This window comes from Nicotiana attenuata, chromosome 5 (genome assembly GCF_001879085.1).
Source record: "Nicotiana attenuata strain UT chromosome 5, NIATTr2, whole genome shotgun sequence".
Taxonomy (NCBI): domain Eukaryota; kingdom Viridiplantae; phylum Streptophyta; class Magnoliopsida; order Solanales; family Solanaceae; genus Nicotiana; species Nicotiana attenuata.
The window spans coordinates 40916573-40988661 of record NC_031993.1 but is presented as its reverse complement, the minus strand read 5'-3'; the positions used below and the strand labels follow the sequence as shown (position 1 = coordinate 40988661).

At 38.9% G+C, this 72089-nt stretch overlaps 1 protein-coding gene across 1 annotated transcript; it reads left to right on the top strand.

The window, feature by feature from the left end:
* Positions 17147-42235, top strand: LOC109225698. Its single transcript, XM_019390454.1, has 23 exons — positions 17147-17255; positions 17377-17707; positions 18868-19011; positions 20264-20346; positions 20468-20582; positions 22257-22348; positions 23586-23640; positions 23733-23854; positions 23938-24051; positions 25081-25277; positions 25495-25625; positions 27023-27083; positions 27184-27254; positions 28571-28620; positions 28689-28854; positions 28998-29122; positions 29201-29545; positions 29624-29690; positions 31034-31672; positions 31777-32187; positions 32377-32428; positions 36679-36828; positions 41476-42235. The coding sequence occupies exons 1-23, from the start codon at positions 17211-17213 to the stop codon at positions 42041-42043; spliced, it is 4134 nt and encodes a 1377-aa protein (XP_019245999.1). The 5' UTR covers positions 17147-17210; the 3' UTR covers positions 42044-42235.

Below are 72089 nucleotides of genomic sequence, written 5' to 3'. Positions count from 1 at the left end.
ACTTTTAAATTTTGAAACAATAACTTATACAATTATATTTGTTAGTAAGCTAATTACTCTGCAAACAATTCCTATCACATAAGAACAACTGGGCTCCCTACTTTTCAATTTTATAGGAAAAATGACACAGTTACCCATAAAAATAAAACTATTTATCCTTGTCCGCCTATTTATTTTTCTACCCATCAAACTAATTACATTTCCTACCCATAGTAGTTTTTGTGGGGAATCTTTTATTTATTCTCTAATTCTTTTTTATTTCTATGCTTTTTTTCTTTCCTTTTTTCTTTTCTTCTTTTCTTTTTTCTCGTTTTCTTCTTATTTTTTTCTTTTCTAATTTCATTTAACTTCTTTTTTTTATATTCTTTTTCTCTTCATAATCTAATTTTATTTATTGTTTTCACTATTTTTTATTATTCTTTTTTTATACTATTACTAAAAAAAATCAAATTGTGTACCACTTAAATGTAGCTAATATAACCAAAAAATATTAACTAACATATGATACCAGTATAGTATATAGCTATACCAACAGGGTATACTATTATACGCAAAGAGTTAATTTTTTTTTCTTGTTTTGAGTTTCAAAATAACCACAAACTCAACAAACCCAATTTATGAGTTTCAAAGCTTCAAGGTCCTCAAATGGCAGACTAATATTTTGCATAAGTCAGAAGTCTTAGGATTCAAGTCATAGAATAAATCAAAACGAAAAAAAGATTTGCATTTTCAATTTGCCCCTCGCGCTGGGTAAAAGCTTAAAGCAAATTAAAAGTGAAAATGCAAGTGAATTTACGGGTAATAAGTATACTATTATGGTATATTGTATACTATTACATCATACTGTTACAGTATATTGCATATTATTACAATATACTATAACAATATATTGTATACTATAATGGTATACTGTTGTACTATAACCATATATTCATATAGTATATTGTATACTGTAGCGGTATATTGTTAGGTAATTGTGTTCTTCTTCGATTACTACAATATACCACTGCAATATATTGTAAACTATAATATTATACTGTTGCATTATAGCTGTATACTCCTACAGCATATTGTATATCGTAGCAGTATACTATTGGGTAGTTGTGTTCTTCTTCGATTTTCAGCTAAAATTTCGATCCCAATCACCTCAAATCAGCTCTAAATGCTATTAAATTTCAGTATGAACTTCCAGAAGGTACTATAAGCAAATATTTAATAACACCCACTTTGAATCAAACAAGAAATCTTCAAAATAAAAATTTTAAATTCAAGAGCTTCAAGCCCAACAATGGTGAATATTCAAATACACATAAAAATTCTAGGCTTGTGAACGAAAATGGTAACATAATTGTCCATCGAACGTTTGTATGATGTGTCTCCTAACACATACCCTATAAATGCAGTGTTCTAATAATATTATTGCGATCTAATATCTTTCTCACCAATGTTTACAACAAATTTCCTATCGCCCATAAAAGAAGGAACAAAAATTAGAGGTTCGAACTTCGATTGCTCTGCTCAGGTTATCTTCAATCAAAATCGGAGGCGTAACCTTATTCTCAATCGGTGTTGGCTATGGGATTTCTGAAATGAAAGAAATGGCTGGGTGAAATAGCGTTAATTGAGGCATTAAATGAGGGGAATAAGCCAATGCATAGCGGGGTAAATAGTTTGGGCAGCATGGGTAGGAGAAGTAAATAATTTGGGCCTGGGCATTAAAGGGTAAATAGTTTGAAATTAATGGGTATACAGTGAGATTTTTCCAATTTTATAGCCCATATTTCTATTTACAACCAACTAGCCCAAAAATAATAGGCTAAGATTCAACATCCATATCCAATATGTTCTCAAAATTACTATTTAATTTTTAAAAAAGATTCCTCAAGCTTTTAAGTTAATTTTCGAATCGTTAACTGTGACTCAAATATTAGTTCAACAAACCAAATCCATTTCAGTGGTGAAAATTAGATTTTTAACAAGCTTAAATATGTGGGTTTAAATTTTGAATTTGATTTTGTGAGAATTTGGAGTGGGTGTTATTTAGTGTCACGACCCGGATTTTCCACCCTCGGGAGTCGTGATGGCGCCTACTCATGAAAGCTAGGCAAGCCAACTATTACGGTTCTACACAATAACAATCAACTCAAATGATTATAAACATAAACTAAAGTAAAACATATGATAAATGCGGAAGAGTTAATTAAATCCAAATACTCCAATACATATCTACCCACGAATCTGGTGTCACAAATTCACGAACAACTAAGATTTTACTACAAATACAAGTCTAGAAAGAAAAGTACAACTGTTCTCGGAATGAAAAGAGACAGCAGAAAAGCTAAACAGATGAGGGGGACTTTAGGCTCTGCGGACGCCAGCAGATCTACCCGAGTCTCCCTGTACTGAAGACAGCTACCTCAGCTACTCATTGGGTCCGATACCGAAATCTGCACAAAAGAGTGCAGAGTGTAGTATCAGTACAACCGACCCCATATACTGAGTAAGTGTCAAGGCTAACCTCGGCGAAGTAGTGACGAGGCTAGGACACGACAATCACATATACCTGTGCAGATAAACCATATACAAGCAGAAACATAACAACATAAATCAACAGAATAAAGCGAGAAAGGGACATGCTGCGGGGAAATATCAGGTTCTAACAGTAAATCAATATGGAAGCATCATTAAGGAAACACAATGAACATCATATATAAAGCAACAAGAATAATGAAACGGTAACACATGCACGGCATCACCCTTCGTGCTTTTACTCTCGTCCTCACCATATGAATTAACAAAATTGGCACGGCATCACCCTTCGTGCATTACCTCACATAATCATGGTACGACATCACTAATGATAGGCAATAATTACGTATTTTAGTCGATTATTACGCTCTAATTTACTGCACTTTAGTTGAGTTTGCGCTTTAATCGCTAGTGTTTTGCACTAATCGTATGTTTTATGCCTTATAGGAGTGATTCCAAGCTATATAGATGTTACGGAATGAATTCAAGTGATTTGGAGCTTTGAAGTCTGAGTAAAAGCCCAAGGAATTAAGCCGGGATCGTATTCGGGGATCAACGGATGATAGATCAACAAAACGAAGAATCGAGTAGGCATATTGCGCATTGTCTAGTAAAATGCACATAACTTTCGCTCAGACCTCCATTTGGGCTCCATAATATATGGTTGGAAATCTAACTCAAAGGGATACAACTTTCATGTTTTACGTTTTTCTAAATTCCAAACGGAACAGGGTGAAAAATACGGTCGAAACTGCAGCCGCGGACCTGACGCGGACAGAGGTAGTACACTGGGAAAGTACCACGTTCGTACCGCGCCCGAACCGCGACTGCGGACGTCCAGGCCTGGAAACTTGTCCTTTTTCGTGTAGGAGAAGGTATAATTGTTTGGGCCCGACCCTACTTGGTATATAAACATGAAAAAATGGTATTTTGAGGGGAGGAGACCAATTTTTGACACAGATTCGACCTAAGGAGGCAGAGACACAATAGGAGCAAGGCGGGAAATTCTTCTACGAGTTTTTCCTTCCTCTTCCTATTTTTCATTGTTGGTTATGACTTTTAGTATTTTAGTTTTACATACTATTATGAATAGCTAATTTGTTATCTAGGGTTTTGATGGAAACTTTTGTAGGATAAATTCTTGTTATGTTTTTATATAATTGAGCCGTAGTATTTTCTCTATTTGTTCAACTATATTATTCTTGTGGTTGATTGAAGGGCCCTCAATTAGCTGTGCCTATTTAGTATGTATTACTCGGGAGAGAGTGCATATTTAGGTAGTTGTTGAACAACATAACTCCCAACGTATGTGAGGAATCAATAACCAAGGGTTTAAAGGTGGGATTAGGGATAACGAAACCTTGGGTGTGATCTAAGTGAGCTGTAATTAAATCCAGCTAGCGTAACTTGGGAGAGTATGTCTAGTAAATTGTCGTAATTACTTGGGAGAGAATTACAACACGCAGAGCGCTCATGATCGGTAGAGAATACTTAGGCGAAAATTATAGAAGACATAGCGGGAAGGATTCCGACAATTGGGGAAATCATAACTCTAGACCTCCTTAATCTTTTCTCCAACCTGTAGTATCTTTAGTGTTAATTTATTATTTTAATTTGTTAGTTAGTTAGTTAAACACAAGAATCTTAATATCTATAAGTTAGGAATTGTTCAAGCTTGTCTTCTTGGTGATATTGAACAGCTGTAGCTAAACCTTAGTTCTCTGTGGGATTCGACTCCAGACTTGTAAACCGGATTATATTTGCAATGACCGCTTTGTCATTTTTATAAGTCATAGTTGGGTGTGATCAAATTTTGGCGTCGTCGCCGGGGAACTAACGGTGTAGTTGTAGTTGTATATATTGCTAGGGTTCAAGTTAGAACTTTTATTTTATTTTGTTTTTTTTCTTGTATGTTTTTTTATAACTATTGATTTGAGAAACATGACATCTTGGAATTATGAGAATTTAGGTGTAGATAATTCTACTATTGATCTCCATACATATTGTGAAGGAAACCACCCGTGGCAAAATTTTCAAAATGTTCCTGAGAGCGAGTTATGTGCACTAACTCAATCTTATTTGTGGAATATGTGTGATGTGTGTGGTGGTAAAATTGGTCTCTTTTATGATTGTGCTTATATTTCTTATCTTCCCCCTACCCCTTACTATGATGGTTCTATCTTTTCTTGTGAAGTTAACAAGAACAAAGAACCTGGGGATGCAGACCTGAAGGAGATCAAGGATATGTTAAAGTGCCTTCTGAAACAAAATAATGAAAAACAATTGTAGATAGAAAGGCAAGAGGCAACTATTCGTAAGTTGGAGGCTCAATTGAGTCAAGTGGTTGGAGCTTTTAATGCTCAACAAGCCAATATTGAGGATAGTAGCCAAGAAGAGCATGAACTTGAGGTGTTAATTCAGGAGGTCAGAGTAGAACATCAACAACCTAGCCAACTACAATTTGAGGATGTCAATGTTGAAGAAGTGAGACTAGAGCCAGTCAAGGACTTTGAGGATATAAATTTTGTTGACTCTAGTATAATTGATGTTGAGGATGTTGAAAGTCCTGAAGTTCATGTGTTTGAGCGCATTGGTCCACACTCCAAGCATTTTTCCACATTATGTTTGGATGATGATATGGAAATAGAGTCATCCGAACCAATTGAAGAGTCAAGCAATGAGGAACACGGTGCATATATTTTGGAATTCTTCTTGCCAGAAAGTCAGGATTACATACCTCATACAAAGGCCAAGGAGTGCAGAATACTACATTGTTTCCTTGGGCCAGTTAGATTCTTTCCACCGCCCCATGACCATAATCATAAGCTTGAATCAAAACTTGGGGTTCAATTCATAAGCTCGAGGTGGAGGCAAAAAGTGATTCACGTCATGCCGCGACGTTAAATCAAGCGCTTGTTGGGAGGCAACCCAAATTTATTTATTTTTATTTTTAATTTAGTTTATTTTATTTATTTTTTATTTTTATTGTATTATTCTTGTAGTGTCGATTTGTGATTTCTAGGAACATGGAAAGCAAAGCTATTGGAAGGATGCAACAGCAAACCAAATGGTTGGAACTAAGTGTGAGGTACCCGCACGAAGGACCAAGCTTGGGAGAAGTCTGAGTACCCCATGAGTTGTTAGTGCTTCGGCCTTTGGCCTACCAGGGAGTTTCTTTACCCTCTTATTAGTATGGTGTGCATCGGGGACAATACACAATTTTAAGTGTGGGGTGAGGAGATTGCCTGGGTGACTTTCTATGCTATTTTAGTTGTGTTAGTTTAATTGGATATTTTTTTTAATTTTTTAGAAAAACGAAAAAAATAGATTGGACTTTTCCCGACGATGGATATCCTAGACAATTTTCTTGAGGGATTTAAGTCTAAAGAAAAAAAAAGATTTTCTTTGTAGGTAGTGTAATAATTCCCCCTTGGTTTTTCTTTGTGCCGTGGTTCTTTTCCAAGGGTTTATTTGAACCGGGTGTAGTTAGTTTTTTTGGGAGTATGAGCCATGGTTTTTGTTTTGAATTGAAGCAATATCTCTTGACTTGGTTATGCCTTGAGAATAGTGAGTACTTTGGCTGTGACGCTTAGGCTCAGCTTTTTGACTCTTGTAGAAGTACCTTAAATTGTATGATCTTAACTTTGCTTAACTGCTTTGACTAGAGTGTCTATGAATCCAATCCTGAGTGAGTTATGTGCCATGTGTGTGTAAGGTTTTGCATTATTCAATGCATTGCATTTGATGTCTAGAACTTGTCCCGTGTGTTTGCAAAGCGAAATAGTAGTTTTATTCAGTCTTGGAAGTGATATAGGCATTTCTTTGTTGAGCCAGATATGTATATTTTACCCGCCTAATTGTTATGTATTGTAGTTAACCCCTTTGGGCATGTAATCTTGTTTCTTTGGCAACCACATTACAAGTCTTACCCATTTGTTTGAATTAACTATCTAGTTGAACCATTGTAACCTCACATGAGCACTTGAATTGTTTATGGACTTTGTAAAAGTTAAAGTGTGGGGTGGTTGGTTTGGCTTTTGAGTGGAACTAATTAAATAAGGAGAAAGGTGCACTGTTTTGAAAAGTAAGAGCCACTTGAATTGAGAAAAAAGAAAAGAAAAAATACTTGGATTGTTGTGAAGAAAAAAATATTCCTTGATAAGTGGTGGCTTTTGATGTAAGTGTGCTTAAAGAAGAATGGGGTAATATACATTAATGTGAGGGTGGAGTTTTGGTTTAACATAAGTATGGGGTTTGAATGTTAAAGTATATGTATTAAAGTTCTTAGGGAGGTGTAGTCACTCTTATATCTAAATGTATCATACCCGTCCCGCAGCCTACATTACAACCAAATAAAGTCCTACTTGATCCTAGACTGAATAAGCTCGAGTAGTAGAGTAGTACACTACGGGCTAGCCTATGGTGCATCTTTTGCGGCATATGAATGGTATTTATGAGAGTGAGTGAATTCTTTCTATCTTGAGTTCCTAAGTGTTCTTAAATTTTATTGTGTGGAACTACTCTCTTTTTGTTGTGTAAGGGCACTTGATTCATGAAGGAAAGATAATGTCAGTGACCTCTATGTTAGAGTAAGTGGGTGAGTTGTGAATAATGCGTGGCACTTGTGAGTCAAATCTCGAGGTGAAGATGTTACGCTTTTGTGCTTAGTCTATTTTAAATACTCTTGGTGTGATGAGTTAGGAGAATTTTTTAAAAAGGTCGTGTCTATAAAAAAAAGTGTAGTTTGATTTCTAGAGGACGAGCAATGGTTTAAGTGTGGGGTGTTGATGATAGGCTATAATTACATATTTTAGTCGATTATTACACTCTAATTTACTGCACTTTAGTTGAGTTTGCGCTTTAATCGCTAGTGTTTTGCACTAATTGTGTGTTTTATGCCTTGTAGGAGTGATTCCGAGCTATATAGATGTTATGGAATGAATTCAAGTGATTTGGAGCTTTGAAGTCTGAGTAAAAGCCCAAGGAATTAAGCCGGGATCGTATTCGGGGATCAACGGATGATAGAGCAACAAAACGAAGAATCGAGTAGGCATATTGCGCACTGTCTAGTAAAATGCACATAACTTTTTGCTCAGAACTCCATTTGGGCTCCATAATATATGGTTGGAAATCTAACTAAAAGGGATACAACTTTAATGTTTTACGTTGTTCTAAATTCCAAATGGAACAGGGTGAAAAATGCAGTCGAAACCGCGACCGCGAACCTGACGCGGACTGAGGTAGTACACTGGGAAAGTACCACGTTCGTGCCGCGCCCGGACCGCGGACGTCCAGTCCTGAAAACTTGTCCTTTTCTTGCGTAGGAGAAGGTATAATTATTTGGGCCCGACCCTACTTGGTATATATACATGGAAAAACGGTATTTTGAGGGGAGGAGACCAATTTTTGACACTGATTCGACCTAAGGAGGCAGAGACACAATAGGAGCAAGGCGGGGAATTCTTCTACGAGTTTTTCCTTCCTCTTCCTATTTTTCATTGTTGGTTATGACTTTTAGTATTGTAGTTTTACATACTATTATGAATAGCTAATTTGTTATCTAGGGTCTTGATGGAAAATTTTGTAGGATAAATTCTTGTTATGTTTTTATATAATTGAGCCGTAGTATTTTCTCTATTTGTTCAACTATATTATTCTTGTGATTGATTGAAGGGCCCTCAATTAGCTGTGACTATTTAGTATGTATTACTCGGGAGAGAGTGCATATTTAGATAGTTGTTGAATAACATCACTCCCGACGTATGTGAGGAATCAATAACCAAGGGTTTAAAGGTGGGATTAGGGATAACGAAATCTTGGGTGCGATCTAAGTGAGCTGTAATTAAAGCCAGCTAGCGTAACTCGGGAGAGTATGTCTAGTAAATTGTCGTAATTACTCGAGAGAGAATTACAACACGCAGAGCGCTCATGAGCGGTAGAGAATACTTAGGCGAAATTATAGAAGACATGGCGGGAAGGATTCCGACAATTGGGGAAATCATAACTCTAGACCTCCTTAATATTTTCTCCAACATGTAGTATCTTTAGTGTTAATTTATTATTTTAATTTGTTAGTTAGTTAATAAACACAAGAATCTTAATATCTATAAGTTAGGAATTGTTCAAGCTTGTCTTCTTGGTGATATTGAACAGTTATAGCTAAACCTTAGTTCTCTGTGGGATTCGACTCCGGACTTGTAAACCGGATTATATTTGCAACGACCGCTTTGTCCTTTTTATAAGGCATAGTTGGGCGTGATCAATCAACCTTCGTGCATTATTCCTCACAATATAGGCACGGCATCACCCTTCGTGCATTAACTCTCAAATCATGGGACGGCATCACCCTTCGTGCATTAACACTCATAATATCGGCGCGGCATCACCCTTCGTGCTTTACACTCTCTCACAACAACATGCACGACATCACCCTTCGTGCTTTACACTCTTCCTCACCCAAACAACAGAAAATAATATGTCCCGGCAAGGGAATCAACAATATCAACAATTATATCCTGGCAAGGGAATCAACAATATCAACAATAATATCCCGGCAAAGGAATCAACAATATTAGCAAACGTCCCGGCAAGGGATTCAGCTATAACCAATCTCGTTTCAACAATCTCTTTACAAAATGAAACTTCAATTTGAGTCAATACTAAACAATAGTCAATAACCAAAAAACTTTCATCAGCTTTGTTCAACATTAATAATCCTCAATTTGAGCATGATCGATATATAATAGAGTCACAACAATAATGGTACAAGACTCACGGGCATGCTTGACACCAACGTATATGTACTCGTCACCACACCTATACATCGTACTCGATACAAACATCGTACTCGATACAAACACATAGCAAATAGACCACAACTCCTATTCCCTCAAGCTAAGGTTAAGCCAAACACTTACCTCAATTCCACGGACAAATTAAGCCTCTAATACCGCTTTACCTCTCGGTTCCACTTCCAATTCACTTGTATCTAGCCACAAATTACTTAATGATATCAATAAATGCTAAATAAATCAATTCTAATGCATGAAAATAGATTTCCCACTGTTTTCCCCAAAAAGTCAAAAATCGACCCCGGGCCCGCTTGGTCAAAACACGAAGTTCGAACCAAAACCCGATCACCCATTCACTCACGAACTCAAATATGTAATTAGTTTTGAAATAGGACCTCAAATCGAGGTCCAAATCCCCAAAATTTATATGTCGCATTTGCGACTCCTGCCTCCTTCTCATTTGCGACTGCTGGGAATATACTGAAGACTTTGCATTTGCGAAGTATATCTCGCATTTGCGAGAAATTGCTGGCCCTGGGTTCTTCGCATTTGCGACAAAAGCCTCGCATTTGCGACCCCTGCTTACATCATAATTGCGATGCCTGATCTCGCATTGCGAGATCAGACGCCTGCTACACATCTGCAACACACCAGCAATTCTCCTAAGTCCAATTTCACTTTGTGGCCTATCCAAAACTCATCCGAGCCCTCGGGGCTCCAAACCAAACATGCACGCAAGTCTAAATATCATACGGACTTGTTCGTGCGATCAAATCATCAAAATAACATCAACAACTACCAAATTAACCTCAAATTCATGAAATTCTCCAAGAACATTGAAATTTCCATTTTCTCAACTATAGGTCCGATTTATACCAAACCAATTCTGATTCTTACCAAATTTCACATATTCGACTTATTTATTATTTTAAACTTGTACCGGGCTCCGGAACCAAGATACGGTCTCGATACCACCAAGAACATGCATAATTTCATTTCAAAAAGCCTATATATTTTCCAGCAAACAATTTTTTTTTAAAATTCTTTTCTCGGGCTTGGGATCTCGGAATTCGATTTCGGGCATACGCCAAAGTCCCATATTTTACTATGGACCCTACGGGACTGTCGGATCACGGGTCCGGGTCCGTTTACTAAGAATGTTGACCAAAGTCAACTTTACTCAATTTTAAAGGCCAATTTCATTATTTTTTCTAATATTTCACATAAAAGCTTTCCGAAAACGCGCTCGGACTGCGCACGCAAATCGAGGTGAGGCAAAAGGAGGTTTTCGAGGCCTCGGAATACAGTTTTGACTTCTAAAACAAGAGATGACCTTTAGGGTCATCATATTTAGACTTGTTAGAAATAGTATAAGGATGTTGTATATAAAATTTGAAGTCGTTTGATGGAGATTTCGACTGGTTTTGAACAAGAATTGCAACTAAAAATCGTGAAAGAAGTTCGTGTGCAACCGCTTGTATAAATGTGTATAAAAGTGTATAATAATGTATAAGATGTGTTTATACACTCATATACACTATTATACAAGATTATACATAATTATACAAAAAACTGACTTCGTCTTCTTCCTTGCGTCTTTTCCGAAATTTAACTCAAATCTTGCTCAAATCTACTCCAAATCACTTCAAATTTAAATTTTGATCTCCTTTTGATATTTTCAATCAATTGAAACAATACCCAATCCAAACAACTAACAAACTCAAAAAACCCATATTCGAAAGCAAAGCTTTGAATGGTCTTCAATGGTGGACTTCTACTCTTCAATTTTCTTACATTGTAACCAGGTGACACAAGAGAAGAAGCGGATTTGGTTTGTTGAATCTTAGCCTATTATTTTCTCACAAATCAAATTCGGAATCTAAACCCACATATTTAAGCTTGTTAAAAATCTAATTTTCACCATTCAAATGGATTTGGTTTGTTGAACTAATATTCTGAGTTATAGTTGCTGATTCGAAAATTAACTTAAAAGCTTGAGCAATCTTTTTTAAAAATTAAATAGTAATTTCGAGAATTTAATGGAGTTGGATGTTGAATCTTACCCTGTTATTTTTGGGCTAGTTAGTTATAAATTAAAATATGGGCTATAAAATTAAAAAGTAGGGATCCCATTTATTCCTATGTGAAATTTTCCCTATTTATTACATAGCAATACATTTGTTACAGTTTTTCCAAAATAACACGTCAACCAAACTTATGAAGAAAAAACATGTGGATCAAACGATTCCGGAAAGAGTAGAAAAGGAGTATGACACTCCATGTTGTTATAAATATATATTATATTATGGATGTTCATTTAGTACTCCGTTGTAAATAAGTTTTCTGAAGAAGCTTATCCATATGGGACTCCGCCGTAAATATGTTTATCTATTTAGTACTCTATTGGAAATAAGCCTCCTGAAGAAGCTTATCACTTCGGTACTCGGTTATGGATAAACATTACCCACGGTAGAAGATTATCCATACCGGGTACAATAAGCTTATCCTTTTGATACTCCGTTATAGATAAACATTACCCCATGTAGAAGATTATCCATACCGGGTACAATAAGCTTATCATTTCGATACTCCGTTATGGATAAACATTACCCCCGGTAGGAGATTATCCATACCTGGTACAATAAGCTTATCCTTTCGGTACTCCGTTATGGATAAACATTACCCCCAGTTGAAGATTATCTATATATGGTACAGTAGCAGCTTACACAACAGCTTGTAGTAGCAGCCTACACAGCAGCTTGCTTTCTTCAATAAATAGAGGAGATTTCAGTTTATTATGTACATGAATTTGAAGTTGAATAATAAATCTCTCTCTCTCTCTCTCTCTCTCTCTCTCTCTACTTGTCTTCGATTTCTTTACTTTAAAGTCTTTATTTTATAACACGTTATCAGCACGAGACTGTGCCATTTTGAGCACTTACTTCGAATTTAATTTCTATTTCAGTGTTCATCTCCGATGTAAGGCGGCGCTCTTACATCCGTGGTTAGATCTTGTTCATTCCGAGCATCATAAGGCAGATTATACCCTTGAGGTGGTGAGCTTTTATTCTTGGCGGTAGAGATGTGGATATCACTTACGTCTGGAGTGGCCAAATTTGTGTAAAGTAACTTGAGTCTTTTGCTTATATTTGGTTTAATATCTTTATCATCGCTTGCTTGGTTATATGCTACGTATACAGTACCTATTTTGGTATTTATTTTCGTCATCCTAATTATCTTAATAAAGGATTATAAAGTGGGTAACATTATTAGATCCACTTAAACTCCAGCAGAGTTTGCAAGAAATATATAACCACCAGAAGTGGTTATATTTTGTATATCTCATTGTAACTAAATTTTGTTAACCACCGGAACTGGTATATGCCTATAACCACCAGAAGTGATAATTTAGGCTTTCTATGGTTACAACTGAAGATGAGTTAGAGAAAATTTCTCTATATTACTTGCATGCCTCGATTTTCTCCTAAAGTAGCAATATCTTAAAAGAGGTTCTAAGCCGTCACACAATTTGGTGTGATTAATGCACGTTCAAATAATTATGTTCTGTTCCCTGAAGGATGAGAACTTTTGATAAATACTAATCCATTCCTGAAGTGAATGTGACAATATTAATAAAGCTCGTAAATATGAACACGCTTTTGATGTGAATATATTACAATTCACCTCCAGAAGAGGTAATATGATTGAGGGAATATATACTCAATATTTCGTATTTTAAATTTGCTCTGAAGAAGTAACACAACTGAAATTTTCTCCTGAACCAGGAAAATATTATGAAATTGTGTCTTTCTGTGCTTAAACAAAATAATACGCTATTCAAAGTTATTTTTGAAGCACATTTTCATTCCCTGGAATGAATGAAGAAATACTACAACTCACCTCCTGAAGATGTAGAATAACAAAGGATATAAATCTTATTTTTGTGGCATAAAGATCATTGTCGCACGTACCTGTTGTACGTAAAATATCTTGGAAATTTTTATTAAATATCATTCCAAGGCAAAAGTATTCTTGTAGAATGCTTTCTACTACAACCACATTAATATGTTATGGTTAGTTATCGAGTTCCCCGAAATAACAACTCATGTATCTTTCCCTGAAGGATGTAATGACTATGTGGTTACCGCTTTGATGTAAAATATTCAGATGTTAATGGCGTTTCTCCCTGAAGGAGATATTTGTCACAAAGTTGGTGGTAAAAATACTGAAATTAATTTCTTACATTTATAAATTTAGAATTGTCTTTATATTGTCAATTTGATTATGATTTTCTCTCATGACACCAGAGGTGTCAGGGCACTATTTGGTAGTACAAAATTATCAAAAGCTCTAAGAGATAACTGTTTATCTAAAAGACACATGATACAAGTAGTGTCTGAATAATATTTGATTATGGAAAATAAATTGAAGGCTCCCGAAGAGCTTATATGCAAATTTGTCATTCGTATTATATGATTGTGGTCAAAACTTATGTTGTAGTAAACCCGAAGTTTACTAATACAACTGGCTATCATATTGAGACTACAAATGATTGGAAGATTGAAAATCTTCACGTTTCCACAATCATAGGGGGTAAAATAATATGTATATGAGAAGTTACCCGCCTTATATCTTCAATTTGTACTACATCATGTATCATAAGTTATACCGGCTAAGGTTGGGACTAAGACCCCTGAATTCTGGAATATATAAAAGGTGAATATGGGCCCATTCACCTATCATGTGAACCACTTATAGATGCATATGTAAGATGGTTACATGTGTGTTCATTGTGAACCTGCAGTTTGGCATTTGAAATTGCTTTTCTCAACTAAGAGCATAACTTTCAGATTATGAAATCAAGGCAGTTCATCTTGATAATGCTGGTTTAGCATTGAATACCTCCTATTAATGGCTAAATCATTGCTTATGAGAACAAAGCTTCATGTTAAATTGCATATAGCAGCACTTGTATACATCAGACCAACAATATATGATAAGTCCTCACCTCACAATAGGTTTGGGATCAGAAACCAAATATTTTTACTATCTTTTGATGTGTGGCATATGATTAATTTCTCCACCATAATGCACAAAGATATATTTTCCAAAGAAGATTGGGGATATATGTTAGTTTTTCTAACATTTGGGGGATTGAATAAACAACTGAAAAATATGCTATATGAATCGAATTATCATTAATATGATCCTCACTTAGAAGATAATTCAAGTAAAATGCCAGAAGCATTTACTAATCCGAAATTAAATATCATATTTCAGTTGCAAATGCTCCTATTAAAATTAAAGTCACTAAAGGATAGAGTTTACTGTACGCATGAAACGTGGTAGACCAATCGGTTCCAAAGGTAACAATCCTTGAAAACTGATAGGAGTTAATGATCAAAATAATCATAATGAGGAGGAAATGAGCTCTAGAAGAGCCCACAACATAACATTTCATTAAACTCCAGAAGAAGTTCAGGTACCTGAAAATAAAGAAAGTGATGAGTTCTCAACAAGTTATATCGCTTAGGAACCGATACAAAATGATCGTCGACGATATATTTGATACAATATAGTGCACAATATTGTAAAAGATTGTGAGGATCGGACCTGTAGTCCAGGCACCTGGAGATGCCATGCCATTTAAATGCAAGGTATAACCTATATGACGCATTTGATTAAGTCTATATGAAGATCCCTGAAGGATTTAAAATGCTTGAAGCATATAATTCAAAGTCTCATAAAATATACTCGATTAGATTATAAAGATCTTTGTACGGTTTAAAGCAATCTGGGCATATGTGGTATTATCGCCTCAGTGAATATTTGCTAAAAGAAAGTTACATATATGTGTCCACATATTCAGAGTTTGATATACTTGTTGTTATGTTGATGACATAAATCTTGTGGGAACTCCAGAAGAGCTCCAAAAGACAATTGAATATCTTAAGAAAGAATTTGAGGTGAAAGATCTTGAAAAGACAAAACTTTATCTTGGTCTGCAAATTGAACATTTAGCGGACATGGTCTTTATCCATCAATCTGCCTATACAGAAAGGATCTTAAAACACTTTTACATGGACAAAGCGCACCCATTGAGTACACCAATGGTTGTTCGATCACTTAAAGTGGATAAGGATTTGTTCCGACCTCCAGAAGAGGATGAGGAACTCCTTGGTCTCGAAGTACCCTATCTCAGTGAAATTGGTGCACTAATGTATCTTGCTAATGCTACAAGGCCTGACATAGCATTTTCTATTAATTTACTAGCAAGATATAGTTCTTCTCCTACGCGAATTAAGGATCCGTTCTTACCTCCAGAAGAGGATGATGAACTCCTTAGTCCAAATATACCCAAGTCTCTGCACTGTACTCTTTTTCCCTTGCTCGGGTTTTTTTCCACTGGGTTTTTGCTGGTAAGGTTTTTAATGAGGCAGCTTACAATGTATATTATTAGTGTACTCTTTTTCCTTGACCAGGATTTTTTTCCCAGAGGATTTTTCCTAGTAAGGTTTTAACGAGACACCTAATAATGAACATCTAATGGGGAGTGCTTTGAAAATATTATTGTGGATTCTCCGCTGTAGATATTCTTCCTGAAGAAGATTATCCATTTAGTACTCCATTGAAGTTTTCTACAAGCAGTTGATGCAGGCAGGTTGCAAGGAACTCAATGAAATGACTTGTAGCAGCTTCTTGATTTGATGAGATTAATTTAAATCGATCTGAAATAGTGGTGGATAATATTCTCTACAAATTTAACTTTTGAGAAGATGGTATACAAGATTGGAATGCGGAGACTCGAATATTTGAAACAAGGTTTTCATCAGGGGGAGTAAAATACGCGATGTACTCTTTTTTTCTTACTAAGGTTTTTTTCCCACGGGGTTTTCCTTATAGGTTTTTAATGAGGCACCTAGTAATGCGTATTATGAAATACGTGTACTCTTTTTCCTTCACTAGGATTTTTTTCACGGAATTTTTCCTAGTAAGGTTTTAATGAGGCAGATTATCTTTTAATGAACATCCAAGGGGGAGTGTTATAAATATATATTATATTATGGATGTTCATTTAGTACTCCGTTGTAAATAAGCTTCCTGAAGAAGCTTATCCATATGGGACTCCGCCGTAAATATGTTTATCTATTTAGTACTTTATTGGAAATAAGCCTCCTGAAGAAGCTTATATTTTCGGTACTCGGTTATGGATAAACATTACCCACGGTAGAAGATTATCCATACCGGGTACAATAAGCTTATCCTTTCGATACTCCGTTATAGATAAACATTACCCCGGTAGAAGATTATCCATACCGGGTACAATAAACTTATCCTTTCGATACTCCGTTATGGATAAATATTACCCCCGGTAGAAGATTATCCATACCTGGTACAAATAAGCTTATCCTTTCGGTACTCCATTATGGATAAACATTACCCTAGTTGAAGATTATCTATATATGGTACAGTATCAGCTTACACCAGCTTACAGCAGCTTGCTTTCTTCAAAGGAGATTTCAGTTTATTATGTACATGAATTTGAAGTTGAATAATAAATCTCTCTCTACTTGTCTTCGATTTCTTTACTTTAAAGTCTTTATTTTATAACACATGTTACAATTTACAATTTTGAAGAATTATTTTTGACAACTTTCATAAGTATAAATTTAAACCAATGTTGAAATTCAATTTTACACGTTGATTTAATATTTTAATACTTTAATGTTGTTTTCTCAAAATATAATATGCTTACAAAATAGAAGGAATTTTTCTGAAAACATTGGGGAAAATACCCTGGCGCTATTTTCCAGTTTCCCTCATTCAAAGTGCCCTTATAAGTTTCCCTCCTTCAGTTCCTTCTCCATTACACTGTTCTCCATTCCCCAAATGCCTTCTTCTTCCACAGTTATCCACACAATCGACGACGACGACGTACTCTCTCTCTCTCTCTCTCTCTCTCTCTCTCTCTCTCTCTCTGTGTGTGTGTGTGTGTGTGTGTGTGTGTGTGTTTCCTTTGTTTTCAACTACTAACCCTCATGCTATTTTCCTACAGGAATTTGATTGGGACTTAGCGGTGAAAGAAATCGATGGGGCTTTAGAAGCAACAGCAATTTCCAACAGACCATTTTCTTCTAATTTTGCTTCTACTTCTCATTCAAATCACCAAATTAAGGAAACCCATAAATACCCTTTTGCTCCTTCTTCTTCTTCTAGACAATCCACACTTGATAAATTCTTCCAAAATTCCACCAAACAGGACAATCGAAACGAGCTCGGACAAAAGAACGAAGATGATTTTGAATCTTGTGGCCCCAGTGAATCATCTCATGGGCCTAGTGATGTTAAGATTGATCCGGAGGCTGCAAAAACTTGGATTTTCCCAGGTTCCTTTTTCACTTTTCTTTTTGTTATACTTCATCATTATCCTCCAGACCCCACTAGTGGGATTCTACTAGGTTGTTGTTGTTGTTCATCAATATTCTGTTTTAATTTATCTATTTTTAGACATTAATGTTCTCTAGAAGTCATAAAGTGCCAGCATTTACAAGTGTTTTGCTTTATGTTTCACGGATTCTTCATTTGACTTGATGTACATGTCACAAATGAGATACTGTAATATTTATCATTCCAATTAAAATAAACTTAGATAAAAGCTGAATGTGTTTGTACTCATCGCAGACGTAGATTTGGCAGTTAGTTGTTGATTGGGCTTTTTAAGAATTAGTAAATACTCTCTACGTTCCAATTTACGCGAAGAAAGAAGATTTTTGAAACTTGTGGTCTAAATTAAACCATAGATATCTGTGCGGCTAAAAATCATCTCATTAAGGATAAAATGAGAAGTGTATTGTTAGATTGTTTCTAAATATAGAATCGTGTCATTCTTTTTGGACAAACTAAAAAGGAAATACCATCACATACATTGGGACGGTGGGAGTACCATTTGTTGTGACCCAAGGGGATGACAGAGTGGTTTAGGTGTACAAGTACAACTTGGAGATCCCATGTTCGAATCTTAACTATAATACTCAGTAGTATTTTTTCATCCATGCTGAGCAGGTTGACTTGCCAACTGTGCTTGTGGGCTGTAGTAGGCTGCCAAATGAATTAGTCGAGGCCCATATATGTTGGTCGAGCCCTACGATTATCAAAAGAAAGGAAAAAAGAGAAAAACCATGTATTATATTTGATCTTGGTTAATCTATAGTTATCCTTATACCAAAACATAGCAATGTGGGAGAAGGTGAAAATTATTGTATGTTGCTTTTGAGAAATAATTATAATTTTGTTAGTGAAGTGCTACTGCATTTTTCTTCTTCTTTCCTTTTAAGACCTTTTTGTTAAATTTTAAGCATGCTATCTCTGTTCTCTAACATGATATTTAAGCAAATGGCCAATATTGACGAGTTATGCTGCTTGAATGAAACTTTTGCATGGATAGTCATAAGGTCTATGATGTAACTGTCACTATCTTTTAGATAAAGCATTGTAGTAGTTTCTTTGAATGAAGACTCATGTTCAGTTAACTTTATTTTTCCTGCAGTCAATTTTGATCGTCGTGATTATCAATTTTCTATCATCCAGACTGCTCTTTTTAGCAATACCTTAGTGGCATTACCCACAGGTCTTGGGAAGACATTTATTGCTGCTGTTGTAATGTATAATTATTTCAGATGGTTTCCAGAAGGTAATGCAGTGCTACATCTATCGTATTTCTTGTTCTTTTAAACTTGTCACATACTATTTCCGGTAACTAGTCTCGTCATGTCTCCACATCGAAGAGCTAGTTTTTGAGAAGCAAGATTAATCTCAGCTGAATCTGCTGAAATTTTGAGCTATAAAAAATGACAAGTAGGTGCTTTGAACATAGGAATTTACTACCCCCATCCCAATAAACTCAACCTAAATTAACCTCTACATTTATGTAGAGTAAAATGTCGAATAAACTGGGAAGTTTAAATAATGGTTTAAATTGTGAAATGGTTAGTCAGTAGCGTGTCATTGGTACTTTGCTTTTCTCTTATACTCATTGGGCAGTTCAGATGGACTTCAACCTTCTATCCCAACCAAACTCAAAAGGGGTGAGATGGCGATTCATTTTCTGCCCCCAGTGAGATGGGAGGTAGTGAGCCCCTAGTCTGTTGCTGGTAGATCTAATGGGATACTGGACATGAAAAATCCAAGCCCGGAGAAATGCATGGCTCCTTGGCGGTTCATGGGATGGATGTTCGCATTCTCCCTCATGATCTAGCACTACCTCGTTCATCCAGATGCCAAATGAAGTTGAACAAGTGTGATATGAGTAGTTCTATAGCAGACTTAGGTCTCCATGCTTTCTCTTCCCTCTGTCCTCTTTTTCTTGATGTCATCTTTTACAATTTCAACTCTCTTGCACCCTGTATAACAAAGAACAAAAAGATTTGTTTTGAAATATGTGTTAAGAACTTAACATGCAAAAATCCCCACGGATACCAAACATCCACTGCTATATGCAGCAAAAGAGCAAGCTAATAAAGTCATGATATATATACATCACAATGAACCTCGAGCATTTTGATTCAGAGACTTCAATTGTTAAGCTCTTACCATTGCGAATGATCATTTTGATTTAAATGGACCTCTGTCAGCAGCTAATTCTACTTGTTATATTTTGCTTTGACTTTTCATCGTATTGTTCATAGTTCTTGTATTTTGAGTGCACATCTTATGCTAATAACTGTGAAATATTATGCAGCAACATTATTGGGCTAGATACTTCATTTTATGCATTTTCAAGTTTGTGAACAAAGGAAATTTTGTTTTGAGTTTTAAGATGCCTGAATCCTGATGAGCCCTTCACTTACTAATGATGGTCCTATATATATATATATATATCGGCTGAGAAGATAGTTTAATCCAAACCTTTGGATTAACTGTTCTGGATGGTGTCCCAATGGCAGGGAAAATTGTTTTTGCAGCTCCTTCACGCCCACTTGTTTTGCAGCAGGTGGAAGCATTGCATAAGTTTGTAGATATTCCACAAGTAAGCTAGAAGTTTGTTCTGTTTTCTATTATTTCTAAGTTGTTTTTCTAATCCTGTGTCCTAAAAGAGCAAATGTACTGTTATTTATATTTTAAGACATTTGTTACTAAATTGATTACAGGAGTGCACAATTGATCTGACAGGTCAAACAAATCCGTCGAGAAGAGCGAGCTTATGGAAAGAGAGACGAGTTTTCTTTGTTACTCCACAAGTGCTGGAGAAGGATATACATTCTGGTGACGTTCTTCACTCTGGTGCTGATACAATTTTAAAAGTGATTTATAGTTTTCGCGTTTTCAAGAGATTCAAGGTTTACCCCTTCCACATGATTTGTGCTTTCATGAGAGGAAATAGAACTTAACTGCGGTGACCTATTTGAATTTCTGGATGTGAATGTACATGCTAGAGGAAAGTGTCACTTATATTTGTATGATTGGATCACTTTTGGGTCAACAACCGTAATCACTCTTAACAGAGGTGTTGAAAGCGCGTCTAAAACTGAATTTATATAATTTGTATTTTTTGACATACTTTTGGAGGTATTTTCACTTAATAACTCTACACTTTCTGTAGATAATAGCTATTTAACTAACACTGTGATTACGCCTTTCTTGTTTTGAAGAAAAATCAGATGTAATTATTTACCAGAAGCTTGAGGACACTATTATATTAAGCATTCTAGGTTCGAACAAGAATGAATATAGGTTAATGCTTGGCCCAAACAGAATTATTCTGCTTAGATACTATCTAAATATGCAAAAAGAACACGTAGAAGAGGCATCAGACATTGAAGCTGTTAAGCTGCAATAAGTTTAAGTATGTTTACTTGACAATAACCACTTTGAGCATATCTCGTTTAGGTTTGATAACGCACAAAAATTTGTTATTTGCTTCACGGCTTTTAACAGTTTAATAACTGCTTGAATGACCCTGGCAAAAGGGGGATGAATGACCCTAGCAACAATGATCATAACGGTATGTCTTAGGGAATGGGGGATGGATATTGTTTGTTTTTTGGAGACAAAATGGAAAAGGTGACAAATGGTGTTGTGAGGAGTATTTGGGGTGGAAAGTGGGTGAAATATGATGCTATCTCATCTAGGGTGTTCGCAAGGGGATACTTTTATTATGGGATGAGAAAAAAAAATGTAAGTTATGGAAACTAAGAAAGGTGAGTTATGTATATCATTGAGATTTCGAAATTATTGGAATGTGGTGAAGTGGGATTTCAGGGGAGTGTATGGTCCTAGGGAGGGCTCGGAGGCGGTATTTTGGGAAGAGATGAATACTATATTGGAGAGTGGGACATTCCATGGTTGGTGGGTATGTTGCTCGGACTCTCCAAAAGTGTTGCCGCACCCGTGTCGGATCCTCCAAAAATGCGCTAAATTTGGAGGATCCGACACGCACCCAACAATATTTTTGAAGAGTCCAAGTAACATAGAATTCTCAATACTATCTGATAGCCGGGGGAGGGAAGGGGAGCATAGCCGGGAGAGGGAGGGGGAGTAGGGGGTTTACGAGGGCTATGGAGGAGTTTTTGGAGTTTATCGATAACCAGTTTCTTGTTTACCTTCCTTTGACAGTTGCCAGATTCACTCAGTCTAGATCGGAAGACTCTTTTTCTAGATCAAGACTTGACAGATTCTTGGTGTCCAATTTTTGGGATGAGATGAATCTAGGGCTGGGCATATATCGAGTATAACCGATAGCCCGAACCGATAAAATGCTATTGGGTTATCGATATTGGGTTATTGGGTAAATAATTCGATAACGGTTTAATACTAGAGGTTGCATGCACATTTGAATGTATTTCCTTTTGATTAAGAGAATTGTAAACCTCATAACTTTGAAATTTCCATTCTTAGACCATATTGAACGTTTATGAAATTATATCTGTAAAATCACAGGAATATGCTTCATGAGACATCTAGTTTGCTTGGTAATCGACGAGGCTCATCGCGCAAGTGGAAATTACTCTTATTGTGTAGTAGCTCGCCAGGTTTGTCATTCAGTTTGTTTTTATGTCCTAGCTTTCTGATATGATTCTTAATGTGTCTGTCAACATGAGACTATTTTGGAACTTTATGAGTTGCTTTGCCACGTGAATTTAACCTGGTACCTGTTTATAGTTGTTCTCTCCTTTCAGTTGATAATCAGTATATCTAAAAAAAGCTATATACTGGGAAATATGTTCAATATTCTCTCTGTGTGGACTATTTACTATTTAGAGATGCATGCGATACCTATTCTTCGGGAGGTGAGAGAAAGAGAAAGGTGATCACCGGCTCCCTTTTTTGATGTTTCACCCTTTCACCGCATGCAAGCTTCTAAAATCTGGACAGTTTATCAACAATTTGGAATTCTGCACCTCCACAAGTAATTATTACAATGATGTGGAGCAGCATGAATCCTTTTTTAATAGAAAGAGGAAATCAGAAAATCTGAAGTCCTCGATGTAACTTTTTAGCAAGTACAGTAGTTTTATTCATGAATTACACCACCAAGATGGTACTTTCTGAGTAAAATAGTATCATGGATTTGATTCCTCAAGTGTGGATGAAATAAAGGAGATGCAGTATGATTCTATGTCGGTTGCGAGAGACATTTTACACCAAGATTTTCGATAGGGTAATCACCCAGGTACTCGGAGTATAGAAAATCAAGAAGACAAATATATAGATATTCAAGAGTATGGGACCAAAAAGTTCATCACGCTCCCAAAATGTAAAATAAAACTTTGAAAACATCTATACATCAAACTTGTGAACTACTGTGACAGTTGCTCTATTTGGTCGAATCTGTCATTGTGATAACTGAAAGAAAGGAATTGCGGAAATAATTTAGTTGCTTTTTTGCTTTATGTAGAAGTTGAAACCCATTGTTGGTCTAGTGCCAGCTTTACATACCTAATTCAGCATTCTACGTCAGATTCTTGTTCTGCCTTTTCCCTGCTAAAGTCAAATCCGTGGCCCACTCCTTGGTGCATTTCTAACTGGGCAGGCTTCTCTTAGTTCCAAGTGTAAATGCTTATTTTATTTTTTCAAGCTCCATTATGATGTACATTTTTAATCCGGTGTCCAAATATAAGGGAAACATTTAGAGGTAGTATTAGACTATTAGATTTATCATGCCATTTCCTGTTAAGCTTTCTATAAAATATGTCGAATTTCCATATCAATTCCTCAATTTATCTCCATTTGGTTGGTGAAAATTCAACTTTTTTGATTTATTTGTAGTTGATGGCATGTAATGTCCAAGTCAGGATATTAGCATTAACTGCAACACCTGGGTGTAAGTTACTAATTATCTGCTGGACTTTGTTGGAATTTAAATTGGTTTCATGTCTTATGTCACCCTTCTTACTGGGATCTTCCATATGTCAGCTAAACGGCAGGCAGTTCAGAACGTGATCGATAACTTGCAAATATCAACACTTGAATATCGAAATGAAACTGACCCAGATGTGCTCCCATATGTGCATGCTCGAAAGATTGAACAGATAACGGTCTAAATATATCTCCCTTGGGCTCTTTGCTGAACCTTTTTTTCCGTTGTTTATGTTCAAAAATTTTCAAATCATGCTTTCAGGTTCCCATGGGCAAAGATGCTGATGAAGTTGGTGAACTCCTCTTGAAAGTCATATGCCCATTAGTGAATCGGCTTAATGCATATGGACTACTACTGAATAGAGACTACCGGACAGTATGGCTACTATTACTTGAAAATTCTTTAGATGTTTTCTTTTGATTATGATGTAGTTGTTTGCTACATTTTTGGGGATGTGCTGTTCTGACTAGTCAGTCAGCGAAGTTCAGGTATAGGATAGTTGTTCAATGAAGTCTGTCATTATCCTCTTTCCACGCTTTCTTCCTATTTTTGTTCTGGTTATGTTTTTCTTACGCATTTGCATTTCTCAGTGGACTATAGTGATACAATCTATTGTTGAAGAGATGCTAATGCCTCCATGTGGCTCCTATCCTGCAAGATTTAAAAAAATTGTTTGATACTAAGGCCCGTATAGTGTACTTTGGCATAGTTAGTAGCTGCGAAAGTAAAATGTCTATTTTATTTTGTTAAAGAGATGAAAATAAAATTTGACGTTCTAAATTTGATTTAATGTCATTAGTTAGTAGTGCATAATTGCCAAAAAAATTTAATTGTGAATTTCTGTCTTAACAATCCTGATATCTTTTGTTCTTAATGTCTTCTCATCACTAAATTCAAATGTTAGGGGCGTGTAAGCTCTAGTGTCAGATTGTATTAGTATAATTCTAGAGGTTTCTACTCTATACAGATAAGGACCACTTTCAATCTGTGAAATAATTAGATCATTAGTAACATATAAGACAAGGGGTCCTATATACTCTTTAAGCAAAATCACGTTTACACAAAGACGTTGAGAATACATTGGAGGAGCAGGGGTTAGTATTTGGATAGTAAAATTGAACTATTGGTTTGCTGGTTTATTATGTTTTCCAATTTCTGAAGATTATACAGTCTTTTATTCTTCTAGGGGCTTGACAAATCATGGCAACCATGTTCATATATACATATGGGATGAGCTCTTCTTCTATTTCAGCTATTTCATGTTACTGTTGCCACTACTACTTAAATTGGAACGCACAATTACTAGGTTCTATATATACACACTTGTTCTTTGTTTTTAATCTTTTATGTAAGTCTATATATATACTTGATTCTTAAGGTTTGTTTGTCTTGTCCAATTTACAGTTAAGCCCGCACCAAGTACTTGAATCACGGTCAAGATTTCGTGAAGCTCCACCTCAAAATTTACCTCAAGTGAAGTTTCAAGATATTGACGGATTACATGGAGTTCTTGTAACACTTTACCATTTACTGAAACTGCTCTCGAGCCATGGGATAAAATCTACATGTGAGATGCTTGAAGAAAAGCTGCAAACCAATAAGTGGGTTTTTTACAATAGCATCCTCCTAATAACATACCGCCCCAATGTATTTCTTATATAATGTGACGTGATTCCATTGACCAACTGCATCCAAGATATTATCATATACGTGTTGTGCAGTTATTTTCACCAGTTTTGTACAACTTCTACCTCTTCTTTCTGAATGGTTTAACAAAATTTCTTGTCCGTTTTCTTAATATGTACGTGTCATTTACAGGTTATTTGGACGACATATGAGCAGAAATGAAATTCTTTTGAAAGCAAAGCATTTAATGCAGCAAGTTGTATCTCATGGTGCTCCTAGTCCTAAGTTATCAAAAATGCTGGAAATACTCACCAATCATTTCAGTATGTTACACATCGCAGTGTTCTGTTTGTTTAAGTATTTGTTCATTTTAATTGTTCAATGAGCACCCTGTTTGTCCATACATGCACACAAAATGGCTTTGAAGCTTGTTTTAATGGGTTTCCGGTTCATATTTAGGTATCATTTTTATAAATGAAATTTGATTTTCATCAATAGGTTCGGGAGTTTGGGTATGACATTTGATTTTTTTATTTCTGCAAATTGATTTAGGAAGCTTGTTGGAAGTTGTATATTTTTCCATGTCATAGTAACCGCAATAGAAAGAGGCAAATCTAGTGACAGACACATAATCAACTATTATCCTTCGAGTTTTTGGAGAGTTATGAGCTAGTTTCATTGTTTCTAGTTAAGCTTTTGTTACTTCTTTGGCATATTTTTCAAACTTAACTTTGTTGTTTAGTTCTAGGGAATTCTAGGTGGGCTAGTAGTAGTACATTCTTCCTCCATTTCCCTCTTTCACAAAGCCAACATTTTAACTTGTTTCTTTTGTTACAGTCTTGGCTGTTCGTAAAATTGTTGAACCATGTCAACAAAAGATAAACCCCAAACACGTTTGGGACTGAGGTGTAGTTGTTGTTTTATGTCATCAAAAGATAAACGTTGTCTGCTGATAACTTTGTTCCCTGAGCGGGAGTCTTAAGGTCGCCAAAACAAACATAGAAGAAATTTAGGCCATAGATCTATGATTTTGTAATAATTCTTTAATGAACATTGATTTTCACGTTAAAAGACGAACCGTGAATGTCTTATGCACATGTTTTGGTGGGGTATCAGCTTCCGGGGTATATTTGCCCACTAGAAAATGACAAACCAAAGTCAAGTTGACTAACAGAAGTGAATATGAAGCATTATTGTTTGCTATTGTGGATTTGAAGTTCATTTGTAGCTTATGGTGCAAACTAGAGTACAGTCAAATATTGGCTAGCGATTTATATTTGGAATGCAGCGAATAGGTATCTCACTCAACCTTTTCTGAGTGGGCTCTAAGTTAGCAAGAGGAAATGTCATTTCAAGTGCAAATTGTCAATTGACAGAGATTGGCTTTAGTCTATGCTATTGAAAAGTGTGGGGTCCTTGTAATATCAGATACTAAGTAACTAATAGTTTTATAATGTTATTACCAATTCGCGGACCTTATCTTTCATAGTCCTTCTTCATATCGTCAACTGTAGTTCTAGGGCTTCTACCTCCTTAAATTTGATAGAAGATGTAGTTTTTTATGATGCTGGAATTTATCATAATCAAGCCGATGGTAGTTAATTATTTAGCATTTTCTTTTATCTTTTTCATAATTTCTCGTTTGGACTCTGGACTTGCTCATAGTAAATATAGCACTCCTGTTTTCGTATTTTCTTTGATATTTGTCCATCTGTTGCAGATAACAATGATCCTAAAAGTTCAAGGGTTATCGTTTTCTCAAATTTTAGACAAAGTGTCAGGTGAAGCCTACATCAGATCCATTCTCACGCTTCAATTACTTGATTGCAGCAGTTGGATTCTTTTTACTTTTGAATTCTGAAGGCCTGATTTTGGTTGCAGTGACATTTTGCTTGCTTTGAGGAGTTTACCAGATTTTGTTAAAGCTACTGAGTTCATTGGCCAAAGCTCAGGTATCCCTGCCCTACACATTTCAGTGGATCAACTTCCTACTGCATTGGTACTTCATCTTTTTCTTCGTTAGACAACGGATATTTCCTCTTCGAAAAATGCTGTCAGACTGTTCATGTCAATAACGTTAAGAGGTGGAGTGGTAATTTCTCCTTATGTGTTTGTTATTATTACCATGTCTGCTGGAATTCAAGGTTTTACATAGCAGTGGCTGCTATTTTTGATGGTATCAGTTGGTCTTCTATCATAATTACAATTTTCTAAACATCTGCTCTAAAGTACCACATATATTTATTGCCATTTTCCTGTGTGCTACAAGGTACTACATGTTAGAACTGCATCTTTTGGTAGTGGTGTGAGCTTTGGTGCAAGGCCCACAACCAATATGCTTGAGCTACAGAATTTAAGAATGAGTCCTCTAAGCTTGCTGATACAGCTATGCAGTATAACTAATTCACTTTCCCTCCCCTTCAAAACAGAATAGTAACAGAATGACGTTATACGCTGCCGGAATGCATGATGTAGCCAAAATAAGCTATGATAAGTGTGAGCGAAATTTAATTTCTGTGCTTTAATCTTTATGACAAAGTTTGTAGCCTCAGTGTTGTAAAAGGCTCACTTGAGATGCGTTTAGTGCCGAAGTTAGGTGACGCTCAGATAGGGTCCTTCGGTACAGGGACCGAGGTACTAAGGCAAATGCCTAATAGCCCATGGATCGTCTTTAAGAGGGCAGCACTAGATGATAAGTATCTGGCGATGTTATTATATTAATTGTTAACAAAACGTTATGAACGAATTTTTTAGTGATTAGGTATATAAGAAATTAGAAATTTAGTATCGGAAAACAAGTCGGAAAATTGCATTTTTACATCTAAATCATATGGTTGACAGTATTTTACTTCATATATTTCTCTTAATTATAGTTTTTTCGATTCTTTTGTTCAAGTAAATTGTTTTGTCTTTAATGATTTTTTGTGTGCATAACACACACACACACATATTCCTCATTAGGCCCTTGGTCGCAAGCCCATGCTTTAATTGCACTTTACGCTTAAAGCTCCATCAAAGCCTTTGCGCTTTTCTGTGCTTTTTGCCTTTGACAACTCTTGTTTCCTGTTTCTGGTGCTCATATCTCGTTTACCATGTGAAACACTTATTATCTTCAGTCCTCAGACTGGTTTCGCAATGGTAGTCTCATCACTAAACTGGAGGAAGAATATCTTCATATTTTTATTTTATAGTTCTTACTTATTTCTTTCATTTTTAGTTCTAAGGATCAGCAGTTCTCATAGTATTATTTCATGAACTTCCTTTGCAGGCAAAGCATCAAAAGGCCAATCACAAAAGAATCAACAGGCTGTTTTGGAGGTAATTCTTTTGCTCTCCCTTATTGTCACTAGACAATCGACCTTGCTTGAGTTGACTTTTTCATGTAGAAATTTCGGACTGGCGAATACAATGTCATTGTTGCAACATCAATTGGTGAAGAAGGTCTGGATATCATGGAAGTAGATCTTGTCATATGCTTTGATGCTAACATATCACCTTTGAGAATGATTCAGCGCATGGGCAGAACTGGAAGGAAACATGAAGGACGAGTTGATATCCTTTTCATCTTGTTAGGATTTTCCTTTTCTTCTTTTGAAATTCTTTAAGACCAAACTTTTTTCTCTGTACTTGCATATTCAGTTCCTGGAACCCAGTTTTTGTTTTTATTTCAATAGATTTCCTTAATGAAGTTCTACTAGTTTTAGCTCACGAAGGAAGAGAGTTAAAAGGTTACTTGCAAAAGCAAACAAGCGGCAAGGCCATTATCAAAGACATGAGAAATGGGGGAATTCGCTTTTCATTTTATTCCAGTCCAAGGATGGTACATCATATCAACAGATTTTCTCATCAACTTCAAGGAAACTATACGTTCTTAAGTCTTTATATTTGTCTATTGTAGATTCCACATATTTTTAAACCAAAAGTCCAGTTCCTCAAGCTATCAATTCCACAGTTTGTTCCTCGTGGAAAGAACATAAAAGATGCTAACCCTATTCAAGTGTCTGCATTGCTGAACAAATTAAGTGATGAAGAAGCAAACTTGCTTGCGAAATATTTCAATTTTACTGGTCAGGAGACTCGGGACGCGTGGAGACCATCACTTATTGCCTTCCGTCATTCTCAGGCATTTCCTTCCAAAGTGCACAGAGTGGCGCATTCATTTAGAACAGTGATGCTAATAGATGCCATGCAACATTTGCAAGAAATATCTTTTCCTCGAGATATCAAAGCTTCTATCAATGAGGTTCTTGTGCTGATATTTGCTTAATTTTATTATTTGTAGAATAACTGAAAATTGAATCACTTCTCTTTGATGGCTCAGGATGAAACTTTTGAAAATTTATCTATGAAAGTTGAAGCCACCAAACCATGTGAAGAAAATCTGAAAGGTAACATATACACATACTCTATAGCTTCATCACCAAAACTATCAGCATTTTGAACATTTTACTGATTGATGTTTGATAATCTATTACTTCACTGGCTCTACATTACCACCGAGTCTGACTGAAATTATATGTTCTTTTCATTAAATGGAATTCATATTCAACGGTTCAATTTAGTACAAATAATGCCGTGATATGTTAATTTGTCTTCCATATGACGTCTTTTCAAAAATTTTACTCCAGTTTTACATGGCGCAGCAGATTATCTCCAGCCAATTTCAATATAACAGCACTTTGTTGTCTTAGTATCCATTATAATTTAATGGATACATGGAAAAGATGGAGGTTGCACTTTTGTTATTTATGCCAATAAAATAAAGACAGATTTCTTCTAGCGAAAGCTTCTGCCCCCAACACCACCCCCCACCCCCCAAAAAAAATTATTCTGACTTATGGTGCCAGTATGGAGAAGAATTTTGGTCCAGTCTGCACTATCTGTTCGATCACAATTTTACATATTCCATTTAAGCCTGGGGTTAATTTCAGTGTACGAAACATTGAAATTATTCAACCTATTGCTTGCGTTTTATCCATTTTATCTACGAATTAACATTAACTTCCAAAAGCATTTTATGTCTGTTCGCATATCTGTTTTTTTTTTTGCAAAGGTGGTTGTGATTATCCTCTTCAATCCACTTATAAATAAAAGTATTCTCTTCAACCTACTTATAAAAAAGGATATCTTCAATCCTCTCATAGACTAGCTCGGGGAATCTTAGTAGCTTAGTTGGTTGGCTACCTGAACTTTCACCTTGTTGGTGAGAGTTCGATTTCCCACCTTGTAATCCCTCCCTATTTCCCTTTCCCCTACCATGTAACAAAAAAAATAAAATTCCAGCTCTTCTTTTGTTCCTCGATTATTTAGAATCTGGTTCTGGTGCTATAATGATCTTTAACACATGAAATATTGCTATTAACTAGCTGGCTGTGCTTCATTGTCCATGCATAGTCCATGTCTGTAATATGTTAAGGCGTTATCAAAACAGCTGAAGCTACCATTGGTATGTTTTCATGAACAAGCTCATGTTTCTCTTTGCTGGGTGAATTAGAGGTAAGAAGGCCAAATAACACTGAAAAACTATGCTAATTTTTCCTTGATCCTGCTTCTTATAATTTTAAGAGCATTGTTTATTTTCTGATGTTTTCTACATCAAACAAAAGAAAATAGAAGAGAAACAAGAATAGTCCAGAAAAAGAATTCAGATGTATGTTGTACTTTAATGTTACCATTCTCAAAAAAAAGATGTATGTTGTACTCATAGCTAATATTATTCAGATTCATACAGGCTGTTCTGCTGAAGATGACTGTAAAACAGAACAACAGAAGGAGTCTGTACCCCTGCAAAGTCCAAATAGTAAAAAGACGCTTTTACTGGACATATTTCAAGGGGAAAGCTCTCATGCACATGCCTTCCTATTTGGCTCGGAATTTGTAAGTGTTGATGATCAGGGGAGGGTTATAGTCTCATCTGTTGCCCAACTTTTTGTAAAAGAAACTTTGGTTTCTAAGTTTACAAGCACCAGATTATTTGAAAAGTTCAACCTGCCAGAAGAAGATTCCCTTCATGGTAAGGTTTCAGCGAATGAGCTGGAGGAAAAGACTGATGGAGTAAAAGACATTTCTGCTACTCAGACAAGTGCAGAAACAATTAATTTGGAAGCATCAAGAGTCTGTGTGTCTAATGCACAGCAACAGAAGATATTTGATCTCTGCGAGAAGAATTTTCAAAGTCCAGATCACAAGGTAAAACCAGAAGGTAAGAGCATCAGTGAGAGTCTGGAAGTTCAAATTTGTGGGACGCCAATAGTAGATGATGAGCCAGACAAAGAGTTTGGAGATATGGAGCTTAGTCCACGTCTAACCAACTTTAGTGATGTCGAGTTTGTCCCGGAATCTCCTATAACTGAATCTCCTATAACTGATGGTCTCTTTCTTTTCCTTACACAAAGTCTTTTATGGAACTATGCACTTATTTTTTTTTTACAGTATCTTTTTGTTACTGTAAAAGTTTTATCTTTTCTTTTGCAGGGGTATTGCAGGATAAAGGTGCACAGTTCATGGTTAAAGACCTTGTTTCAACACCAAAAGAATCGTCAGAACAGAATGAAAAGACTGCAGGTGGCATTAGCACCTTTGGAAAAGATAATGCAATGTCAACTCCTATACAAAACATTCAGAGTAATGAACCGAGAAGTTGCAAGTACACTTGTCTAATTGCTGAAGATAATCAAACTCCTATGGCAAAATTATCAAGCAAAACCTCTAGCAAAGACTGGCAACTTGGCTCTACAGACAAATCAGAGAGCATTGGACAAAAACCGAAGTTTAGAAGATTGCGCAAACACGGTCCAGACAAGCAAAACACTGGTACTTCCCGAAAACGAACAGCTCCTTGTGGCACTGACAGTCATACTGGTTTCAAGCATGGAAGAGCTATAGGTAACTTGGATGCTTTACTTTTCTAGCAAAAAAAGTAACTTGGATGCTTTACTTTTCAATGCTAGAGGGTTTCAATTAGCTATTAATTTTCCTACAACCTTTTAAAGGATTTTGTATTCTATGTCATTTGGGAAGTATGTTTATGTTGATAAAAAAAATGGATATTGATGTATCTGCTATTGCCATCAGGTGAGAAACGGCAGCCAAACATTGTGACAGACTTCATTGAAGAGGAAGCTGAGTAAGTTCATTCTTAGAGAACTGGAAATCTCATGCTCCTATTAATTGCTAGTTAGCTCACTTCATGAAATAAACACATAGATGGATTGCATAGTCAATATGCTGGCCTTGCTGGTGGTAGTACTCGACCATGGTATAATCTGGTACTATAAGTTGTATTGTCTTCGTTTGATTTCACCGAGGAGCAATGGAACATAATTGAAATTGTTCTTTATCTCTATTCTACTCATATAATCTCTACTCGATCCCTGGTGGTTGAGGTAGTAAATTAAAGTAGTTAAATATAGCAAGCTAGTCAATTCTTTCGTATTTCACTCTTCATAAGAATGGGGTACTTAGCTGTTTCGTTCTTTCTGAGTCGTGGGGGTGTGAAAAACTGAAGTCTCAATTGAAATCTTGAGCTCTTTGCTCCTCTTCTTTGTTTATTGTGTCTCTACAGGGCATTCCTTTCTTTTATGTCTTATTCCTCCCTCAGTCTCATAATACTTTTCCCAGTTTTGTCTTTTTCCCTATCTGACTGTTGTTCACTCTGGAAGAGGGAGATGTAGAAGTTCCTCAAATATCATAGGGAAAAAGTAAGTTTCTAACAACAGATCTTAAGATAAGTAGCACATAAGGATATTGAGAAGTATATTACTCCCCCTGAAAAATTGCATGAAATTCTTAACCTGTGCAGGAGATATTGTTTAGAATGAAACTGAGATATTCTTCTATCCTACCTACTATTGATTAGCTACTATCCAAGTACTCAAAGGAAAGTATGGTTAGCAATTTCCTGAGGTATCATCGAGATTCTGCACCTGCACTCAGTGCATGATTTATGGGTTATGGCTATCATGCCTTGTGTCAACAAGACTGCATAAATTATGGGTTAATGGGATACATATAGTGTCAACAAGTACTTATCTTCCGTTCTTCTGACTTGCTAGAATACTATTACGGGCAATATGGCCCTCAAATACGTAATAGCATTTGTTAGTTTTGGTATCGGAATAGTATGTTTTATTCTTTCAAAGAGTACACATTTATAGGAGAAAACAAATCAATAAAAAGGAAATAATCTTTTGATTCCAGACAAAGGGGTATTTCTAATCTAATCTAATCCCTAAAAATCTGAAACTTTCCTAACTTAGCTTATCTTGATCCTATATGATCAATAATCAGATAATACAAATTGACATTTCTGATTTGATTTGATCATATATAATCATAATCAGATATTACAAATCAACACTCCCCCTCAAGCTGGCATGTAGATATCTGACATGCCTAACTTGCTTACAAGACTTTCAAATCTTGGTTTAAACAACCCCTTAGTAAAAATATCTGATGTCTGTTGATCAGTTGGCACAAATGACAAGCACAGGCTTCCTTCTTCGAGTTTCTCCTTGATGAAATGCCTATCCACCTCAATATGTTTTGTTTTATCATGTTGAATGGATTGTGGGCAATGTTTATGGCAGCTTTATTGTCACAATCTTCTAAGCTCCTCCATCATTTTTTAAGCCAAATCATCTCACAGATTCCATGAGCCATAGGTTTGTACTCTGCTTCACTGCCAATACCATGTTTATCAGGTAACCCAGTTCTTTTTTATTTTGACTCATTCCCTCATTATTGCAAAACAAATCATCTTCTACAAACTTCTCTCCTCGAAGATGAGTGCCAAGAAAAAGTTGAGATTCAAAAAAAAGTAACATCCATAGTAACCACAATTTTCTTTGTATTCGTATCATAACACTTATACCCTTTCTGATTTGGAGCATAGCCTATAAAAACACATTTTCTTGCACGAGGTTCTAGTTTGCTCATATTATGATCATGGTTGTGAACGAAAGCACTACACCCAAACACGTTAATGGCAATTCAGTAGTTAGCCTAGATATAGTAAATTTATCTTTGAATAGGCTAAAGGGAATTCTAAAACTAAGAGCTTTAGATGGCATCCTATTTATCAAATAGGTGGTTGTCAAAAGAGCTTCTTCCCATAAATATTGTGGAACTCTAGTAGTAAACAATAGGGCTCTAGTTACTTCCAATAAATGTTTATTCTTTCTCTCGACAACCCCATTTTGTTGGGGCGTATCAGGGCATGAACTTTGATGAATTATTCCTTTATTTAAAAAAAAAAGTTCCTAATTACTCATTAAAAAACTCCCTGCCATTATCACTCCTAAAGATATGGGTTTTCTCTTGAAATTATGTTTCAATCATAGCATAAAAAATCTCGAATACATTTTTTACCTCTATTTTTTCTTTTAAATGATAAACCCAGCTTAGCCTAGTGTGATCATCAATAAAACTCACAAACCATCGTTTTCCATTATTTGTCAAAACCCTAGATGGTCCCCAAACATCACTATGGATAAGCTTAAATGGTTTGGTGGCATGATATTTATGAGAGGGAAAAATAGAACGTATGTTTTGCCATTTTACAAAATTCACACTGAAACAAAAGCTTTAAATAATAAAAACTAGGATGACCAAGCCTATAATGCCAAAGCATAACCTTATTCTCAATAAAAATGGAGTTCAAACAAATAGAATTTTTGTTTACTGAATTGTTTCCATCCTCCAGAAAATAGAGACCTCCAGACATTTTAGCACTGCCAACATCCTCCCCGAGACCTTGTTATGAAATTCACAAGAAACCGAGTCAAATAAACAACAACAACAGCAAACCCAGTAGTTTCCCACCAGTGTGGTCTGGGAAGGGTAAGATGTACGCAACCTTAACCCTACCCCTAGAAGGTAGAGAGACTGTTTCTGATAGACCTCAGCTAGAGAACGACTGAAAAAGAAAAGGTAATCATAACAACTAGGAATAACAACAAGATGAAATAAGATCGAATCCAAGAATGCAGTCAAACTCTAGGTAGTAATAGCCATCTATGAATAAAAGATATCATACTAACACTAATGCTAGCGAACTGAGTAAGACAAAGAGAAACGCTCGACTACCTACGAACCTTCTACCCTAATCTTTGACCTCCGCACCCTCCTGTCTAGGGCCATGTCCTCAGTCAGCTCCAGCTGCGCTATGTCCTGCCTAATAACCTCTCCCCAAGACTTCTTAGGCCTACCTCTACCCCTCGTGCTACCCACCGAGGCTAACCGCTCGCACCTTCTAACTGGGGCTTCTATACTTCTCCTCTTAGCATGCCCGAACCATCTCAACCTCGCGTCCCGCATCTTATCCTCCGGGGGCCACTCCCACCTTTTCCCGAATAACTTCATTCCTAATCTTATCCAACCGGGTATGCCCACACATCCACCTCAACATCCTTATCTCAACTACTTTTAGCTTCTGGGTATGAGAGTTCTTGACCGGCCAACAGTGCTCCATACAACATAGTCGGTCTAACTACAACCTTGTAGAACTTACCTTTAAGTCTCAGCGGCACATTCTTATCACACAAGTGCTGTAAACAAATGGGAAAAAGAATTATTGTGGTGACTTATAATATGAACAGCCTTGGAACGTGGTTTTCAGGGTGTAAGATATTAAAGCTGTAAAAGACAGACAGGAACTCGCAGTATTGATGAAGTAAATGTGATGTTGCTCCAGAGGTAACCTCAGAAGACAACTTATGATTGGTGATAGGTTTTCACCATCATCATCTTTGATGAACAGACAGACAGCCCGAGACCTCTATTTCAAGTTCATTACTGCAACCTGTCAGAAAACCTTTCCTTTTCCTTTGTGATTTATTTAGTTTTTATTTTATCATCCTAGACACATGCATTCTAGAATTAGGGGTAGAGCTTCAAACTTGTTTTTTAGGGAATAGGGAGTGGAAACGGGGCGTCCTGATAACGTTTCTTACACCAAATTTATGTTTGCGCATTCCTCTATTCATCCCCTATACTTTTCCACAATTTTGTTTTGTGCTCTGAAAGTTTTCATAAATACTAATATGCCCTTTTACTTTACAGAAAGGAAAAGAAAGAGTAGTGTTAAAACATAATTTTTCTACACGACTAAGATGCACCAGAACATGCAACAGGGCTAGTGTTACATCTTAGATTATGAAAAAGATTGCATAATTAATGGCGCAATTGACATGTCCAATGCCCATTGAGTTTGTTCTGCAGCCCATTGATGTTTAGAGTATCCTTACTGCAATTAATGGCCCAGAACAAAATAACCATCATAGATCGGTTACTAGTCAAATTTTCATACTTATAATGAATTTCATCTGCCTCATGCAATTCTCCTGATATGCTTCTAAAATAATGGTTCTTACACAGGGTGTCTTCAGAAGTTTCAGTATCCGATGATGAGGAGGATAAGCAGGATTACAGTTCATATGATGATAGTTTCATTGATGACAAGATAAATCCAACAGCGGCAGATAGTCAAGCCGAGGCTGGTGAAGTTGATATGATAGCGATATACAGGTTTTTATTAAGTTTATCTCTTTATTTTCTGTTTCGTTTTACACGTTTTCTCCCTTTTTTGGATGTTTTTAGTATTGATTTCTTTGAAAATTTAAAGTGATATAGTATCCGCTCTTCATTTTTGGGAGCGAAACTGTCCTATTTTGAACTAAAATGGTGTTATCTGATCATTAGATTTAAACAAACAAATCAATGTAAGAATATTAGGGGGCGAATGCATGATGAGACTAGGCATCTCGTATGACCGACTTTCAAAATAGCTTAACTACAAGTAAATGGAAATGGAACAAGCTCAGTTGAAAGGTCAGGTTATTCAATGTGTGCAGTTTCTACCTGCATGGGACTGATGTCCCTGCGCTCTGTATTGGAACATAATTTCTTGTACTCAAGTTATAAATAATTTGCAGTTCTTGCTTCAGAATTACGAAGAGATTATAAGCACTGATGTCTTTGTGCTTAAGAACATATCAGCAACATGGACTTCAATGAAACAAAACACTTCAATATGTGAAGTTTTGAAGTGATGTGGCGACGAACTTCTTGGCTGAAATTTATAATTTGATAGCTGGTGATAAAGTACTCAAACTTCAATCTGACATTCTCTATCATCAGCATTTCTCGGGGATTCTTGTAGTTTCGCTAGAAATTTAATGATGCTCATAATGGTTTTGGTTCAGAAATCTGAAGTGCAACAACAACAACAACAACAACAAACCCAGTGTAATCCCACAAGTAGGGTTTGGGGAGGGTAGTGTGTATGTAGACCTACTCCTACCTGATGAAGGTAGAGAGACTGTTTTCGATAGATCCTCGGCTCAAGAAAAGGAAAAAAAAGGAAGCAGTAGCAACAAACATTAACAACAACAAAATGATAAGATAACTGAAGCAAACAAAACAACAGATAGTAATAGATATCTAAGCATAGGATAATACAAGAATAGTACTAATACTACCGGTAAGGATATGATAAACTCTCGACTACCGACCAACTTTTTACCCTAATTCTCGACTTCTACACCTTCCTATCAAGGATTATGTACTCGATAAGTGAAGCATCACCATGTCCTGCTTAATCACCTCTTCTTAGTACTTCTTTGGCCTACCTCTATCTCTCCTCAGACTCATCATGGTCAGCCTCTCACAACTTCTAATAGGGGCATCTATGCTTATCCTTTTCACGTGCTCGAACTATCACAACCTCGATTTTCGCATTTTGTCCTCCACGGGGGGCCACTCCCACCTTGTCCCGAATAACTTCATTTCTATTCTCATCTCCTGGTATGCCCACATATCCATTTTAGCATCCTCGTTTCTGCTACTTTCTTCTTCTGGACATGAGAGCTCTTGATTGACCAACTCTTAGCCCATATAATATAAGCGCTCTAACTACCACTTAGTAGAACTTGCCCTTAAGTCTTGGTGGCACATTCTTATCACACAAAATACTAGATGCGAGCCTCCATTTCATCCATCCCGTTCCAATATGATGTGTGATATCCTCGTCAATCTCCCCGTCCCCTTGAATTGCAAATCCAAGATACTTGAAACTACCTCTCTTGGGGATGATTTGTGTATCAAGCTTCACGTCTACGTCCGCTTCATAAGTCCCATCACTGAACTTGGATTCCAAGTATTCTGTTTTGGTCCTGCTTAACTTGAAACCTTTAGACTCTAGGGTCTATCTCCAAAGCTCCAACCATGCGTTAACCCCACCTCGCATCTCGTCAATCAGTACTATGTCATATGCGAATAACATGCACCATGGCACCTCCCCTTGAATATGTCGCATCAACACATCCATCGCCAAGGCAAATAAAAACGGGCTAAGAGCTGATCCTTGGTACAACCCCATCATAACTGAGAAGTGTTTCGAGTCCCCTCTCACAATCCTCACCGGGTCTTAGCACCTCATACATGTCCTTAATCATCCTAGTGTACATTACCGGCACATGGCTAACCTCCAGACATCTCCATAAAACCTCTCTCTGGACTTTGTCGTAAGCTTTTTTCAAGGTTAATGAATACCATATACAAGTCATCCTTCCTCTCCCTATACTGCGCCACCAATCTCCTCACAAGATGAATGATTTTCGTAGTCGATCGCCCCAACATGAATCCGACTGGTTCTCGGAAATAGACACACTTCTCGTCATCCTCACTTCCACCACCTTCTCCCAAGCTTTCATATTGACTCAACAACTTGATACCTTATAGTTGTTGCAATTTTAGATATCACCCTTGTTCTATTATCCATTCTTCGGGCATCTTCTTCATCCTGAAAATGACATTAAATAACTTGGTAAGCCATTCCAATCCTGCTCGGCCGCATTCCTCTAAAATTTTATATAGGGATTTTGTCTGGCTCAATTGCTCTACCTCTGCTCATCTTACGCATCGTCCCCATTGTTGTAAATAGCGAGCGCTACAGCGCTAAAAGCATGTAGCGACACGAGGCGAGATAGTGTCGTCATTTCTGGGCTGTTGCGATGTGAAGAAGAAAAGCGAGTGCCGAGAGGCGCTGCGATGCGAGGCGTCGCTATTTGAAAATAACGGAAGAAAAGGCAGCGATTTTTACTAAAACACAAAATTAGGGCTTGGGTTTCACTTCTTACGAGCAGCGACCAATTCTTCTCCTTCAGCGACAAAATTAGGGCTTGGGTTTCACATCTTCTCCTTCTTCTTCCATCATCAGCCATCAGCAACCACTTCAGGTATGTTACTTTCTTTTCTTTTCTTCTTCTTCTCCTTTCTTCTTCTACTTTCTTCTTCTTCTTCTTCTATTTCAGCTCTGGTCGACCACCATTGCTGTCTTCTTCTTTTTTCTTTTTCTTCTTCTTTCTTCAGTGATTGCTGTTTTTCTTCTTCTTTCAGCTCTGTTTTCTTCTCTTTCAGCTCTGTTTTTCTTTCTTCCATCATCTCTTTCAGCTCTGTTTTTCTTCTTCTTGTTTGCTCTGTTTTTCTTCTTCTTTCTTTCTTTCTTTGCTTTGTTTCTCGACCAGAGCTTTATTTTATTTTTGGGTTCTGTTTTTGGACATCGAGCAGAGGCAGTAGCTCTGTTGTTTCTTTCTTCTTCTTCTTTCTTTCTTTCTTTCTTTCTTTCTTTCTTTGCTCTGTATATGTTGTTTGCTCTCATTTGTTGCTCTGTTTTTTCAATTATATAATAGATGTTGCTTGTTTTAGAGTTTAGACTATTGGACTTTAGTTTATGATTCTACTATGAGTCTATGACTATCTATTGAGTCTTTAATTTTTGAATGATATATTTATTAATATATTATTGTTATTGAGTTTTTAGTTATATGTATATTATATTTTATGTTTTTGTATAAATTGTCGCTTCACATAAAAAAGGCGAGCGCTTCGCTGCGCCCCTCTCGCCTCAGTGAAGCGAGCCCTCGTCGCTATTTGTCGCCGCACACTATCCAAAACACTGATCGTCCTCTCTATTTCCTAAATCTTAATACGCCTACAATGTCCAAAATCTCGCCGATTCTCGGAGTGCTTTGACTCACCAAGCACAATGCTCCTGTCTCTCTCCTCGTTCAATAGTTTATGGAAGCATGTCTGTCATCTTCGTCTAATATGTGCCTCTTCCACCGATACTTTGCCTTCTTTGTCTTTGATGCACTTCACTTGGTTCGAGTCACAGGTCTTCCTCTCCCTCATCTTTGCTAACCTAAACAGTTTCTTGTCCTCGCCTTTGCCCCTAAGCTCCTCATACAGAAGTCTCCTCATACAGAAGTCCAAATGCTGCAATTTTAGCCGTCGTAATTGCTATCTTCGCCTCTTTCTTTGCTTTCTTATACGACTTCCTATTCGTCCTCTTCTTCTCCTTATCTATGCTTTCCATTCAAATACGCCGCTTTCTTGGCTTCCGCTTTTCCTTGGACCTCCCCATTCCACCATCAGTCCCCTTTGTGTCCACCAGAATATCCCTTCTTGATCCTAACACCGCTCTAGCCGCTTCCCTAATTACTAAATTTAATGACTAAACTGATTATTTCATTTGGCTGTTCTGGATGAGAGCGAATACGCAACACTTAGAAAAAGTGATGATTTAAATAGCTAGGCTAAAATCTAGGACTAGAAAAATCATTCAGATTTGCTTAATCATAATCCACCTTAATTTGAAGGTAATGGCACCTGAAACATGTATCATGTTAGGAAGCAAAACTATGTTCACACGGATACAGGGGCATGAGCTCGATATCTGACTTTGGTTAGAGAAGATTTTGTGACTCAAGAAAGCTTGGATGCTGATTCTTTATGTTTTAAACTGTTAATTGCACTCCATGATATATTTGTGCATATATGTACTGAATCTTCAGCTATACATATATCATTTCTTGTCCTTCCCTCTTCTTGAATGTTGTAAACTGAAGAAAGAGAAAAGATCAATCTATTTCAGATGGAGCAAATGCGTCTGATCATTCATGCGAAGTGCTTTAAATGTTGTGAAGAATTAACGAATATCTTCTTTTAGCACTTTCTTGAATGTTACATTAAGTTGCTTCATTATTGACAAAGTACCATTTTTATCAGGGAGATAGATTCCCTTTTAGTAATATTTTCATGAAGTCATAGATCATCTGATGATCACGGCTGCATTGCCTTGATTTCTGGACCTAAGCCAATCTTTAATCACAGGCGTTCATTGCTCACTCAGTCACCAATTCCAAACCTTTCAAACGATTATACTCCTGATTCTGAGGTTCCAACTAGCAGAACAGATGAAAGCAAGAGCTCATCTGCAACAGCAAATCATCACATACCTCAAACTGACCCAAAGTCAATAACGAGAAATTCCTTGAACTTTCAGCAAAGTATTAATAGAATTGCACCAGAAGCAGTACCATGCTCAACCACTTGCTCTTTGAGAGAAAACGATAGCAAGTTAGAGAGCCGGAAAAGAAAGTTAAGCTATTATCAGGCAACTTCACTGCCCGTTGTCAATTTACACGACGAGTTCTCTCTTCATTCTAAAGCTGTTGGTGTAAACTCACATCTTTTGGAAGAAGCAGCAAAGAATGAAGTTGGTGATCCATTTGATGATGACCAGTTCTTTCAAAGTATCGATCTTGATGCAATGGAAGCAGAGGCTGCTAGAATTCTTAGAAATAAATCACAGTCCTTGGTTCGGAATACAGTGAATTCAATACCTATTACACAAATTCCTGATGGCGGAAACTCTCCTTCATTTGATCTGGGAATTTAGTTTTTTTGTCTCGATTGTTAAGTTGGTGTTACAGCTCGAATGATCAGTTATATAAAGGGAAAAGAAATTATTTATTATCCGCATCATTTAATAGTTACAGGAAAGCCAGTCGTGACGCAAATGAGGCGTATGTAAATGCAAGGAATATGGGAACATTTTGCTGTATATAATTTCAAAGATATTGTTTCCCTAGTCCAAGTAAAGTTCTGTGGCTGTGTGAAGCATATGCGCATGGTTGAATACTTGCCTGTGATTTCTCAAGTACTCCAGCATAAGTATACTTGAACTCCAGCATATTATACTGGAGTTCCAGGATAGTATGCTGGAACTCCAGCATAATATGATGGAGTTCCAGCATAAATACACTAGAACTCCAACATAATATACTGGAGTTCCAGCAAGTATATTGGTCCAGTATAATATACTGGAGTTCATACATAAGTGCACCGAACTCCAGTATATTATGCTGGACCGGTCTCTATTGCAGCAAAACGGTGGCTATTTTTCATTGACTTGGTAAACGCTGGCTATTTTTGATTGACCAGTCCGAAAACTGGCTATACCGTGCTATTTTTACAAAAAAATTAAACCACTAAGTGGCATCAATTTGTTTGGAGTCAGATCAGCATGGAGAATAATTGAGGGTAACAATTAGAGAAAGTTACATGGCTAAGCATTTTTTTTAAAAATATTTAAGAAAATAATATCATTTATTGTTTATTCCAAAAATGGCAGATTTTTTTACAATATTAGCATATCGTTTTAATTATGCACACAATTAATGAGGCACAAATCATGGTATCAGTTACACTATTTCCTCTTGTGTTATATCCTAAATTTCGTTGTCTCTCTCCTCTTGTTTTCTTCATTTCACTTGAAATATATTCCAATAATATATATATATATATATATATATATATATTTGTAGTATATTATAGTTGTATAAATATTATTTATATAGTATGCTACTTGAACTGATTCCATTCTAAATATGTTCTAATCATATTTATAGATGATTTAGTGCATAAGAAAGTTTATATATATTAAGACGTAAATTCTTTCATCTTTTCCCAGTATTAATATTTGCAATAGAAACTGGCATGGACAAATATAAGCCACAAGTATAAGAAGATACTTTGTATATTTAGTTTTTACTTTTTATTTTTTCAGGGTTTATGATATATAATATAGATATATCATTTATATACGATGTATTATAATAGTAACATACAAGTACATATTGTGTATATAATAGTTATACAACAATAATATATTCCGTATAATGTAATACTTATACGATAAATATACGGCATACTAAATCATAAAATTATTATATGCCCAAAATACATCATATATCACTATGAATATTTGAATAATTATCTATATGTATATATTAGTTATATACAATGTATATAATTATAATAGTAATATACAAGTAGTATACTATATAAATAATATTTATACAACTATAATTTACTAATATACTCTATATATATTTACTTATTATTTTTAGGAGTATAAAAGGAATTAAATACAAAATAAAAATAAAAATAAACATGTAAAGAAAACCTCCATCATGTTCCCATATTTGAAAATCATCGTTTTTCTTCATTTAAAAAAAAGATAAATTAAAAGGGAAAAAATAGAAAATAAACAGTAATGTGGTCTAATGGTTGTACAATCTTGTTCCCTATAAATAAGCTAAATGGAGTAATTTATCACATTAATTACTTTTTTTTGGCAATTTTAGGACTTCCACTAAAAATAAGCAACGGAACATGGGAGGGATTGAGAGGTCCATTAATTAATTGATTATGTTCCTGTTAGGAATATAGATAATTAGCTGCCACTTTTGTTAATTACTTATTCCTACTAGGACTCTGAAATGTTTTCTTAAAAATTGACTAAGAGCCCGTTTGGCTTAGCTGATTTAGAGTAGCTGATAAGCATAGGTGCTGAAAAGCACTTTTAAGTGCTGAAGCTGATTTAAAAAATAAGCAGTTACGTGTTTGGATAAAAATGCTGAAATTAATAATAAGCAGCTAAAAAATTGAGTATACAAAGAGTTTTGTTTTAAAAAGAAGTATTTTAGGGATAGAATAGTAAATATTTGGTCAAACCTAAAGTGCTTATAAGCTGAAATTTGATAAGTTGGGTGTCACGACCCCAACTCCGGTCGTGATGGCGCCCAACACATTGCTAGGCAAGCCCGACCAATTCAATAACCTTGACCATTTATACAACGCATGAATTTATTTAACACAGGTAAATTACTAAGTCATAATACTGAATATCTGAAATAAAGTTCAAACATGCGGAAAACCCAAGTAGAAATACTAGTACACAGCCCGATGAACCGGTGTCACAAGTATGAGCCTCTAATATACGAGTGTCAACCTACTACATAATAGACTGAAGGAATGCGGAATAAAATAAATAGGATAGATGGGAAGATCAGGACTGCGGACGTCATGCAGCTACCTTGATGCTCCCGGATATGATGCTCGACAGAGATAGTCTCACTCAGCCTCAGTGGGTGCACCTGAATCTGCACAGGGAGTAAAGTGAGTACTTCCAACTCAGTGAGTAATAAACATAAATAAAGACTCAGAATAAGAAATCCTGAATAGGCATAAAGTAATTCTATAAATACAGCAACTTGAACCCAGCAACATGAAATCCAGTAAAACAGTGAAAACAATTATAGAAATATCACAGCAGATAAGTAAATAAATGACAATTAATAGTATGCAATGCAACACATAGACCGGTACTCTCCAGTAACCGCTGCGGCGTGCAGCCCGCTCCATTTATTTATCGTCGACGGCGCTCACTGGNTAGGAGGTCGTTGAGTGAAGACTGACCCTGCTGGGGCCCATGGTGACCACGGCCTGAAGATCCCCCACGATACTCTGGACGAGCAGACTGAGCAGGCCTGAAAGAACGACCTCTACCCTGCTGAAACTGACCCCTCGAAGTAGCACCACCGAAACTGCCCGATCCACGAGGCCTCTTAGCCTCCCTCTCCTCTCGCTCTCTACGGCGAACTGACTCGATCTCACGAGCGATGTCCACCACCTCCTCAAACGTAGCACCCAGTATCTATCTCTAGTCATCAGAATACGGAGATGGTAGTTAAGGCCATCCACAAATCTCCTAATCCTCTTACGATCTGACGGAACCATCCAAGTAGCATGATGAGCCAGCTGGGAAAACCTCATCTCGTACTGAGTCACCGTCATATCCCCCTGTGTCAACCACTCAAACTGCCAGCTCCTCCCTGCGGGACTGAGGTACATACTTCTCCAGAAAAAGAGCGGAGAACTGCTGCCAAGTCAGAGGTGCTGCACCGGCAGGCCTACACCTCCCAAAGTCCTCCCACCAAGTAAGAGCAGCCCCCGTGAACTGAAAAGTAGTAAATGCCACACCACTCGACTCAAGGATCCCTGCCGTACGGAGCATACGCTGACATCTGTCAAGAAAACCCTAGGCATCCTCGCCCTCAGCACCACCGAATGTCAGAGGCTGGAGCCTACCAAACCTCTCGAGACGACGCTGCTCATCGTCTGGCATAGTTGGAACCACGAAGCCCTGAGCTGGTACAACCTGCTGAGCTGGAGGTGCCTCTGGTGTCTGTAGTCCCTGCACCGCCTGAGCAGGTGTGCGAGAAACGGGGGTCTGATTGCCTCCCCCGACCTATGAAGTAGCTACTGTTGCTGTGGTAGCTAAAACCGCCTGAGCCAGGCCAGTGCAGACCGATAATATCTGAGCCAAGGTCTCCTGAAGACCCAGAATCACGATAGGCACAGCTGGTGCCTGAACAGGTGCTGCTGGAGTATCCACAGCTGGAGCCTGATCCTGAGCTGGGGCAATTAGTGGATCAGCAGGTGCTGCCCCGGCTACTCTGCCTCTGCCACGACCACGACCGCGTCCACGGCCTCTAGCGGCCTCAGTAGGTGGCACTGGTGGTCGTCCGTCACGTCCGGTAGCTCGTGTCCTCACCATCTGTGAGAGAATAGAATAATAAAGATTTAGTTCTCAGTTCAACAAGGCCGCACGACAAGAGTTTCAAGAATATGAAGTTTCCTAAAGGTCCGACAGCCTCTCGAGGATAAGTACAGACGTCTCCGTACCGATCCACGGGACTCTACCAACCGGCTCATGACTCGCGAGACCAAGTAACCTAGGCTCTGATACCAACTTGTCACGACCCCAACTCCGGTCGTGATGGCGCCCAACACATTGCTAGGCAAGCCCGACCAATTCAATAACCTTGACCATTTATACAACGCATGAATTTATTTAACACAGGTAAATTACTAAGTCATAATACTGAATATCTGAAATAAAGTTCAAACATGCGGAAAACCCAAGTAGAAATACTAGTACACAGCCCGATGAACCGGTGTCACAAGTATGAGCCTCTAATATACGAGTGTCAACCTACTACATAATAGACTGAAGGAATGCGGAATAAAATAAATAGGATAGATGGGAAGATCAGGACTGCGGACGTCATGCAGCTACCTTGATGCTCCCGGATATGATGCTCGACAGAGATAGTCTCACTCAGCCTCAGTGGGTGCACCTGAATCTGCACAGGGAGTAAAGTGAGTACTTCCAACTCAGTGAGTAATAAACATAAATAAAGACTGAGAATAAGAAATCCTGAATAGGCATAAAGTAATTCTATAAATACAGCAACTTGAACCCAGCAGCATGAAATCCAGTAAAACAATGAAAACAATTATAGAAATATCACAGCAGATAAGTAAATAAATGACAATTAATAGTATGCAATGCAACACATAGACCGGTACTCTCCAGTAACCGCTGCGGCGTGCAGCCCGCTCCATTTATTTATCGTCGACGGCGCTCACTGGGGGTGTGCAGACTCCGGGAGGGGCCCCTTACGGCCCAAGCGCAATATCAAGCCATCTCGTGGCATCCATTAGGCCCTAAGCCTCATATCAATATCAATATAATACTGCTGCGGTGCGCAGCCCGATCCCATACTCAGTCCAGAATCATATAAGCTCCTCGGGCACAATAAGATAGAAATATTCAGCCCAAACTTCATTAGAAATATTATTTAAGTTTCTAGTTTGAGAAAAAGTGGTTGAGTTTGCAAAACAGTATTAACTACCAGGACTGAGATCGATGATATGTAAAAATGGTAAGAAACCAATAAAAACAATCCCTGAAGGATTCAAGCAGTTGGCACGAAGCCCAATTATGATAATTAATCCATTTTTATAAGGATATCTACTAAGCTTCAATCAATTAGGTAGTAATTTTTATTAAGCGGGACGGACCAAGTCACGATCCCCGACGGTGCTCTACCCCACGCCCGTTATCCGGCGTGCAAGTCACCTCAACATAGTACTACAATGTGCAAATTCGGGGTTTCAAACCCTCAGAACAGCATTTATATCTATTACTCACCTCAAGCCGGCCAAAGTCCTAGCTCGCTATGCCCTTGCCTTTCGAATTGACCTCCTCGTGTACTGAATCTCATCAAAACCACAACGAATACATCACAATATGCTAATGGGACAATACCCAATCGAAAACAATCGAAAAATAGCTAAAATCTCGAAATTAGCTAAAACCCGAGCCCCGGGACCAGTTCTCGAAAATCAGAAAATTTACCATCAATAGATTCCTTGTCTCGCCACGAGTCTATACATATAAAGAACACCAAAATCGGAGTCCAAATGACCCCTCAAATTTCCATTTTTACTCTCTTAAGTTTCAAACCCTAACCTCCATTCTTAACCCTTGATTCCTTAATTTTTCAGTCTAAATTCACGTATTTGCACCATAAAATCGTGGTTTAAGTTCAAGAATCCTTACCTTATCGAATCCCCTTGAAACCCTCTTCAAAATCGCCCAAAAACTCTCCAAGTCCGAAGTGAAATATGTTAACTCTTTCAAAATTCGCGAAGATGACCAATTAAATATTCTGTCCAGTCCTTCTCTCTTCTGCTGTCCCATTTCTGCTTATGCGGGACCGCTTCTGCGGTCGATCCATCCGCTTCTGCGGACTTCCACTTAAAGCACCCGGCCGCTTCTGCGGCTCCAAATTCTGCACCAGCGGAACCGCTCCTACGGTCCTCCCTTCCGCTTCTGCGGAAACTGCCTCAAGACCCAAAACCGCTTCTGCGGCTTCCTCCTCCGCTTCTGCGAAACCGCACCTGCGGTCCCATAACCGCAGGTGCGAAATACCAGGTACCAGCAGAAGCCTGCAATTCACCAAGGCTCAAAACTCCCCGATAGCNGTTCAAAGATATGGGTTATACTACCCGTCTCTGGTCACCCCATTATGCTATTCTTGATTGTCACGCCAAGATCGTGATGCCACTATGCCAAGTTTACCGCGATTAGAGTGGATGGGTACCTTAGGTTACAGTCCCATCAGAGTTATTTCATTCCTTAAAGCTCAACGAATGGTTGTGACACGTATCTAGCCTATGTGAGAGATGTCAGTATTGATACCCCTACAGTTGAGTCAGTCCCAGTAGTGAGGGATTTCCCTAATGTGTTTCCAGCTGATCTTCCGGGCATGCCGCCCGATAGAGATATTGATTTTGGCATTGATTTGTTGCCGGGCACTCAGCCCATCTCTATTCCTCCTTACCGTATGGCCCCTCCTGAGTTGAAGGAACAGTTACAGGAATTGCTTGATAAGGGTTTCATTCGGCCCAGTGTGTCACCTTGGGGTGCTCCTGTCTTGTTTGTGAAGAAAAAGGATGGTTCTATGCGTATGTGCATTGATTATCGCCGGTTGAACAAAGTCACAGTGAAGAACAGGTATCCCTTGCCTCGTATTGATGACCTATTTGATCAGTTACAGGGTGCCAGGGTATTTTCCAAGATTGACTTGCGTTCAGGTTATCATCAGTTGAAGATTCGGGAGCCAGATAACTCGAAGACTACTTTTAGGACTCGATATGGCCATTACAAGTTCATTGTGATGTCATTTGGGCTGACCAACGCCCAATAGCATTTATGCATTTGATGTACATTGTATTTCAGCCTTATCTTGACTCGTTCGTCATTGTCTTTATTGATGACATTCTGGTGTACTCCCGGAGTCGGGAAGATCATGAGCAGCACCTGAGGACAGTGCTTCAGACCTTGAGAGAGAAGAAATTATATGCAAACTTCTCAAAATGTGAGTTCTGGTTAGATTCAGTGGCATTTTTGGGTCACGTAGTGTCGAGTGAAGGGATCAAAGTGGATCCGAAGAAGGTTGAAGCAGTAAGAGTTGGTCTAGACCATCCTCAGCTTTAGAGATCTGGAGTTTTCTTGGTTTGGCAGGGTATTACCATTGATTTGTTGAGGGATTCTCATCTATTGCAGCGCCTATGACCAGGCTGACCCATAAGGGCGCTCCGTTCAGATGGACAGAGGAGTGTAAGGGGAGCTTTCAGAAGCTCAAGACAGCTTTGACTACAGCTCCAGTATTGGTATTGCCTTCAGGTTCGGGGTCTTATACAATTTATTGTAATGCGTCGCGAGTTGGCCTCGGTGCGGTGTTGATGCAGGACCATAGGGTGATTGCCCTCGCGTCCAGACAACTGAAGGTGCATGAATAGAACTATCCTGTCCATGACCTTGAGTTCATGCCTTGAAGATTTGGAGGCACTATTTGTATGGTGTTCCTTGTGAGATCTACACTGATCACCGGAGTCTGCAGCATCTGTTCAAGCAGAAGGATCTTAATTTGCGTTAGAGGAGGTGTTTAGAGCTGTTTAAGGATTATGACATCACTATTTTGTACCACTATGGGAAGGCCAATGTAGTGGCCAATGCTTTGAGTCGCCGAGCAGAGAGTTTGGGGAGTTTAGCATATTTACCAGCAGTAGAGAGGCCCATGGCGTTGGATGTTCAGGCCTCAGCTAGCCAGTTTGTGAGGTTGGATATTTTTGAGCCAAGTCGAGTATTGGCTTGTGTGGTCTATCGGTCTTCTCTTTATGATCGTATCAGGGAGCGTCAATATGATGACCCCCATCTGCTTGTCCTTATGGACACGGTCCAACACGGTGATGCTAAGGAGGTCACTATTGGGGATGATGGTGCATTGAGGATGCAGGGCAGGCTATGTGTGCCTAATGTGGGCGGTTTGCGTAAGTTGATTCTTCAGGAGGATCACAGATCGCAGTACTCCATTCATCCGGGTGCCACGAAGATGTATCAGGACTTGAGGCAACATTATTGGTGGCGTAGAATGAAGAAGGACATAGTGGAATATATGGCCCGGTGTCTAAATTGTCAGCAGGTGAAGTATGAGCATTAGCGGCCGGGTGGATTGCTTCAAAAGTTGGAGATTTCGGAGTGGAAATGGGAGCGGATCATTATAGATTTCGTTGTTGGACTCCCACAGACTCAACAGAAGTTTGATGTAGTATGGGTGATTGTGGATAGGCTGACCAAGTCAGCTCATTTCCTTCCTGTGATGACTACCTATTCTTCCGAGCAGCTGGCTCGAGTTTATATCCGTGAGATTGTCAGACTTCATGGCATTCCAGTATCTATCATCTCTGACCGGGGTACGCAGTATACATCACGGTTCTTGAGGACAGTACAACATGAATTGGGTAATCGGGTGGAGTTGAGCACAACATTTCACCCTCAAACGAACGGGCAGTACGAGCGCACTATTCAGGTTTTTGAGGATATGCTCCGTGCGTGTGTGATGGAGTTTGGAGGTTCTTGGGATCAGTTCTTGCCACTTGTGGAGTTTGCCTACAATAACATTTATCAGTTCAGCATTCAGATGGCACCGTCTGAGGCTCTGTATGGTAGGCGGTGTTGGTCCCCAATGGTTCGGTTCGAGCCGGTCGAGGCCAGATTATTGGGTACGCACTTGGTTCAGGATGCCTTGGAGAAGGTTAAGGTGATTCAGGACAGACTTTGCACATCCCAGTCTAGACAGAAGAGTTATGCAGACCGGAAGGTTCGCAATGTTGCATTTATGGTTGGAGAGCAGGTCTTGCTCCGGGTTTCGCCTATGAAGGGCGTTATGAGGTTTGGAAAGAAGGGCAAGCTGAGCCCAAGGTTTATTGGCCCCTTGAGGTGTTGTGGCGAGTTGGGGAGGTTGCTTATGAGTTAATCTTACCTCCCAGCCTAGCAGGAGTCCATCCGATTTTTCGTGTTTCGATGCTCCAGAGGTATCACGGCGATCCGTCTCACGTGTTGGATTTCAGCTCAGTCCAGTTGGACAAAGATCTATCTTATGTTGAAGAGCCAGTGGCTATTTTGGACAGGCAGGTTCGAAAGCTGAGGTCAAAGAACATTGCATCAGTAAAGGTTCAATGGCGGGGTCAGCCGGTCGAGGAGGCGACTTTGGAGATCGAGTAGGATATGCACAGCCGTTACCCTCATCTTTTCACCACTTCTGGTATGTCTCTATGATCTCTCGAGGACAAACAATTGTTTTAAGAGGGGGAGAATGTAACGACCCAGCTGGCCCTTTTGAGAGTTAGAGACTGAATCCCCTATTAACTGCTTTCCCCATATCTATTTCTGCTATTGTGACTTACCGAGAGGTTTCATTTTGGTTTTTGGAAATATTTGGGACACTTAGTCCCTAAATGGAGGTTTAAGCATTAAGATTTAGACTGTAGTCGGAATTGTGTGAAGACGACTCCGGAATGAAGTTCCCTCGATTCTGTTAGCTCTGTTGGGTGATTTTGGGCTTAGGGGCGTGCCCGAATTGTGTTATGGAGGTCCGTAGCTCATTTAGGCTTGAAATGGCGAAAGTCAAATTTTCGGAGATTTGGACCGGTAGTGGAATTTTTGATATCGGGGTCGGATTCCTATTTCGGAAGTTGGAGTAGGTCCGTAATGTTGATTATAACATGTGTGCAAAATTTGAGGTCATTCGGACGTGGTTTGATAGGTTTCAGCATCGGTTGTAGAAATTTGAAGTTTCAAGTTCATTAAGTTTGGATTGGAGGGTGATTTGTGTTTTTAGCGTTGTTTGATATGATTGGAGGGCTCGACTAAGTTTGTATGGTGTTTTAGGATTGGTTGGTATGTTTGGTTGAGGTCTCGGGGGCCTCGTGTGTTTTTCGGATGCTCATCGGGTTGAAATTTGGACTTATGCAATTGCTGAAGATTTCTGGTGCTGGTGTAATCGCACCTGCGGAGTGGTCACCGCAGGTGCGAGCCCGCAGAAGAAAGACTTGGATTGCAGAAATGACTTGAGGTGAGCTGAGCAGAGTCCGCATGTGCGATGTAATTTCCGCACCTGCAACATGCGCAGATGCGGCCAGTGGTTGCAGAAGCGGAGGAAGCTGGAGTAAGTGATTTCCACAGGTGCGGAGTTTTAGCCGCTAATGCTGTACCGCAGAAGTTGACCGCAGGTGTGGTTTCACTGGCAGAAAAAGGGCAAAGTCGAGGGTTAGAATTCATTCTTCTTTTTTGGACTTGAGAGCTCGGATTTTGGCGATTCTTTGAAGGATTTTCAGAGGAAGTTATTGGGTAATGATTCCTAACTCGTTTTTGGTTGTATTCCATTAATCCATTGTTGATTTCATCATTTAAATAGGTATTTGAGTTGGAAAATTGGGGAAAATGTGAGAAAAGTTCTTAGACCGAATTTTGGGGTTTTGATCGAGATTTTGGTATCGGATTTGGGTAAATTTGGTATGGTTAGACTCGTGGGTGAATGGGTGTTCATATTTTGTGACTTTTACCCGATTCTGAGACGTGGGCCCGGGGAGGCTTTTTAGGGCGTTTTCTAATTTCTTGCTTTAGCCTTGATTTCATTAGCTAGATTAGTTTCTTGTAGTTATATTTACGTTATTGATTTGGCTAGATTTGGGCCATCCGGAGCCGGATATTCGTGGAAAGAGCATTGTTACGGATTGATTAAGCTTGGTTCGAGGTAAGTGGCTTGCCTAACCTTGTGTGTGGGAACTCCCCTTAGGATTTGGTACTATTTGATATGTGAGCGCCGTGTACTTGAGGTGACGAGTACGTACACAAGCTATTAGTTGTAAAACTCCGTTTTTCACTAAGCCATAAACTGTTTTCTCCTTATTTGAACTACACTAGCATATGCAACTATCATGTTTAGTTTAGAATAGCATGCCTACGTGTTTTAACTGCCTATCTGAACTCTGTACAACATGTTAAGTGAAATTTCCTGCTTTCCTTGACCTGAACTTAGTCTAAACTGTAGGTTTTCTTGCTGAAACAGTTAATTCTGTTGTTTGAGCTGCATATTTACTTTGGGACTACGAAACAGTATTCCGGAAGATCCCCCTGTACTGCATATTTACTTTGGGACTACGGAACGGTATATGGGAGATCCCCCTGCACATTTACTTTGGGACTACGAGACGGTATCTCGGGAGATCCCTTATTGTTATCTTTGTGTTCGTGTGACTCTTTCTATCATCCTCGCCTAAAAAATTAACTCCAATGCATTCCTAACTATGACTCACTCCTTGTGCCAACTCGAAAATCAAGGACTTTACCACTCCTTCACAAATCATGTGCCCTCACCAACAAATCATATAGAGTAAATAGTCCACACATTCAAATATAAGTTTAAGTATCATTTAAGGACTCAAATATTGAAAGAATTCGCTCACTCTCACAAAGAAACTCTTATGTCCCCCAAGTTCGTACCATAGACTTGCCCGTAGTGTAAGACTCGACTAATTTAAGCTTGCAAAATCTAGGATCAAGTAGGACTTTATAGGTTGTAATGTAGGCTAAAGGACGGGTAGGATATATATATAGGAAAATAGTGACTAACCCTCTTAAAGCACTGGAGCGACTATGAACCCCTCCGGGACCTAAGCTGGTCCGACGGGTATGGTCTGAGCTGGGACCTCCTCCTCATGATCCACCTGAGGCTCCACTGCGGGTGCTGCTGCCCGAGCTCTAGGTTTAGCTCTACCTATGCCTCGACATCTGGCTCAACCTCTGCCTCTGGTGGGAGCTGCCACAGGGGGCTCTGGCTCCTGTCCGACTGCTGATGATGTGCGTTTTCTCACCATCTGCGAGAGATTAAGAGTAGAATGACTCAAATCATCAATGATATAATGAAATCGCATGATAGAGAAAGAAAGAAATGAGATTTTTCCTAAACTCCATAGCCTCTGGAAGATAAGTACAGACGTTCCGTACCGATCCTCCAGACTCTACTAAGCTTGCTCATGACTCGTGAGACCTAGGAAACCTAGTGCTTTGATACCAACTTGTCACGACCCGGAATTCCCAGCCTCGAGACCGTGATGGCACCTAACATTTAAGTTGCTAGGCAAGCCAACTTTAGCTATATCTATTAACCATTTTTAATAATTTACCAAATTATGACAAGAATGAAACTGAATAGTTTGCAATAAGGAAATAAGCTAATAAGTGACGAAATCGAATACAAACCCCGGAACTAGCTTCACGAAGACATGAGCGTCTAAGATACTACAGATAGTGGTTTGAAATATATACAACAGTCTGAATCAGAATAAATAGCTAAAGAAAGTAGAAGGGGACTTCAAGGCTGTGGACGCCGTACAGCTATATCTCAAGTCTCCTCTGAATAGCTGGGCCCGTGCAAGTCTACTGAGCGCCGCTGGGACCAACTCCGGTATTTGCACAAGAGGTGCAGAGTGTAGTATGAGTACAACCGACCCCATGTACTCTATAAGTGTCGAACCTAACCTCGACGAAGTAGTGACGAGGCTTAGGCGGGTCACCTACAATAACTTGTACGCAATAATAACAACAGGAAAGATAGGAACGGAAATGAAACAATTACTTCATAACAACGAACTCAAATCCAATTACCAGAGAGCCCAGAATAACGAGTCACCTGAACTCATCTCGAATACCAAGGCCAATCTAATAGTCACAAACCAATATAAGTTTAAACAATCTATCACAGTGTGCAACCCGATCCCACAATATCATCTTTAAACAATCCGTTGCGGAGCGCAACCCACTCCCCAAACAATTTAAATCAACAATAGCAATTCAACAACCAAAATTTACGAGAATTCCTACATTAAGAGAGTAGATGTACGAGGCAAATGAAAAATCACATAATACTCAAAGAACCTCTAACATTTTGTATGTCTCAACTTTGACAACTTATCGGTATCCTCCAGTTAAAAATTCATACAAGTGTAGCTACGCTATAAAAGGCAACAAATATACAAAACAGTAAGGCAAGTAGGGCATAGACAACTAAATATGCAAGTAAGGAAAGTAGAGACAATTTAACAATTAAACATGAAATCATGGAAGAGATGGACAATTTAATGCATGGATGACAAAATGACAAGTAACAATTATGGCATGGAAGTCAAAAGAGCACAAATCAATTAAGGCATGTAGCAAGATATATTAAGAAGTAACGAAAACATGGAAGCATGTAACACAACAATGCATATACACTCGCCACCTGGCATATACGCCTTCCCACATGTAATTCATATAACATATAACTCAAGGGTTCCTAATTCCCTCAAATCAAGGTTAGACCCAACACTTACCTCGCTCCACAACTCAAGCAATCACTCAACCACGACCTTGCCTTTTGAACAAGCCTCCAAACAAGCCAAATCTAGAAATTTATTGACCAAACAATTCAAATTAAGCTTTAGAAACTACCCACAAATGAAATAGGCTCAATTTAGATCATTTTTGAAAAAGTCAACAAAGTCAACCCTGACTCGCTTGGTCAAAATTAAGATTCAGACCAAAACCCGATTACCCATTCACTCTCGAGCCCGGTTATGTAATTTATTTCTAAATCCGACCTCAATTCGAGGTCTAAATCGCGAATTTACAAGAATCCCTAATTCTTCCTAAATCCTTAATTTCTACCATGAAAATCCTAAATTTGATATTGAAATCTTATGAAATGTAATGGGTAATTGAAAAGAAATAGATTAAAGTCACTTACCAATGAATTTAGGAAGAAAATCTCTTTGAAAAATCGCATCTAGGGTGTTTAGGGTTGAGAAGATGTGAAAAATGAGCTAAGTCTCGTTTTCCCCCTCTTTTACCCAGCTGCGGATGTCGTAATTGCGATATCTTGTTCGCAATTGCGAACATTGCAAATGCGAGAAAGAGGTCGCAAATGCGAACCCTTCTCAGAAGGACAGCCATCACAAATGCGACTGTTTGGTTCGCAAATGCGAACCCCAGCCTTTGCAATTACAGACCAATCCTTCGCAAATGCGAAGGTTACCCAGGAATATACTGAGTCGCAAATGTGACTTTTCCTTCGCAAAAGCGGAAACTATTCATTCGCAAATGCAAACTTTTCCCTCGCAAATGTGAGACTCCCCCCTCCAGCCCATGCTCGCAAATGCGAGCCAAATGTCGCAAATGCGAGATCTGCAGCAGAGCACAAGCAACATTGAAGGCATCAACTATTCTCCAATGTCCAAAATCATAATGTATGAAATTTCCAAAGAAACTTAAGAACTTCCAAATTTACAATCGGACGTCCGAATCACGTCAAATTAACTCCGTTTTGCACCAAATTTTGCAGACAAGTCTTGAATAGTGAAATTAACCTATTCGGAGTTCCGAAACCAAATCCAAACCCGGTAGCAACAAAGTCAACCTACGGCCAAACTTGGGAATTCTTTAAGACTTCAAATTACTAGTTTTCAACAAATTACGTTAAATCAAGCTAAGGAATTCTGATTTCGATTCCGGGCATACGCCCAAGTCCCAAATCACGATACGGACCCACCGGGACTGTCAAATACCGATTCGGGTCCATTCACACAAAATATTGACCGTAGTCAACTCAAGTCATTTTAAAGACAAAAATTCACATTTTCTTAAATTTTTCGTATAGAATTTTTTTTGGAAAAAGACACGGACTGCACGCAAATCAAGGATGGCCAAACGGAGATACTCGAGGTCTCGAATTACAGAAATGAAGGTTAAAACTCAAAATGACCTATCGAGTCATCACAGTAACATGTTATACGAAGAAGTAACGAAACATGGAAGCAAGTAAAACAACAACACATATACACTCGTCACCTCGCATATACGCCGTTTCACACGTATTCATATAACATGTAGCTCAAGGGTTCCTAACTCTCTCAAAGCAAGTCTAGACCAACACTCACTGTCGCGACCCAATTCCCACTATAGATCGTGATGGCGCCCAACGTCCCCGTTATACAAGCCAACGGTGAACTACAAACTTATTTATTTCTTTTATGAGTTAAAATTATGGTTTTTATCAGATAAAGAATTTAGCGTATTAAAATCATGGAAACTTACAATTTAAATAGAAATAATAATAGAAGTGTCAATGCTAAGCAAAGCCACAACATATTTTAGAACATCCCAAAACCCGGTATCACAAGTACATGAATGTCTACCAAAGAGTGCAATAATAATACAATATCTGTCTGGAATATCAAATAGACAGGATAAGGTAAATAAATAAGATGGAGACTCTGTGGGTTGCGGTGAGTAGCATAAAAAACAACTCACTATAAAGTCCCCTCAGCAGTTGCGCCTACGCACCAAGATGGCCACCAGATGAACCTGTCAGATCCTGCACATTTAGTGTAGAAGTGTAGTACGGGTACGTAAATCAATGCGTACCGAGTAAATATCCATCCTAACCCCGGAGAAGTAGTGACGAGGGATCGACATCGATACTTTCTAGTGGTCCAATAATTCAATATGATAACTCATAACAGATATGAAGCACGACAGTAGTAGGGAGATAAAGACTGTAACTAACATAATCCTCCAAAATTTCTTTTAACGATATAAATCTCTCAAATCCCATAAGCTATCCCAAATGATCAGAAATATCAAACGTACTCTCAAATGGATACGGAATACCATATAAATGCCAGGTCTCGATAAAATGGGCATCTCATGAATATTCAGACTCCTAGCGGTATTACGCACAATTATGTCGAGGTCGTACGACCCGATCCAGAGTGGTGTATACACTGCCGAGGGTTGACCGGCACGAACCAGAGATGCATCTCAATATACTGCCGAGGCGATCGGCCCGATCCACAGGAAAGGAAGAAACTTATCAAGTTACGAGTCACGTGACTTTTTATTGTTTATCAATTATCTCGCCAAACAACTTAGAGTGATAAAGCTCGGCCAAATGTATTCCAAATCAACTTCAATTATAAATTCAATTAATTAAGCTAGAAAATAGAGTTCAACAATTCAAATATTACATGATAAGATCTTATGTCTACCCGGACATAAACATGCTTTAGCTACCTATGGACTCCCATCACCTCGTGCGTACGTAGCACCCATAACTAGTAGCACATAACAATTACATCACCTAGGGGGTAGTTTGCCCCTCATAAGGTTAGACATGAGACTTACCTTACTCTAAAGTTCCATAAACGGCTCCAACGCTTCTCTACACCTCAAATCGTTACCCATCAATCCACAACTAGTCAAACAACATGCAAACCAATAAAAATATACTCCAACACTCATAATTAACCAATTTATAACAATTTCCAACTCCGCTCGAAAAGTCAATAAAGTTAACCCTCGGGCCCACATGTCTGGATTTTGAAAATTTTCGAAGATAAATATTACCATGACACCACGAACTCAAATATATAATTTATTCCTATTTCCATGTCCAATTTAGTGGTCAAAATCCAAAAATATCAAAGTCTAGGTTTTTCTTCAAGATTTCACAATTTTTTCAAAATTCCATCTTTGAATCCAAACTTAATCTATGTATTTAACTTACAACAAGTGGGAATCACTTACCTTGTGTTGCTTGATGAAAATATCCTCAAAATAGCTCCCCAAGTTCGGCCATCCAAGTGCAAAATAAGAGAAATGAGAGCTAAGTCCCGATTTAAAAACAAGTCTGCCCAGGTCCGCCTTCATCGCGATCGCGGAAACACCCTCGCGATCGCGAAGGCCAAAAATTAGCTGCCCAAAAATCCTCCTTCACGTTTGCAACCAATACGCCGCGTTCGTGATGCCTCCAAGCTCTAACGCTTCGCGTTCGCGGTCATTGAGCCGCGTTCGCGAAGGCTTAACACCTCCAGACCCCCAGCTCACCATCCTTCTACACGTTCGCGACCCCTTGTCGCGTTCGCGACCCCCTGTTGCGTTCGCGACTCTTTGTCGCGTTTGCGAAGGGAACCTCAGCTTCACCGCCGCTTTCGCGACCCCTGTGTCGCGTTCGCTATGAACAAATTTCCAGCAGTCCAAAAATCCTTCTTTGCGAATGCATGAGACCCTTCACGTTCGCGAAGAACAAAACCAGACAGCAGCACCAACACCAGTAAAACACCCAAACTTGGTTCGAAACCACCCCGAATCAAACCCGAGGCCCCCGGAACCCCGTCCTACCACACCAGCCAGTCCCAGAACATGATACGAACCTGCTCAAGGTCTCAAATCACCCCAAACAACATCCAATCTACGAATCGACGATCAAGATCCTTCTTTTAACTTTTTAACATTCAAACTTCGACGAACGCGTCCGAATCATATCTAAACATTCCGGAATAACGCCAAACTGTACGTGCAAGTTACAAATCACATGCGAACCTATTCCAAGGCTCAGAACCCCAAACAGACATCGATAACACCAAGGTCCGCTTCAACCCAAACTTAGGAAATTCTAAAACCTTCAAAATGCCAACTTTCCACAATAAGCGCCGAAATGCTCCCGGACTACTCGATACTTGACCCAAACATACACCCAAGTCCGAAATCATCATACGAACATATTAGAACCTTCAAATTCTAATTTCGAGGTCGTTTACTTAAAAGTCAAACCTTGGTCAACTCTTCCAACTTAAAGCTTCCGAATTGAGAATTTTCCTTCCGAATCAACTCCGAACTCCTCGAAATTTTGTTCCGACCACACGTACGAGTCATAAAACATGATGTGAAGCTACTAAAGGCGTCAAACCACTGAACGATGCACTAGAGCTCAAAACGACCGATCGGGTCGTTACATTCCCCCCCACTTAAACATACGTTCATCCTTGAATGTGCCAAGAACTGCTCGGAGTTGCCCAAACCATTGTTTAACACCTCGTGCACCTACTCGTGCCACCACAACCTATATGAGCATATTAGCTCGAGCCACACTGAAGATCCTTCCTTTTACCTTAGCCCACAAGCCTTAGAACCAAATTTTAACATCCGAAATTCCCTATGTGACCTGATTCTAACGTTCGAACACCGTATTAATCTCAACTTGCTGTACCAAATATGATCATGCACCCATTATGAAACCACACAATGCACCACATAATTCGTATGTCCATAATAACATCCTCCAACCGTAGAAGCTGCAACTTTACTAACCTGATGTCCGTAGTATACCTCATAACGCGCATAAGCCCTGATCTAGCCCCCGCGATACTGCAACAATGAAAGCAACCCGTAGAAGCTCATAACCGTTTGCCAAATCAATAAATCATGGAGTCTCTCCACTTGACAAGAACCTTTACCTCATTCTGAACTAAATAGTGATATTTTCTCTTTAATATGCCTTACATGAATCTGATCGCACTGATTTCATGTCCAACAACCTCATCTCACCCAGTACAACTACTCGGGCAATAAGCCACCTCAAACACTGTCTAAAATCTCATATGGCGCTATCAATGCGCCAATGAGCTATAACTCAAATATGACCCATAAGGAAGAACAAATTCTAGCAAGAATTACCCAGCCCGCATAACGAATAAAACGACCAAACAGATGCTATGAACCTATCTCGGAGATGAGAATCAAGGCACACAAAATAAGTATAAGGAACCGTACTTAACATCTCACTGCTGCAACGTGCAACATGATACTTTTGCGGCGTGCATCCCGATCCAAACATGATACCATTGTGGCGTGTAACCCAATCAAAACATCATGCCCGTGACGGCATGCCACCCGATCCACACATGGCAATAAATAAGGAAATACCCATCAAGCCATAATGCTCATACCCATGAAATTCCTGAATAACGACAATAGGCATGCCAAGTGCATAAATACAACTTTGGGGAGACGGATAGCGCCACACGATACAAAAAAACCCAAGAATGACTAAGGTGAAATAAATAACCTGCATCTCGAGAGCCATCTTGCTCATATAACACCACAAGATACACGAGATCACAACACATGTGCGAATAATCAAGCCTCCTCATAACCCACATGGCATAATAGAGTATCACATAGAATAGCTGACGAAAGGAATAATATCCAACGCCTGAAGACTCCTCCATAAGCAATGCTATGCTGAATGAACATATCCAGCCAGATGTAGAGCATATATTCATATTAGATCTACTAACGGACCTCAAGCCGGTCCCGATCATCCCATACAGGGCCAATAACCTTTCAAGGATCCAAAATGACCCTATTCATGACACATACGAGCAGCCGTCCAAACTAGAACAAACTCCTGTAGTCCACAACTAAAGGAACAGTGAGCCTCCTAGGCATAAACTGTCCCATCAGCGAAAATACCAGAATATTCATACCCGATTTCAGTCGCTAACAATCAAATGACTAATACGTCACACTATACGATCTCCCCGTGGGATATATTCCCACAACCGTACGCGCCAAGTAGCAAAATCTAAACATCAGTGGCCATCGACCATGCTCTTTCTGTAATGCCATTTAAGAATTCACAAACCAATGCATAATGCCTCTTCTATAGAACACCGTCCTCAGGCGACATTAAGATAATGCCAGCTTACTCTGAACATCTAAATTATTTCCCCCGCTACTCCGAGCTCGTAACATTCCTATCAAAAATAAACCACAACCTTGATCCACAACTTCAAATTTCCATCCCGCTCACTGCACCTATCATGCCGCTATGCGAGAGTATAGGAATCTCACCATAACTCCTAAACCACCTGTAGAATAAACACTTCATCGGCTAGATGCCTTTCACTTAACTCATTTCAGAAGACGAATCGCAACACCCAACCAACTTCTCATTATCGCGAAAGACACATAGCTCAAGTCGTGGTCTAAACTGCCATAACTCTTTCTAGATCCATTTACACAAAACCAAGCCATCAAAATCAAATACCTCCAAATCGATCAATTCACGGTGGCTATCAAGCCCCATCGTACATCCACGAATCACCTGTACAGCCTTACAACCAAAGGAACTGATCATTTCCACAACCGTGCTGATTCAAACCACTACTAACTGACTCAACTTCTTCCAATTTACTTTTGACTTGACTTTGAAATAATCGTTCTATTCAAACACATAACGGAACCTAAACAACACCCATCCGGAGTGACCCAAATCACGAGACCATGTTATCTAAAAAATATCCATGAACCATCTCATACACTCCTCATGCACTCAATAGTGTTTCCAACTGATACACCCATTTTGAAAGACCTCCCATGAATCCGAAGTTGTTTCTCCCATTTCTCCAATACTGCACCACAGACCCGATGATAACATAGAAATTCCCCGGGTATTCTTCATGTTCTACGTCTAAATCTCGGTCTTCATCCACATAACGAACCCAAAATCCTTAGACACCAAACTTTAATTCTTGAATCCACCAGAACCAGTATCGAGAGTCACCCACTCTGACCTGGTCCCGAATATATAACTAAACACTAGCTAGCACATGAACACGTCCAAAGAGGCAACGAGAGTAATTCTTTTCCTCGCACATCACACCCACAAGAAACATAAATTCTGAGCCATCCCCAACATCTTCACATGAATTGATAAGGTGAAATGTAGAACATATACATCCTTGCCCAAGATACCCTTGATGTTTTATTTTCTTGGTCATAACTGATCTATCAACACATCAATAACCAGAAACTGCACCGGCACACAACCACGTGACCCAATCGTAGACGGTGGGCTCCCCTACTTAGCTTTAAGCTACAATCATATTAATCCAGAACCCACAATGACTCCTCCTTCTCAATTACCATGATCTTGCACCGTTAACCCGCCAAATTTCTCGTAATATCGTGTTAAACTTTTCATAAAATATTCCAAATTATCAGCCATAATCGCACATTCAACCTCTTGATAGTCGTACCATTTTCTCCAAGGGATCCAAGCCCAAATCACAGTACATGCCTCTCGTGGGTAGAAAGTAGGACTCTTCGTAGAAACTTCATCAAAAATCACGCAACAACTAACCTGCTCATAGGAGATAGCCCACATGTGTAATTCCATATGGACATCTTCCAACGATATTGCGCTGGTTACAACTACCATGAAATTAGTAAGCCTTCCTAAGCCCATGCTCGTCCACCAGCTGTAAGAGTCCGTTCTTTCCCCATTAGCATTAACTGAAGGTCCAAGAAAACATTCCAAAACTCGAAGTCACATTGCATCCCAAACCGATAATCAAGCATTCACACCCCTCTTCATTCCAAGCAAACTCTTTTCCTTCATATTCATACTTCCTTAGTACAGTAGCCACCATCCCAAATGAAATTTATAGACTTAGTCATTTGTCCACCATGATCCCCAAATTGCTCCAAACTTTATCGAAGTATGTGGCTATACTATAATGGAATCCATACGCTGCTCTGCACTCCCACTTCGGTTAAACCATCTCCTTAAGCAACTACTCGGCCTCCGTTGTTCATACTTGACCTGCTAGCAATTCTACCATCGCGAGACACCCCTTCCATGTATTTCCTTCTCTTTCGCTGCCAAAATACTACCTCAGATCACATTCCATCTTTGTAACACCCGAACGGATAAATTTCCCCATCAATACTAGAGACACCGATTCGACCCTGAAGCCGCCATACACCACCCTTTCTGACAACCGCTACTTAGGCACCATTCCATAACACCCTGCCTCGAAGGCAAATCAAAGGGAACCACAACACCAATGAGACATAATGCGTGCCAACGAGGACAATGACACCACATCACAAATGAGAATTCCACCATGTCTCAAAATATCAAGTCTCGCTATTCCATCAACCAAGGCCTGAACATCCATAGTCTGATTGCCTTTCCTCCACTGGAATTATATGCCGAACCTCTAAACCATGAACCGAGTAATCCTTCTTTCGAGTCATTCACTACCGCGACACATAAATAAGCACCCTACCATTTACACCATCACTGCTTGATAACTTCGCATGAACGTCATAATACACTGTGCATAGCCTCGAATTTGTGGGAAACACTAACTTTGAGCTGAACTACAGAACACTCTCCCACAAGGAGACGATAATAGCCTACATACGCAGGGAGAAACATCTTGAGCCACATCTGCAGTAGCACTACAACTCCTCGATGCCCAATTGATAACTAGTGCTCAACATCGTATGGGAATGAGTAGAAGGAAATGAAGGAATAAGCTCCAATTGAATAATATCGCACTACGAGGAATCAAGAAGGGAAGTGCTCCTAACAACCTCGTAGCCTCCCAAGGATAAGTATAGACGACTCCGTACCGATCCGCGAGACTCTACTAGACTTGCTCATGACTCGTGAGACCTAAATGAACCTAGAGCTCTGATACCAAGCGTCATGACCCAATTCCCACTACAGATCGTGGTGGTGCCCAACGTCGCCATTAGGCAAGCCATTGGTGAACTAATAACTTAATTCTTCTTGTTATTATTTTCAAAATCATGAATTTTTATCAGATAAAGAATTTAGTGCATTAAAATCATGGAAACTTATAATTTAAATAGAAAAAATAATAAAAGTGTATCAATGCTAAGCAAAACCACAAACAAATTTGAAAACATCCCAAAACCCGGTGTCACAAGTACATGAGCGTCTACTAAAGAGCGCAATAATATAAACCATCTGTCTGGAATATAAAATAGACAGGTTAAGGTAAATAAATAAGATGGAGACTCTGTGGGCTGCGGTGCATAGCGTAGAAAGCAGCTTACCACAAAGTCCCCTGGCCTTAGCAGTTGCGCTGACGCGCCAAGTTGGCCACCAGATGAACCTGTCAGATCCTACACATTTAGTGCAGAAGTGTGGTATGAGTACGTAAATCAACGCGTACCCAGTAAGTATCCAGCCTAACCCCGGAGAAGTAGTAACGAGGGGTCGACATCGACACCTACTAGTGGTCCAATAAATCAATATGATAACGCATAACAGATACGAAGCACAACAGGAGTAGGGAGATAAAGACTGCAACTAACATAATCCTCCAAAATTTCTTTTAACGATATAAATCTCTCAAATCCCATATGCTTTCTCAATAGATCAGAAATATCAAATGTACTCTCAAATGGATAAGGAATACCACATAAATGCCAGGTCTCAATAAAAGGGGAATCTCATGAATATTCGGACTCCTAGCGGTATTACGCACGATTACGCCGAGGTCGTACGGCCCGATCCAGAGTGGTGTGTACAATGCCGAGGGTCGATCAATGATAATAGGTGAATTGAACTATGATTAAGCCCCAAAAGAACCACTTTCTTGTAGAGTTTTTATTGTAAAAGTGATAGCAAAATGCTCTTATTAGTGCTTTTCATGTTTTTTAGGTTACATACATTAGAAGAAGGCTAGGGAGTGGTTTTGTATCATTTATGGAAGAAAAATAAGCCAATCGCATCAAAGTCGCCGAGTGAACCATTTGAAATACACAAACGAGGCCTGGAGGTGAACTGCCGCGGTCCCAGCATGGGCGCGGTAGGACCGCGGTGAGCTGTCAGAGGAGATTCAGAGAGGCCGTTTGGCCGCGGTCCCAGCGTGGGCGCGGTAGGACCGCGGCAGGTGACGGGAACTTAAGGGACTGAAGTGCAAATTCCGGAATTCTTAGCCCAAAACCCTATTTAAATACTAGAACTCGCCCAAAGGAGGCATGTAACATTATTAGAGAGTACTTTGGCAAGAAAAACAATTGTGAGAGATCACCTAAAACATCTTTATTTCTTTTCTTCTTTATTCTCTTGCAATTCATGATTATGAATCTTTTAGTATTTGATTTACCCATTGTCATGAGTAGCTAAAAACCTTAATCTAAGGTTTTGGTGGAACCCGTTGGGAATAACTTGGTTGTTTTATCAATATAATTATATTTGGTTGTTAATCTCTAATTGTTCTCCTATGTTTTGATTGTGGTTAATTGAAAGGATCCTCAATTAGCCGTTCCTATTTATTATGTATCTGCTTGAGAGAGAGTGCATATTTAGGTAGTTGTTTGAACAACATCACTCCCGGAGTATAGACGAGAGTCATAACCGAGGGTTTAGGGGTTGGATTAGAGATAACGAAACCCCGGGTGCAATCTAAGTGAACCGTATTGTGCAAGTAGCTAGCATAGCTTGAGAAAGTGCGTCTAGTAGATTATTATAATTACTTGAGAAAGAATTATGATAGATGGAGAGTTCATGATTGTTAGAGATAGCTAAATCATAGTTATAGGACATATACAACCAAGGAAAGTACCAACGGGGGAAACCATTGCCTTAGACCTATTCCAATTGTTTACAAATCAAGCATAGTTAGTTTTCAGATGTTTATTTATTTTTAATCTTGTCTTCTTGGTGATATTAAACAGATACAGCTAAGCCTTAGTTCTCTGTGGGATTCGACTCCAGACTTTTAGACCGGATTATATTTGCAGCGACCGCTTATCCTTTTAAGGACTAGAGTTGGGCGTGATCAATCAACGCGAACCAGATGTGCATCTCAATATACTACCGAGGTGTTCGGCCCGATCCAAGGGAAAGGAAGAAACTTATCGAGTTACGAGTCACGTACTTACAACGCATGTACATGAGCATAAAGTAAACATGACTTTTTACTGTTTATCAACCATCTCGCCAAACAACTCAGAGTGATAAAGCTCGGCCAAATGTATTCCCAAATCAATTTCAATTATAAATTCAATTAATTAAACTAGCAAATTGAGTTCGAATAATTCAAATATTACATGATAAGATCTTAAGTGTACACGGACATAAACATGCTTTAGCTACGTACAGACTCTCATCACCTCGTGCGTATGTAGCACCCACAACTAGTAGCACATAACAATTATTTCACTCAGGATAGTTTCCCCTTCACAAGGTTAGATAGGAGACTTACCTCGCTCTGAAGTTTCATAACCGGCTCCAACGCCTCTCTAATACCTCAAATCGTTGCCCATCAATCCACAACTAGTCAAACAACATGCAAACCAGTAAAAATATACTCCAACACTCATAATTAACCAATTTATAACAATTTCCAACTTCGCTCGAAAAGTCAACAAAGTCAACCCTCGGGTCCACATGCCCGGATTCCGAAAATATTCGAAGATAAACATAACGATGGCACCATGAACTCAAATATATATAATTTATTCCTAATTCCATGTCCAATTTCGTGGTCAAAATCCAAAAATATTAAATTCTAGGTTTTTCTTCAAGATTTCACAATTTCTTCAAAATTTCATGTTTGAATCCAAACATAATCCATGTATTTAATTTACAACAAGTGGTAATCACTTACCTTGTGTTGCTTGATGAAAATCTCCTCAAACTATCTCCCCAAATTCGGCCATCCAAGTGCGAAATGAGAAAATGAGAGCTAAGTGCTGATTTAAAAACAAGTCGTCACAAGTCCTCCTTCATCGCGATCGCAGAAACACTCTCGCGATCGCGAAGGCCAACAATGAGCTGCCCAAAAATCCTCCTTTGTATTCGCGATCAACACGCCGCGTTCGTGATGCCTCCAGGTCCTGGCGCTTCGCGTTCGCGGTCATTGAGCTGCGTTCGGAAGGCTTAACACCTCCAGGCCCCCAGATCACCATCCTTCTACGCGTTCGTGACTCCCCGTCGCGTTCGCGAAGGGAATCTCAGCTTCACCTCCGCATTCGCGACCCCTCAGTCACGTTCGCGATGAAAAATTCCAAGCAGTCCAAAAATCCTTCTTCGCGAACGTGTGAGACCCTTCGCGTTCGCGACGAACAAAACAAGGCACCAACACCAACACCAGAAAAACACCCAAACTTTGTCCGCAACCACCCCGAATCACACCTGAGGCCCCCAGAACCCTGTCCAACCACACCAGCCAGTCCCAAAGCATGACACGAACATACTTGAGCCTCAAATCACCCTAAACAACATACAAACTACGAATCAGCGATCAAGATCCTTCTTATAACTTTCTAACATTCAAACTTCGATGAACGCGTCCGAATCATATCTAAACATTCCGGAATGACGCTAAACTTTACGTGCAAGTCACAAATCACGATACAAACCTATTCCATAGCTCGTAACTCCAAACAGACATCGATAGCACCAAGGTCTACTTCAACCCAAACTTAGGAAATTCTAAAACCTCAAAATGCCAACTTTCCACAATAAATGCCGAAATGCTCCCGGACCACCCGATACTCAACCCGAACTTGCGCACAAGTCCGAAATCATCAAATAAATCTATTTGAACCTTTAAATCCTTATTCTAAGGTTGTTTACTCAAAAGCCAAACCTTGGTCAACTCTTCCAACTTAAAGCTTTTGAATTGAGAATTTTCCTTCCGAATCAACTCCGAACCTCCCGAAATTTAATTCAGACCACACATAAGAGTCATGAAACATGAAGTGAAGCTAATCAAGGCCTCAAACCATCGAACGACGCACTAGAGCTCAAAATGACCGGTCGGATCGTTACACTTACCTTACTCCGCAATCAACTCAAATCCCAACCATGGCCTTGCCTTTTGAACAAGCCTCCAAACCAACCAAATCTAGCAAACTATTGACCAAATGATTCAAAATAAGCTTGGAAACTACCCATGAGTGAAAGAGGTTCAATTTAGATAATTTTTTAAGAAGTCAACAAAAGACATACCTCGGGCTCGCTTGGTCAAATCGAGATTCAGACCAAAACTCGATTACCCGTTCACCCCCGAGCCCGGTTATGTAATTTGTTTCGAAATCCGACCTCAATTAGGGGTCTAAATCTCAATTTTACAAAATCCCTAATTCTACCCAAATCCTTGATTTCCACCATAAAAATCCTAAATTTGATGTTGAAATCTCATGAAATGTAATGGGTAATTGAAAAGAAATAGATTATAGTCACTTACCAATGAATTTAGGAAGAGAAATCTCTTGGAAAATCGCCTTTAGGGTGTTTAGGGTTGAGAAAATGTGAGAAATGAGCTAGGTCCCATCTTTCCCCTTTTACCTAGCTGTGGATGTCGCAATTGCGAGACAAGGATCGCAAATGCGAACCCTATTGCAGAAGAGAAATCATCTCAAATGCGACATTTTGGTCGCAAATGCGAACCTAGAGCCATCGCAAATGCGACCAAACACTTCGCAAAAGCGAAGCAGTACCCAGTAGCCAGTGATTGCAATTGCGACCACATTCTTCACAATTGTGAAGGTACAGTGTCCGCAAATGCGAAGAAATTCTCTCAAATGCGAGGTTCACCCAACCCACCCCATGCTCGCAAATGCGAATCATTGTTCGCAAAAGCGAGGTTTGCTATTAATTGTGAGCTAGACCTCGTAATTGCGAGATTTACAGCAGAGCACCAGCACACCAACCGTCCTAGCCTTAGCCAAACTCATCTGAAACACGTCCGAAACTCACCCGAGCCCCTCGGACTCCAAACCAAACATGCACAAAAGTGTAATAACATCATACGAACTTGCTCGCACAATCAAATCACCAAAATACCATCCAAATCTACGAATCTATCCTCAAAATGAATGAACCTTCAAAGCGAATCTTAAGACACTAGAATCACATTTAAGCGTCCGAATCATGTCAAATCAATTCTGAATTGAACCAAATTTTGCAGACAAGTTTCAAATAGCAGTATGGAACTATTCTAAGTTTTAACATCAATATCCAAACCCGTTAGCTAAGAAGTCAACTTATGGTCAAACTTAGAAATTTTCAACTTTCAAAAATGCTAGTTTTCGGCAAAATGAGTCAAAAAAAGTTAGGGACTCCCGAATTCTTTTTCGAGCATACGCCCAAGTCCCAAATCACGATACGGACCCATTGGGATTGTCTAAATACCAATCCGGGTCTATTTACACAAAATGTTGATCGTAGTGAACTTAAACCATTATAAAGGCAAAAATTCACATTTTCTTAAAATTTTCACATAAAGGCTATCCAGAATGGGACACGGAATGCGCATGCAAATTGAGAAATGCTAAAAGATGCTAATCAAGGTCTCAAAACATGAAAATAGAAGTTAGATCTCAAAATGACCTATCGGGTCATCACATTCTCCACCTCTAAAACAAACGTTCGTCCTCAAATGGACATAGAAAAGTACCTGGACTGGTGAAAAGGTGTGTTTATCTACTTCTCATATCGGACTCGGACTCCCACGTGGCTACCTCGATCGGCTGACCTCTCCACTGCACTCGAACTGAATGATAACTCTTAGACCTCAACTTCCGAACCTGCCGGGCTAGAATGGCCACTAGCTTCTCCTCGTAAGTCAAATCCTTGTCCAATTGGACTGAGCTAAAATCTAATACATGGGACGGATCTCCGTGATACTTCGAAGCACGGACACATGGAACACCGGATGGACTGATGATAAGCTAGGTGGCAATACAAGCTGTAGGCCACCTCACCTACTCCCTTAAGAATCTCAAAAGGTCCGATGTAGCTAGGGCTCAACTTGACCTTTTTTCCGAACCTCATAACACCCTTTACTGGTGAAACTCGAAGCAAAACCCTCTCTCCAACCATGAATGCAACATCACGAACTCTACGATCACATAACTCTTCTGCCTAGACTGAGTTGTGCGAAGTCGATCCTGAATCATGTTGACCTTTTCCAAGGCATCCTGAACCAAATCGGTACCCAACAATCGAGCAATTCCCGGCTCAAACCAACCAACTGGTGAACGACATCGCTTTCCATATAGTTCCTCATAGGGAGCCATCTGAATACTCCATTAGTAGCTGTTGTTATAGGAAAACACCGCAAGCGGTAAGAATTGATCCCAAGAACCCTTGAAATCCATAACACAGGCGCGAAACACATCCTCCAATATCTGAATGGTGCGCTCGGGCTGTGCGTCCGTCGGGGGGTGCGATGTGAACTTCATGCCCCGATAAGAAATGATGGACACCGACACACCATGAAGACGAACAATCTTGCGAATATAGATCTCAGCCAACCGCTCTGAAGAATAGGTAATTGCTACTATAATGAAATGCACCGACTTGGTCAAGGTATCCACAATCACCCATACAATGTCGAATTTCTTCTGAGTCCGTCGGAGCCCAACAACGAAATCCATGGTAGTACGCTCCCGCTTCCACTCAGAAATCTCAAGCCTCTAAAGCAAACCACTAGGCCTCTGATACTCGTACTTTACCAGCCGATAATTCAAACACTGAGCTACATGTGCAGCTATATCCTTTTTCATCCTTCTCCACCAATAATGCTGCCTCAAACCCTGGTACATCTTGGCGGCACCCGATTGAATGGAGTACCACCAACTATGGGCCTCCTCAAGAATCAACTCATGAAGCCCATCCATATTGGTCACACAAATCCAACCTTGCATCCGCAAAACCCCATCATCTCCAATGGTAACCTGCTTGGCATCACCGTGACGCACCGTGTCCTTAAGGACAAGCAAATGGGGTCGTCATACTGACGCTTTCTGATGGGCTCATACAAAGAAGATCGAGAGACCGTGCAAGCTAGAATATGGCTGGGCTCTGAAACATCTAATCTCACGAACTGATTGGCCAAGGCCTGAACATCTAACACTAGCGGTCTCTCACCAATTGGAATGTACGCAAGGCTACCCATACTTATAACCTTTCTACTCAAGGCATCGACCACAATATTGGCCTTCCCGGGATGATACAAAATGGTGATATCATAGTCTTTTAACAACTCTAACCATCTTCGCTGCCTCAAATTGAGATCCGTTTGCTTGATCAAATACTGTAGACTCCGATGGCCACACCATAGAGGTAATGCCTCCAAATCTTTAATGCATGAACATTGGCTGCCAGCTCTAAGTCATGAACAAGTGACGAGCGCAAAACACAACATGAAATTAATGCTCGCTAGCGAAAGATAGTATAGTTAAA

What these genes read in the sequence shown, in the direction of transcription:
- LOC109225698 (XM_019390454.1), top strand. Translation starts at nt 17,211, where the DNA reads ATGCCTTCTTCTTCCACAGTTATCCACACAATCGACGACGACGAC. An exon ending in AGTTTGTAGATATTCCACAA is followed by an intron (nt 20,347 to 20,467) that starts GTAAGCTAGAAG and finishes AATTGATTACAG; the next exon opens with GAGTGCACAATTGATCTGAC. An exon ending in ATTGTGTAGTAGCTCGCCAG is followed by an intron (nt 22,349 to 23,585) that starts GTTTGTCATTCA and finishes ATTTATTTGTAG; the next exon opens with TTGATGGCATGTAATGTCCA.